Genomic DNA, 64,542 nt, shown 5'->3' with positions numbered 1-64,542 from the left:
GATCTTAAATGGAGAACCCAAATTTTTAAAACCCAAATTTTTAAAACCCAAATTTCGATTCATTAGAACTTGTATTATTTTACTGATTCTCTTTTAATGTATAACAAAACGAATTTCACATAAAACAAGTCATTTTGATGCTTTCATGATGAAAAATTTAACTGCCATTAAGCATTTTCCTTAGCCTTTCATACTCTTGTAATGTTTTAGTAATATTTCTTAGGAGAATTCATTTTACGTATGTGTTTATTCAAATATTAGCTCTCTCGAAAAAAAATTCTTTGTGTATATGTAAGTTTATTAAAATATTAACACTATACATACAATACAGCGTCTATTAATGAGTAAAATGAATTAAAAACTTTTCTGAAATAGGTAAAAGTTGTGGGTTATTTTCTTAGCTCCTAACTCTCCTACCAAGACAAATGGGATTTGATTTTAAATTGTCAAAATATACAGGCATAAAACTAAAGCTTTTCATTACTTATACTACCTGCTTTAAAATGATTACACCCACTATGCACTCTTATTATTCATCACTATTTGTATCTTATGATGGGTGGCCTATACTGGTTATATTAAACGTGATCTTGCATAAGAATAAAATCTTTCTAGTCTTTCTAAAATACTGATGCATCTGTTAGTCTCTGGGTATTAGAAAAAAAAGGTGTTTCATTACAATGCATTATTATTTCCCAACTTTCAATGCCCATTCCTGAAGCTTTAATTTTCCCTTGTTTAACATTATCCCTATCATATTTAATATATCCCTTTTACGCACGTCATTAAGATCAATTAAATTTTAACTCAGTCAAAATGGAAAATTTCTATTAATGCCTCCCACGCTTTCTCATGTTGGGCAGCTTTTCACCTTTTCTAACACATACTCCAAAGCCTAGATTTAGAAAAAAAATACAAATTTTCTTCGTCTTGATAAATATATCATATAGAGCATTCCAAACATATCTGACTCTAAGAAGTGTGAAACATTCTCTCTCTCTCTCTCTCTCTCTCTCTCTCTCTCTCTCTTATGATGTTTAAAGAAAAAATCTAACCACAACCATATCTGACTCTAGAAAGTGTTAAACATCTCTCTCTCTCTCTCTCTCTCTCTCTCTCTCTTTCTCTCTCTCTCCTTATATTTCCTAAGGGATAAAATTCTCTAACCACAATCATTAGTTTATTTCAAACAAGATGAAAAACAAACAAACTAACTCAAACATCTGAGGTGTGATAAAGGATATCATAATGGTAATTAGCAGATAAGGCTTAAGGTTCGTAGGTTTAAGTTAAGCGAGGAACCTTCTTGTGTTTGTTTCACTTTTAAAATGGGATTTTCCAGTCATAACTTGGTTTTAGTTTACTCCAGCACAATATCCTTAAACTGGTATTTTCTATCAACGTAACTGAATATGTGTAATTTGAGAAATGTAATTTTAAAGTTGTGAAATTTGAGCTGTTTTATGGACAGTGTATCTTAGATTTAACGGGATCTACATTGTAACACGAAGAGCATCATGTCAAGATTAACCAATGAGAATAAAAACCTGTTGTTACTGCTCTTAAAATGTTTTATTTTTCCTTGTTTCCTTTCCTCACTGGGCTATTTTCCCTGTTGGGGCCCCTGGGTTTATAGCATTCTGCTTTTCCAGCTAAGGGTTGTAGCTTATTAAGTAATAATAATAATAATAATAATAATAATAATAATAATAATAATAATAATAATAATAATAATAATAATGCATATGAACATATGTTTTCATGGGTAGGCCTATTCCTTATCTGCATTTGAAAGTTTCATTCATCTCATAATTTACACAAGTGCGGAAAACCGAGAGAGAGAGAGAGAGAGAGAGAGAGAGAGAGAGAGAGAGAGTTTAATACTTCTGAAAAACTCAAAGATGTTTATGTTTAAGAAAAAAATAGAGTAGAGATTGACACTTCTTAGAGACTCAAAGATGCTTGTGGTTAGGATAAAAACACACGAGGAGAGAGAGAGAGAGAGAGAGAGAGAGAGAGAGAGGTTTCACACTTCTTAGAGAGTCAGATATGATTGTGGTTGGAGAACATTTTTCCTTTAGACATCATAAGAGAGAGAGAGAGAGAGAGAGAGAGAGAGAGGGGTTTCACACTTCTTAGAGTCAGAAATGATTATAGTTAGAGAATTTTTTCCCTTAGGAATTATAAGGAGAGAGAGAGAGAGAGAGAGAGAGAGAGAGATGTTTAACACTTTTTAGAGTCAGATATGATTGTGGTTAGATATTTTTTCTTTAAACATCATAAGAGAGAGAGAGAGAGAGAGAGAGAGAGAGGGGGGGGGGGTTTCACACTTCTTAGAGAGTCAGAAATGATTATAGAGAATTTTTTCCCTTAGGAATTATAAGGGGAGAGAGAGAGAGAGAGAGAGAGAGAGATGTTTAACACTTTTTAGAGTCAGATATGATTGTGGTTAGATATTTTTTCTTTAAACATCATAAGAGAGAGAGAGAGCGAGAGAGAGAGAGAGAGAGAGAGAGAGAGAGAGAGGGGGGGGGGGGTTTCACACTTCTTAGAGAGTCAGAAATGATTATAGAGAATTTTTTCCCTTAGGAATTATAAGGGGAGAGAGAGAGAGAGAGAGAGAGAGAGAGAGATGTTTCACACTTCTTAGAGAGTCAGAAATGATTGTGGTTGGAGAATATTTTTCCTTTAGACATTATAAGGGGGGGAGAGAGAGAGAGAGAGAGAGAGAGAGAGAGAGGTTTCACACTTCTTAGAGTCAGAAATGATTATAGTTAGAGAATTTTTTCCCTTAGGAATTATAAGGAGAGAGAGAGAGAGAGAGAGAGAGAGAGAGAGAGAGATGTTTAACACTTTTTAGAGTCAGATATGATTGTGGTTAGATATTTTTTCTTTAAACATCATAAGAGAGAGAGAGAGAGAGAGAGAGAGAGAGAGAGAGATGTTTCACACTTCTTAGAGAGTCAGAAATGATCACGGTTAGAGAATTTTTTCCCTTAGGAATTATAATGAGAGAGAGAGAGAGAGAGAGAGAGAGAGAGAGGGGTTTCACACTTCTTAGAGCCAGAAATGATTATAGTTAGAGAATTTTTTTCCCTTAGGAATTATAAGGAGAGAGAGAGAGAGAGAGAGAGAGAGAGAGAGAAAGAGAGAGAGAGAGAGAGAGAGAGAGAGAGATGTTTCACACTACTTAGAGAGTCAGAAATGATTACGGTTAGAGAATATTTTTCTTTAAACATCATAAGGAGAGAGAGAGAGAGAGAGAGAGAGAGAGAGAGAGAGAGGGGGGGGTTCACACTTCTTAGAGTCAGAAATGATTACGAAATGATTGTGGTTGGAGAACATCTTTCCCTTAGGAATTATAAGGAGAGAGAGAGAGAGAGAGAGAGAGAGAGGGGTTTCACACTTCTTAGAGAGTCAGAAATGATTACGATTAGAGAATTAATTTTTTCCTTTAGGAATTATAAGGAGAGAGAGAGAGAGAGAGAGAGAGAGAGAGATGTTTCACACTTCTTAGAGTCAGATATGATTGTGGTTAGAGAATTTTTTCTTTAAACATCATGAGAGAGAGAGAGAGAGAGAGAGAGAGAGAGAGAGGGGGGGGGGGGGTTTCACACTTCTTAGAGTCAGAAATGATTACGATTAGAGAATTTTCCTCCTTTAGACATTATAAGGAGAGAGAGAGAGAGAGAGAGAGAGAGAGAGATGTTTCACACTTCTTAGAGTCAGATATGATTGTGGTTAGAGAATTTTTTCTTTAAACATCATGAGAGAGAGAGAGAGAGAGAGAGAGAGAGAGAGAGAGAGGGGGGGGGGGGTTTCACACTTCTTAGAGTCAGAAATGATTACGATTAGAGAATTTTCTCCTTTAGACATTATAAGGATTTCCTTTAGACATTATAAGGAGAGAGAGAGAGAGAGAGAGAGAGAGAGAGAGAGAGAGAGAGATTTAAGAAAAAACTTATCAATAGTTTACCTCCTAAAAAGCATGAAAGAGAGAGAGGGACTGTTAAGGGGTAGAAATAAGAATGAAATTAAGAGAGAGAGAGAGAGAGAGAGAGAGAGAGAGAGAGAGAGATATTTATGACGTCACAGAGACAGAGTTGAAAGAAGAAGAAGACAACCAAGTGCCAGCCAGCCAGAGCTATTGTCAATTGTTATCATCATATCAGACGAAAATTTCAGTTGATCATGCAGGTAAATTAATATATTTTATATAATTTATAATTATGATTAATAAAACTGCGGAAAAATGCACCAGAGAGAGTAATTTGAAGTGATTTGTGAAGGTTATATGCTATTATTAACCCTAACACAACAACCCTTTTTTTTTATCTCAAGGCCTGCCGTCATTATTTTCGTATTTAGGCCTTTTTTATTTAGTTTAGGCCTATTTATTCTTGTCTAGGTAAGTATATATCAAGGAAAAAAATGGCATTTTGATGTTTAATAAAGGAAAGTAGCCCAGTGAGGAAAGGAAACAAGGAAAAATGAAATATCTTAAGAGTAACATTAAGATAAATATCTCCTTTATAAACTATAAAAACAAAAAAAAAAACAAAAAAAAACAAGATAGAATAGCGCTCGTGTACCCTCAAGCAAGAGAACTCTAACCCAAAACAGTGATAGAGCATGTTACAGAGGCTATGGCGCCACCCGAGAATAGAGAACAATGGTTTGATTTTGGAGTGTCCTTCTCCTAGAAGAGCTGCTTACCATAGCTAAAGAGTCTCTTCTACCCTTACCAAGAGGAAAGTAGGATCCTTTGTATATCAGCGGCCAGTTCCTCGCGTATTGATTAAAAATGGACATCAACTAACCTAAACTTTCCTCCCCTAACCTAACCTACATGCCGTGTCCTTACCTACTTAACTAATAAAGGCTAACGTCTCCCTGCGACACCCCCCATACGCTGCCGTATTCCAAGTTACTCGTAATAATACACACAGGTGGCCGCTATCGTACATACACCCCGAAGATTTATTTGTTAATCTTAGTGTTGTCAGGTGTATGAGCACCGAGGAGAATGTGTAAGGAATAAGCCAGACTATTCGTTTTCTGTTTAGGCAAAGGAAAAATGAGCTGTAACCAGAGAGAAAGATCCAATGTAGTACTGTCCGGCCAGTCAAAGGATCCAATAACTCTCTAGCGGTAGTATCTCAAAGAATAAGAATAAGTAAATATTTACTAAAGCGCAATAGAAATAGGGTTCAGGGTGTATGTATGATAGCGGCCACCTGTACGTATTATGTCTAACTTAGAAAATATGGCAGTATATGAGGGTCGCTAGGGGCCGTTAGGCCCCCCCCCCCCCCCCCGTTAGGTAGGTAGGTAAGGAAATGGCTTGTAGGTTAGGTTAGGGGGGAAGTTTAGGTTAGTTGATGTTGATTTTTAATGAACGCGAGAGGAACTGGCCGCAGATATACAAAGGCTCCTTGGTTCTAGGGTGAATTTATAGCTACTTCGAACTGTTCTGATACCTAAAATTGGGGAAACTCATATTTTTACCAATATAGAAGTTTTAGAATTCATATTCATGGTTTTGACATTTTAGATGTTTTAAAATTCGGAGCTTTTGTATATCAGCAGCCAGTTCCTCTCTTGTGGACATCAATTACCCTAAACTTTACCCCCTAACCTAACCTACAAGCCGTGTCCTTTCCGACTTACCTAACGGGGGGCTAACACCCCCCTGCGACCCTCCTTACACTGTCGTAATCAAACATACACCCCTAAAATTCTATAAGTTATGAATAAAAAAATCACATTTTAAAAGTGAAACAAACATAAGAACACCGCCTAACCTAACCCTAGGAGCTGTATCCTTAACTACTGCTTGCATAGAAAATGGGAATTCCTTCCCATTGATTGATTGATTGATTTGAGGCTTTCTAGCATCCTGACATCTAAGGTCCCATTTTATAGAGATCCCTTCATAATGGTGTCCATCGCCATCCATATTTAATTAAGCCTGTAACGTATTGACACTTCCTTTATCAAATTTAATAATTCATTGCTCGCAATTCAGCATTTTCTCCTTGCCTGTCTATTTTGGTAAGTGATATAGGCTATACTTCGTTACTCACGTCTGCCGCGTGGGTGAGTACACTGGCGTTGTTACAGTTACCACGATCAAACGCTTATTCCAATTAACCTTTGCTGTACTATGCCTTGCTCCTCCTGCAAGTTAACAGTATCTCCATGCTCCTCAGATTTGGCAAGTGGCACGTGCTTTCTTTCACATGTCGGCTTTGTGGGTGAATAATTTAGAGTCATTTCACTTTTCTACTTAATGCTCCCGTCGTAGTTCACGTCATTAGTAATGTAACAATACGTTATCTCCTACAGTCCATTTCTTTTAGCGAGGTAGATTTGCACCGACTCATAACGGTGGCCTTTTAGCTTGGAAAAGTTTCCTGATCGCTGATTGGTTGGACAAGATAATTCTACCCAATCAGCGATCAGGAAACTTTTCCGAGCTAAAAGGGCACCGTTGCGAGTCGGTGCAAATATGCCTCGCTAAAAGAAATGGACTATAGCTCCTCTTTTTTTGGCAAGCGGTACAGGTTTCGCTATCCGCCTGGCTGGGGCTATGTATGACTTCAGTTGAACAAATAATTTTATAAAAACACTAAAACAAATATTTTTCAATATTAATCTTACCCGGTGATCATGTAGCTGCAGCTCTGCTGCCCGACAGAAAAAACCTACGGGCGGGATACGCCAGCGATCGCTATACAGGTGGGGGTGTACAACAACAGCGCCATCTGTCGAGTAGGTACTCAAGTACTTCTTGTCAACACAGACCAATTTTCTCTCTGTCGTGCCACCGGCAAGACCTACTTGATACGCTGTTGTTTCTGGAGTTGATTTTCACGCTATTTGGTGAAGTATTCTCTCTAGTTATTAGCTTTCGCTGTACAGAAGTTATCATCAATACTTTATCACTTTCATTGATTAGATTTTGGATTATTTGTTGACGACTTGGATAGATTTTGGATTTCCCCCTTTGACTAATTCAAGATGTCTGACCCTACTCAAGTCCCCAAGTACAGGCAGTGTAGCGCTAGGGACTGTTCTAGGCGTCTTCCGAAGGCCTCTATAGATCCTCACACCGTTTGTTCCAATTGTAGGGGTAAAGCCTGTCAATTGGAAGATCGATGTGAGGAATGCGCTGGGCTTTTGGAATTCGATTTTCAAGAATTCCTTAAGAATGCACGTAGGCTAGAGAAGGATAGGATCAGGAGGAGTTCGTCTCGCTCTATTGATTTTTCCTCTCCCCATGCCCCACAACCTATTCCTTCCCCTGTAGTGGTTACACCCGACCCTTCTACTAGCTCTCATCAACCTTCGATGGCGGATATGATGCGTGCCATTCAGGCTCTTGGTGACAGAGTTGAGTCATTAGCGAATGACCGCAATCAACTCTTGGCTGACGTCAAAGAGTTGAAGGAGAAAAGTGCAGTGGGAAGTGTAGTGAGTGTCAGTGCAGTGAAAAGTGTCAGTGTTACGCATGAGGGTGCGTCTGTTCGTGCCTGTCGTCCTCCCAGTCCGGGACCTCTTGCAAGCTCCCAAGCCCAGGGGAGAAGCAATGTCCTACGACCAAAGGGTTCGACAGGCCTTGATCAGCGTACAGACGTACCCTCCGTGGTTGAGGACGTATCTTGCAGAGATCGTCCCACCCACAAACAGATGAGTGAGCCCATTCATTCCTCGTCTGCGGAAGAGGTTTCTCGACAGAAACGCTGGACCAAGGTCTCACGACCTCTCAAGCGCAAGGTCCCTTCCGAGCGAGTCCAACGGCCCAGGTGTAGCCACTGGGTCAGTTCGGACTCGCCGCAGTCTTCCGAAGACTGCACACCTCCCAAGAGAGGTAGAGTGGTTCCGCAGCAGGCAATCACTCCGTCTGTTGCCGCACCAACCGCTGTAGACCCTAAGTGGTCTTTGCTGCAGTCTATGCAGACTCAGCTAGCTTCCTTCATGCAGGAGTATCGTGCTGAGAAGGTTGACGCTGCACCCGTTAACCTACAACCTGCCACGGTTGTGCGCTCAGCTGACACTGCGGCTGCCTGCTCCCACACTCCGGCTGTGAGAGCTCCACCACCGATGCGCAGTCGACCCTGCCAGACGCATGTTGACGTTAGCCGACTTGCGGCACCCTCCGTTGACATGCGTGAGCTACCGCATCAGCAGGAAGGTGGAGTCAAGCTGCCGTGTTTTGACGCGATGCGTCAGTCTCCGCAACCCACGGCAGTCCCCACCACGCACCACCACTCCGCTTTGGTTGTTGCCAGCTCTCAGACTGACCAACAGCGGCATGACGTTGGATCCAGTGCAGCTACGCATGCACCCGTGCTGCCGGATTCAGCCGTTCAGCTTTCTTCTCCTCCTTTGCTGCTTCCTCCTCAGCATTCGGATGAAGGAATCTCTGATGACGACGAAGCTGCGCATTTGGACGATCAACACTCCGACATAGATGAACCCAAGACTACGCCTCCCTCCTTAGACTTTAGGAAAGTCCTTGCCCTGTTTAAGGAGTTGTATCCGGACCAGTTTGTGTCTGCAGCTCCACGCTCACCTCCCTCTGAGTTCGCTTTAGGCATGCAGTCAGCAGCTCCTGCCTTTACGAAGCTCGTACTCGCTCGCTCGTCCAAGAGAGCTTTAAGGGTACTGGGAGAGTGGCTGCAGGCCAAGAAGCAACTTGGGAAGACTACCTTCATGTTTCCCTCGGCCAAGCTTGCTTCCAGATCTAGCGTCTGGTATGCCACAGGAGAGGTTCTCGGCTTGGGAGTTCCTGCCTCTGCCCAGGGCGACTTCTCAAGTCTGGTAGACTCTCCCCGCAGACTGGCTATGAGACGGTCCAAGATTTGCTGGACTTCTTCGGACATGGACCATCTTTTGAAGGGAGTTTTCCGTGCGTTTGAGGTCTTTAACTTCCTGGACTGGTGTTTGGGAGCGTTGAGCAGAAAGACCTCCCCTTCGGATAAGGACTCTGCCATGCTCATCATGTCCTGCATGGACAAAGCCATTCAGGATGGGTCTGGCGAGCTTGCGGCTTCTTTCGTGTCTGGAGTTCTCAAGAAGCGAGATCACCTTTGCTCCTTCTTGTCGGCGGGAGTCACACCATGTCAGAAGTCAGAGCTGATGTTTGCTCCGCTATCGAAGTGTCTCTTTCCTGAAGAGCTGATCAAGGGGATTGCCGCCTCGTTGATCCAGAAAGACACCCATGACCTGGTGGCGTCATCCGCACGTAAAGTCACAGCTTTACCTTCCGTGCCTAGACCTAGGATGGACACACCAGCATCTAGGTTCATTCCGCCCTTTCGTGGCAGAACCTCCAGCAGAGGAGGTACCCGTGCCGATAGTCAACGTGGCAACAAGAAGAAGGGTTCCAAGTCCTCAAGAGGCAGAGTCTGACTGCCATCTTCTCCAGACAGCAGTGGGAGCCAGGCTCAAGAACTACTGGCAGGCCTGGGAGAACAGGGGTGCAGACGCACAGTCTGTGAAGTTACTCAGAGAGGGGTACAGGATTCCATTCTTGCGCAAGCCCCCTCTAGCAACAACTCCCATCGACCTCTCTCCCAGGTACAGAGAGGAGGACAAGAGGCTAGCTTTACAGCAAGAGGTGTCTCTCTTACTACAAAAGGGAGCGGTAGTCATAGTCCGGGACCATCAATCCCCGGGCTTCTACAACCGTCTCTTCTTAGTGGCGAAGAAGACAGGAGGGTGGAGACCGGTGCTAGACGTCAGTGCTCTAAATGTCTTTGTCACCAAGCAGACGTTCACCATGGAGACGACGAAGTCGGTGCTAGCATCGGTCAGGAAGGAAGACTGGATGGTCTCGTTAGACCTAAAGGACGCGTACTTTCACGTCCCCATCCACCCAGATTCCCAACCTTTTCTAAGGTTCGTCTTTGGGAAGGTGGTTTACCAGTTCCAAGCCCTGTGCTTTGGCCTAAGCACGGCACCTCTAGTGTTTACCAAACTGATGAGGAATATTGCCAAATTCCTGCATTTAGCAGACATCAGAGCCTCCCTCTATTTGGACGACTGGCTTTTAAGAGCTGCGTCAAGTCGTCGCTGTCTGGAGAATCTAAAATGGACTCTGGATCTGACCAAGGAATTGGGTCTCCTGGTCAATATAGAAAAGTCCCAACTCGTCCCATCCCAAACTATAGTCTATCTAGGTATGGAGATTCAGAGTCAAGCTTTTCGGGCTTTTCCGTCGGCCCCCAGAATCAGTCAAGCCCAAGAATGCATCCAGAGCATGCTGAAGAGGAACCGATGTTCAGTCAGACAGTGGATGAGTCTGATAGGGACGCTTTCATCGCTGGACCAGTTCATCGCGTTAGGGAGACTCCACCTCCGACCCCTTCAGTATCACCTAGCTGCTCACTGGAGAAAGGACATGACGCTAGAAGCGGTCTCAGTTCCTATCTCCGAGAAGATGAAGTCTGCACTGACTTGGTGGAAGAACAACATTCTTCTCAGGGAAGGTCTACCACTGGCTGTTCAGACCCCCGACCACCTTCTCTTCTCGGACGCATCGGACACGGGCTGGGGTGCGACACTGGACGGTCGGGAATGCTCGGGCACGTGGAATCCGGATCAAAGAGCACTACACATCAACTGCAAGGAGCTACTGGCAGTTCATCTGGCCTTGAGAAGCTTCAAGTCCCTCCTTCTAGGCAAGGTGGTGGAGGTGAACTCCGACAACACCACAGCCTTGGCGTACATCTCCAAGCAAGGAGGGACTCATTCGATGACGTTGTTCGAGATCGCAAGGGACCTCCTCACCTGGTCAAGAGATCGAAACATATCTCTTGTAACGAGGTTCATTCAAGGTGACATGAATGTCATGGCAGACCGCCTCAGCCGGAAGGGTCAGATCATCCCTACAGAATGGACCCTTCACAAGAATGTTTGCAACAGACTATGGACCCTGTGGGGTCAGCCCACCATAGATCTGTTCGCTACCTCGATGACCAAGAGGCTCCCAAATTATTGCTCACCGATTCCGGACCCAGCAGCAGTTCACATAGATGCCTTTCTTCTGGATTGGTCCCATCTAGACCTTTATGCGTTCCCCCCGTTCAAGATTGTCAACAAGGTACTGCAGAAGTTCGCCTCTCACGAAGGGACAAGGTTGACGTTGGTTGCTCCCCTCTGGCCCGCGAGAGAATGGTTCACCGAGGTACTGCAATGGCTAGTAGACGTTCCCAGGACTCTTCTTCTAAGAGTGGACCTTCTGCGTCAGCCGCATGTAAAGAAGGTACACCCAAGCCTCCACGCTCTTCGTCTGACTGCCTTCAGACTATCGAAAGACTCTCAAGAGCTAGAGGCTTTTCGAAGGAGGCAGCCAGAGCGATTGCCAGAGCAAGGAGGACATCCACTCTCAAGGTCTACCAGTCAAAATGGGAAGTCTTCCGAAGCTGGTGCAAGGCGAATTCAGTATCCTCAACCAGTACCTCTGTAACTCAGATAGCTGACTTCCTTTTACACCTAAGGAAGGTAAGATCCCTTTCAGCTCCTACGATCAAAGGTTACAGAAGCATGTTGGCAGCAGTCTTCCGCCACAGAGGCTTAGATCTTTCCAACAACAAAGATCTACAGGACCTCCTTAAGTCTTTTGAGACCTCAAAGGAGCGTCGGTTAGCCACACCAGGTTGGAACTTAGACGTGGTTTTAAGGTTCCTGATGTCAGCAAGGTTCGAACCGCTTCAATCAGCCTCTTTTAAAGATCTCACTTTGAAGACTCTTTTCCTCGTTTGCCTAGCAACAGCTAAAAGAGTCAGTGAGATACACGCCTTCAGCAGGAACATAGGATTTACATCTGAAACGGCTACATGTTCCTTACAGCTTGGTTTTTTAGCTAAAAACGAACTCCCTTCTCGTCCTTGGCCCAAATCGTTCGAGATTCCAAGTCTGTCCAGTTTGGTTGGAAACGAACAAGAGAGAGTACTATGCCCAGTAAGAGCTCTTAAGTACTATTTAAGACGTACGAAGCCATTACGAGGACAATCAGAAGCTTTATGGTGTTCTATTAAGAAACCTGCTTTACCGATGTCGAAGAACGCAGTTTCTTATTACATCAGACTTTTGATTAGAGAAGCCCATTCTCATCTGAATGAGGAGGACCATGCTTTGCTGAAGGTAAGGACACATGAAGTTAGAGCTGTCGCAACTTCAGTGGCCTTCAAACAAAACAGATCTCTGCAGAGTGTAATGGATGCAACCTATTGGAGAAGCAAGTCAGTGTTCGCATCATTTTACCTTAAAGATGTCCAGTCTCTTTACGAGAACTGCTACACCCTGGGACCATTCGTAGCAGCGAGTGCAGTAGTAGGTGAGGGCTCAACCACTACATTCCCATAATCCCATAACCTTTTTTAATCTTTCTCTTGAAATGCTTTTTATTGTTGTTTTTGGGTTGTACGGAAGGCTAAGAAGCCTTTCGCATCCTGGTTGATTTGGCGGGTGGTCAAATTCTTTCTTGAGAAGCGCCTAGATTAGAGGTTGTGATGAGGTCCTTTAGTATGGGTTGCAGCCCTTCATACTTCAGCACCTAGGAGTCGCTCAGCATCCTAAGAGGATCGCGAGGCTCAGTAAGGAAGACGTACTTAAAAAGGCAGAGTAATGGTTCAAGTCGACTTCCTTACCAGGTACTTATTAATTTTGTTTGTTATTTTGAATAACTGCTAAAATGAAATACGGGATACTTAGCTTCTAATGTTAACATGTATGCTGGTCTCCACCCACCCCCCTGGGTGTGAATCAGCTACATGATCACCGGGTAAGATTAATATTGAAAAATGTTATTTTCATTAGTAAAATAAATTTTTGAATATACTTACCCGGTGATCATGAATTAGAGGACCCACCCTTCCTCCCCATAGAGACCCAGTGGACCGAGGAGAAAATTGGTCTGTGTTGACAAGAAGTACTTGAGTACCTACTCGACAGATGGCGCTGTTGTTGTACACCCCCACCTGTATAGCGATCGCTGGCGTATCCCGCCCGTAGGTTTTTTCTGTCGGGCAGCAGAGCTGCAGCTACATGATCACCGGGTAAGTATATTCAAAAATTTATTTTACTAATGAAAATAACATATTGCTCTATTTTTATTTTTCAAAATCACTGTAGTCGAAATCTTCTCTTTGCATCATCTGCTTCTTTTGGTAGGACAACGTCTGCTCCTTTTGCGACACTTTTTACATTGACCTAATCAGTCACCAAGTCTTTTTATATAAAAATGAAATAAATTCCTTTTAAAAGACAACAAATTCCATTGTACCATAGATTTTTGGGTTCTTGATGTTAACCCTTTTATCCCCAAAGGACGTACTGGTACGTTTCACAAAACTCATCCCTTTACCCCCATGGACGTAACGGTACGTCCTTGCAAAAAAATGCTATAAATTTTTTTTTCATATTTTTGATAATTTTTTGAGAAAATTCAGGCATTTTCCAAGAGAATGAGACCAACCTGACCTCTCTATGACAAAAATTAAGGCTGTTAGAGCAATTTAAAAAAAATATACTGCAAAATGTGCTGGGGAAAAAATAACCCCTTGAGGGTTAAGGGTTGGAAATTTCCAAAGAGCCTGGGGGTAAAAGGGTTAATGAATAATTATGAGTAAGAAATATGATGCCATCTTCATGTAAGGAAAGCTATAGTAAAGGGTTGCCACAGTAGAACAAAACCAATATTATTGAAACGTAAAGTTTGCATTTTAAAGGTGTTTGTCATGAAAGTTACATTCTGTATTGTGTAATTTTTTTTCTCTTTTAGAGATACTTTGCTATGTTATACTTTACTCTGAATTAATGTAAGTCATTTTCACAATAACATTCAACATTACTTTCTTCTTTCCAGAAACACCCAGGAAAGTGAAGGATCTGTGCAATTTTGGCAGATTTTGATACAATGCTCAATTTTGCTGGTTTTCAAGATGCCTTGAGCGTAGCACTAGTAATTATAATTGTATCATTTGTCATTGCTGTGGCATGGTTGTCAACAAACGTGAGAGAACAACCGCTTATTGCAACAGCTGTAGTGGTGTTTCAAAGTGGTGTAAATACTGAAGGGGACCAAAACTCATCTGTTACAGGGGCAAATCGACTTGACAACCAAAGTGGTGGGAATGGTGAAGGGGAGGGAGAATCTGCGGGACCCGTCCCATTAGTCAAAGAAAATGAAAGCGCTGTTTTGGAAGTGAGACCAGAAACGGGCAAAGTATGTACAGAATGCAAAAGCGGTGATGTGGTGGATGAAGATTCGAAGCTCTCCAATCGCGCTGGTGAAATGGTGCCGTCGGAAGAAAGCGAGAAAGGGGCCGAGGCCCTACGTGTAGATAAGGGCTTAGAGGAACCGCGTGATCGCGAGTCCCCTACAAATGAAAGTAGCCACTCAAGAGGCTCAGGAGATGTGAAAAGTCCGTCCTGTACAACTTCGTCAACGTCAGAGAAGCCGCACGACGATCCATCCCAAGAAATGGAAATTAGAAACCGTAGGCTTAAGCATTTTGTGACAATGGGTGGAAGTCATGTACCTGATACTCATCATGAAACTTGTGCCTCGCAGGGCGATGTCGGGGGGACACCCTCTCCAGGGAAAGATAATGAAAAGGTTTCAAAGGACTCTGATACTTTTGTAAGAGATGCAGAATCAAGTTCATTGCCATCGGATAATGGCGGAGGTGAAAGACCGCCAGGAAGTATTAGAATTCGGTTGAAATTTTTAGATGAAACTCAGAAGTTTGTTTTTGCTCAGCTCACAGAACAAGTTGGAAGTTTTAAAAGGTATGTATGTTACTTTTTTGGTACAGTACAGTTATTTTATTGAGATTATACAGCAATATTTAATGTAGGTTATACAAGTTTTAAGTCATTTTTTATTACCTGTGATATCATTTATGGTTGATACAAATATTGCAGGCTGCTTGATCAATTTTATGTACTGTACTGGCCCTTTCCAGCCAGCCTTTTCTTATGATAATCTTATTGCTGAATTCTATTTGTTAGATGATAGAACTGGGAAACTGTGTTATTCTGAGTAATACTGTCCCCCATTCATGCCAATGTGATATTCAGCCATGAAATCATAGAAGTATCATTGAAACAAACTTGAATTTAAAAATAGAATTAATGCTTATTGAAGTTCATAGCTGTTACCACTCTCTGTCCCACTCACAATAGCTGTAGATTCTCTTGAAAATACCATACATGTCACCCAGAATATTGAGATGCTAAGATTGTGGCAATTAGGGGGAAAGATATTTGTTGACATCGGTGCTCTGTTCCATTGTTTGCAGTAGCTCTCCATACCACTGCGTTTTTCTAGTGTGGCCAAAGGGAAGTACTGTACATAAAATTTCTAAAAATTTTATCGTGATATAGTTTTCATTGCAAAGAATGAACAGCAATGAACCTCATTTTACCCTTTTACCCCCAAAGGACGTACTGGTACGTTTCACAAAACTTATCCCTTTACCCCCATTGACGTACCGGTACGTCCTTGCAAAAAACTGCTATTTACATTTTTTCAATATTAAACTTACCCGGTGATCATATAGCTGTCAGCTCTGCTGCCCGACAGAAAAAACCTACGGGCGTAATACGCCAGCGATCGCTATACAGGTGGGGGTGTACATCAACAGCGCCATCTGTCGAGCAGGTACTCAAGTACTCGATGTCAACACAGAACCAATTTTCTCTCTGTCGTGCCACCGGCAAGACCTACTGAATACGCTCTTGTTTTCTGGATTGATTTTCACGTTATTTGGTGAAGTATTCATTTCTGGTTATTAGCTATCGCTGTGCAGAAGTTATCTTCAATACTTCCTTGCATTCTTTTTTGGATTTTGGATTATTTGTTGACGACTTGGATAGATTTTGAATTCCCCCCTTTGACTAATTCAAGATGTCTGACCCTTCTCAAGTCCCCAAGTACAGGAAATGTAGCGCTAGGGACTGTTCAAGGCGTCTTCCGAAGGCCTCTATCGATCCGCACACCGTTTGTTCCAATTGTAGGGGTAAAGCCTGTCAATTGGAAGATCGATGTGAGGAATGCGCTGGGCTTTCGGAATTCGGGTTTCAAGAATTCCTGAAATATGCACGTAGGCTAGAGAAGGATAGGATCAGGAGGAGTTCGTCTCGCTCAATTGATTTTTCCTCTCCCCATGCCCCTCAACCTATTCCTTCCCCTGTAGTGGTTGCACCCGACCCCCCTGCTAGCGCTCATCAACCTTCAATGGCAGATATGATGCGTGCCATCCAGGCTCTAGGTGAGAGAGTCGAGTCATTGGCGAATGACCGCAATCAACTCATGGCTGACGTCAGAGAGTTGAAAGGTAAAAGTGCAGTGGGAAGTGAAGTGAGTGTCAGTGCAGTGAAAAGTGTCAGTGTTACGCATGAGGGTGCGTCTGTTCGTGCCTGTCGTCCTCCCAGTCCGGGACCTCTTGCAAGCTCCCAAGCCCAGGGGAGAAGCAATGTCGTACGACCAAAGGGTTCGACAGGCTTTAATCAGCGGACAGACGTACCCTCCGTGGTTTCGGACGTATCTCACATAGATCGTCCCACCCACAAGAAGACGAGTGAGCCCGTTCATTCCTCGTCTGCGGAAGAGGTTTCTCGACAGAAACGATGGACCAAGGTCTCACGGCCTCTTAAACGTAAGGTCCCTTCCGAGCTAGTCCAACGGCCCAGGTGTAGCCACTGGGTCAGTTCGGACTCGCTGCAGTCCTCCTCCGACTGCACACCTCCTAAGAGAGGCAAAGTGGTACCGCAACAGGCAGTAACTCCGTCTGTTGCCGCACCCGCTGTTTTAGACCCTCAGTCACAACGGACAGTAACTCCGTCTGTTGCCGCTTTTGTAGACCCTAAGTGGTCTTTGCTGCAGTCTATGCAGACTCAGTTAGCTGCTGTTATGCAGGGGTTTCGTGCGGAGAAGGTTGCCGCTGCACCCGTTAGCCCACAACCTGCCACGGTTGTGCGCCCAGCAGACGCTGAGGCTGCCTGCTCCCACACGCCAGCTGTGAGAGCTCCTCCACCCATGCGCAGTCGACCCTGCCATACGCATGCTGACGTTCACAGACGCACGGAACCCTCCGTTGCCGTGCGTGAGCTACCACAACAACAGGAGGGTGGAGTTAGGCTGCCGTGTTTTGACGCGGTGCGTCTGCCTCCGCAACCCACGGTGGTCTCCGCTATCCTTCCACAGTCGGGAGTAGACTCTTTGCGCACCCACTCAGCTTTGGTTGTCGCCAGTTCTCAGACTGACCAACAGTGGCATGATGTTGGGTCCAGTGCAGCCACGCATGCACCCGTGCTGCCGGACTCAGCCGTCCAGCCCACTCCGTTGCCTCTTCCTCCTCAACATTCAGACGATGGTATCTCTGATGATGACGAAGCTGCACATCTTGACGACCAACACTCGGACATCGAAGAACCCAAGACCTCGCCTCCCTCCTTAGACTTTAGGAAAGTGCTTGCGCTGTTCAAGGATTTATATCCGGATCAGTTTGTGTCTGCAGCACCACGCTCGCCTCCCTCTGAGTTCGCTTTAGGCATGCAGTCAGCAGCACCTGCCTTTACGAAGCTCGTACTCGCTCGCTCGTCCAAGAGAGCTTTAAGGGTACTGGGAGAGTGGTTGCAGTCCAAGAAGCAACTTGGGAAGACATCCTTCATGTTTCCCCCGGTCAAGCTTGCTTCCAGATCTAGCGTCTGGTATGCCACGGGAGAAGTTCTCGGCTTGGGAGTTCCTGCCTCTGCCCAGGGCGACTTCTCAAGTCTGGTAGACTCTCCCCGCAGGCTGGCTATGAGACGCTTGCTGGACTCCTTCGGATATGGACCATCTTATGAAGGGAGTTTTCCGCGCTTTCGAAGTCTTTAACTTCTTGGACTGGTGTTTGGGAGCGTTGAGCAGGAAGACCTCCCCTTCTGATAAGGAAACTTCCATGCTCATCATGTCCTGCATGGACAAAGCCATACGGGATGGTTCTAGTGAGCTTGCGGCTTCTTTCGTGTCTGGGGTTCTCAAGAAGCGAGATCACCTTTGCTCCTTCTTGTCAGCTGGAGTCACCCCATGTCAAAAGTCGGAGCTTATGTTTGCTCCACTCTCGAAGTGTCTCTTCCCTGAAGAGTTGATCAAGGAGATTGCTGCCTCCTTGATCCAGAAAGACACCCATGACCTGGTGGCGTCATCCGCACGCAAAGCCACCCCTTTGCCCTCCGTACCTAGACCCAGGATGGACACTCCAGCGTCAAGGTTCATTCCGCCCTTTCGTGGCAGAGCCTCCAGCAGAGGAGGTACTCGTGCCGGAAGTCAACGTGGGAGCAGGAAGAAGGGTTCCAAGTCCTCTAGAGGCAGAGTCTGACTGCCACCTTCTTCAGACAGCAGTGGGAGCCAGGCTCAAGAACTACTGGCAGGCCTGGGAGAACAGGGGCGCAGACGCACAGTCTGTGAAGTTACTCAGGGAGGGATAGAAGATTCCATTCTTGCGCAAGCCCCCTCTAGCAACAACTCCCATCGACCTCTCTCCCAGGTACAGAGAGGAGGACAAGAGACTAGCTTTACAGCAAGAGGTGTCTCTCTTACTACAAAAGGGAGCGGTAGTCATAGTCCGGGACCATCAATCCCCGGGCTTCTACAACCGCCTCTTCTTAGTGCCGAAGAAGACAGGAGGGTGGAGACCGGTGCTAGACGTCAGTTCTCTGAATGTCTTTGTCACAAAGCAGACGTTCACCATGGAGACGACAAAGTCGGTTCTAGCATCGGTCAGGAAGGAAGACTGGATGGTCTCGTTAGACCTAAAGGACGCTTACTTTCACGTCCCCATCCACCCAGATTCCCAACCTTTTCTAAGGTTCGTTTTCGGGAAGGTTGTATACCAGTTCCAAGCCCTGTGCTTTGGCCTAAGCACGGCACCTCTAGTTTTTACCAAACTGATGAGGAATATTGCCAAATTCCTGCATTTAGCAAACATCAGAGCCTCCCTCTATTTGGACGACTGGCTTTTAAGAGCTGCGTCAAGTCGTCGCTGTCTGGAGAATCTACAGTGGACTCTAGATCTGACCAAGGAATTGGGTCTCCTGGTCAATATAGAAAAGTCCCAACTCGTCCCATCCCAAACTATAGTATACCTAGGAATGGAGATTCAGAGTCAAGCTTTTCGGGCTTTTCCGTCGGCCCCCAGAATCAGTCAAGCCCAAGAATGCATCCAGTCCATGCTGAAGAAGGACCGATGTTCAGTCAGACAGTGGATGAGTCTGATAGGGACGCTTTCATCACTGGACCAGTTCATCGCGTTAGGGAGACTCCACCTCCGCCCCCTTCAATTTCACTTAGCTGCTCACTGGAGAAAGGACAAGACGCTAGAAGCGGTCTCGGTTCCTATTTCCGAGAAGATGAAGTCGTCACTGACTTGGTGGAAGAACAACATTCTCCTCAGGGAGGGTCTGCCACTGGCTGTTCAGACCCCCGACCACCTTCTCTTCTCGGACGCATCGGACACGGGCTGGGGTGCGACATTGGACGGTCGGGAATGCTCGGGCACGTGGAATGCGGTTCAAAGCGAGTTGCACATCAACTGCAAGGAGCTACTGGCAGTTCATCTGGCCTTGAGAAGCTTCAAGTCCCACCTTCTAGGCAAGGTGGTGGAGGTGAACTCCGACAACACCACAGCCCTGGCGTACATCTCCAAGCAAGGAGGGACTCATTCGATGACGTTGTACGAGATCGCAAGGGACCTCCTCACCTGGTCAAGAGATCGAAACATATCCCTAGTAACGAGGTTCATTCAAGGCGACATGAATGTCATGGCAGACCGCCTCAGCCGGAAGGGTCAAATCATCCCAACAGAGTGGACCCTTCACAAGAATGTATGCAACAGACTATGAGCATTGTGGGGCCAGCCCACCATAGATCTGTTCGCAACCTTGATGACCAAGAGGCTCCCAATTTATTGTTCACTGATTCCGGACCCAGCAGCAGTTCACATAGATGCCTTTCTTCTGGATTGGTCCCATCTAGACCTTTATGCGATCCCCCCGTTCAAGATTGTCAACAGAGTACTGCAGAAGTTTGCCTCTCACGAAGGGACAAGGTTGACGTTGGTTGCTCCCCTCTGGCCCGCGAGAGAATGGTTCACCGAGGTACTGCAATGGCTAGTAGACGTTCCCAGAACACTTCCTCTAAGAGTGGACCTTCTGCGTCAGCCGCATGTAAAGAAGGTACACCCAAGCCTCCACGCTCTTCGTCTGACTGCCTTCAGACTATCGAAAGACTCTCGAGAGCTAGAGGCTTTTCGAAGGAGGCAGCCAGAGCGATTGCTAGAGCTAGGAGGACATCCACTCTCAAAGTCTACCAGTCGAAGTGGGAAGTCTTCCGAAGCTGGTGCAAGTCTAAATCAGTATCCTCAACCAGTACCTCTGTAACTCAGATAGCTGACTTCCTTTTATACCTAAGGAAGGAAAGATCCCTTTCAGCTCCCACGATCAAGGGTTACAGGAGCATGTTGGCAGCAGTCTTCCGTCACAGAGGCTTAGATCTTTCCAACAACAAAGATCTACAGGACCTCCTTAAGTCTTTTGAGACCTCGAAGGAGCGTCGGTTGGCCACACCAGGTTGGAACTTAGACGTGGTACTAAGGTTCCTTATGTCAGCAAGGTTCGAACCACTTCAATCAGCCTCTTTAAAAGATCTCACTTTGAAAACTCTTTTCCTCGTCTGCTTAGCAACAGCTAAAAGAGTCAGTGAGATACACGCCTTCAGCAGGAACATTGGATTTACATCTGAAACGGCTACATGTTCCTTACAGCTTGGTTTTTTAGCCAAAAACGAACTTCCTTCTCATCCTTGGCCCAAATCGTTCGATATTCCAAGCCTTGCTAATTTGGTTGGAAATGAACAAGAAAGAGTACTATGCCCGGTAAGAGCTCGTAAGTACTATTTGAAACGGACTAAGCCATTACGTGGACAATCAGAAGCTTTATGGTGCGCTATTAAGAAACCTTCTTTACCAATGTCGAAGAATGCAGTTTCTTATTATATCAGACTTTTAATTCGAGAAGCTCATTCCCATCTGAATGAGGAGGACCATGCTTTGCTGAAGGTAAGGACACATGAAGTTAGAGCTGTCGCAACTTCAGTGGCCTTCAAACAAAACAGATCTCTGCAGAGTGTAATGGATGCAACCTATTGGAGAAGCAAGTCAGTGTTCGCATCATTTTACCTTAAAGATGTCCAGTCTCTTTACGAGAACTGCTACACCCTGGGACCATTCGTAGCAGCGAGTGCAGTAGTGGGTGAGGGCTCAACCACTACATTCCCCTAATTCCATAACCTTTTTAATCTTTCTCTTGAAATGCTTTTTATTGTTGTTTTTGGGTTGTCCGGAAGGCTAAGAAGCCTTTCGCATCCTGGTTGATTTGGCGGGTGGTCAAATTCTTTCTTGAGAAGCGCCTAGATTAGAGGTTTTGATGAGGTCCTTTAGTATGGGTTGCAACCCTTCATACTTCAGCTCCTAGGAGTCGCTCAGCATCCTGTGAGGATCGCGAGGCTCAGTAAGGAAGACGTACTTAAAAAGGCAGAGTAATTGTTCAAGTCGACTTCCTTACCAGGTACTTATTAATTTTATGTTTGTTATTTTGAATAACTGCTAAAATGAAATACGGAATACTTAGCTCTTAATGTTAACATATATGCTGTTCTCTACCCACCCCCCTGGGTGTGAATCAGCTATATGATCACCGGGTAAGTTTAATATTGAAAAATGTTATTTTCATTAGTAAAATAAATTTTTGAATATACTTACCCGGTGATCATAAATTAAAGGACCCACCCTTCCTCCCCAATAGAGACCCAGTGGACCGAGGAGAAAATTGGTTCTGTGTTGACATCGAGTACTTGAGTACCTGCTCGACAGATGGCGCTGTTGATGTACACCCCCACCTGTATAGCGATCGCTGGCGTATTCCGCCCGTAGGTTTTTTCTGTCGGGCAGCAGAGCTGACAGCTATATGATCACCGGGTAAGTATATTCAAAAATTTATTTTACTAATGAAAATAGCATTTTTTTTGCATATTTTTCATAATTTTTTTTAAGAAACTTCAGGCATTTTCCAAGAGAATGAGACTAACCTGACCTCTCTATGACGAAAATTAAGGCTGGTAGAGCAATTTAAAAAAAATAGACTGCAAAAATGTGCTTGAAAAAAAATAACCCCTGGGGGTTAAGGGTTGGATAATTCCAAATATCCTGGGGGTAAAAGGGTTAAGAAAAAAAATCTTGAGGGTTTCGCAGTATAACTAAAGGGATTGGAATTTAAATGAGATATGAAAAGGAAAAATGTAGTGTATTTAGTGTTGTCAAATGTGTAGAGAACTATAGTGGGATTGTATAGAATACACCAGACTATTCAATGCACGTGTCGACCAAAATCAGAAAATGGTCCCACCCCGGGATGTCTGGTCAATCTTAGAAGGGCACCATTTCCTTTTGGGGTAATATCTCAATGAGTGATTGATGTCTTTGCCAACCTACTACTCTTTCTTATTCACTGGTCTTATTTGAACTATCATCATTCACTGCCTCAACATTACTTCTTATATCCTCTTGTCCTGTAAAGTAAGAGACTTATGTAGGAAAATGACTTGGCAACAATTCTTAACCCTTCTACCCCCAATGGATGTACTGGTATGTTTCACAAAACTCGTCCCTTAACCCCCATGGACATACTGGTACGTCCTTGCAAAAAACTGCTATTTGCATTTTTTTTTGCATATTTTTGATAACTTTATGAGAAACTTCAGGCATTTTCCAAAATAATGAAACCAACCTGACCTCTCTATGATGAAAATTAAGGCTGTCAGTGCAATCTAAAAAAATAAAATATTGCAAAACGTGCTTGAAAAAGAAAACCGGCTCGGGGTTAAGGGTTGGAAAGTTTCAAATAGCATTAGGGGTAAAAGGGTTAAGCTCTTGTGAGTCCAAAAGTATATACTAGTGAAGGTGCTGAGATGATCGGCAAGAAGGGATATGGCAGCCTTGAATTAACTGTTGCTCCATATCTCTTAACAGTGCTTCTGGGCAATGGTATCTCTAGTTGCTTATCAGGGAATGCATCCTACTGGCTCACTGCTACTAAGGGTTGTAGTTAATTGCAGAGTTGTGTGAAGCAGCTTCGGTCTAATGTTTCCATCTATTATGTCAGAGTCATATTCACCTTGCTTCCTGCATTCGGTATCTGTCAATGATGTCGTAGTAAGTGTATCTTTTGAGATTAGGTATGTAAAGATGTTAAAAATGCCATATGTCTCTCCCCAAGGCTTAATTGGACAAGATAAATGTATCCTCAAGCTGACTTTAGTACATTTTTTATATAGTCACTGCCAACATTATATCTGTAATCTAGAACTCATTGAATTTTATGCCTGATGCAGCACTGTATTTCAATTAGAAATACATAACTCCCGAGCTTTCCCCCATCATATTCTTCTTACAATACACAGTTCATTTCCGCAAAGTCAACTTCTTTTTTTATTTCAGTACCAAACTTCACTTTAATAAAGGGGAGTTTGTGACCTCCTTTGACGATAGAATCCTCTTCCCTTTTTTTTTTTTTTCTTGAACCCAACTGCCTTTCTTGCGTCACTTATTCTGTATTTTTATACTCTATGGTCGGATTTTTTTTTATGTATTTGCATTCATGACCAGAGTTTTTTTTTTTTTTTTTATGAATTTCAACGTGGCACGCTTACAAAAGAGCTACATTTTAAAGGGGTCTTCTTTTTTCCCACCATTAAGGGGTTGGTTGCCTGCCAGGACTTCTCCAGTGCCATCTATCAAAGGCATCCTCTTCCACCAAACCTCTGGTATATTATTATTATTACTAGCCAAGCTACAACCCTAAATTAGTTGGAAAAGCAAGATGCTATAAGCCCAAGGGCCCAGTGAGAAAAAGGAAATAAGGAAATAAATAAATGATGAGAACAAATCAACAATAAATCATACTAAAAACAATAGCAACATCAAAACAGTTATGTCATATATAAACTATAAAAAGGCTTTTCTGGGCTCGAACCTGTGCCGCCCAGTGAATAAGCTCCATTTAGCACTTATTCTTAGGTAATTTACTGCTAAATATACCAGAGAAAAAATGTAAAGGAGTGCTAGGTTAACTAGCTCGCTCACCTATTGGTGTCGGTATAAAATTGGGCGTATAATCCAGAGGTCCCGCACTATTTAGATTCATCCACGACAGAAACCCCAATAGAGGAGAGCCGTTCAACCTCACTCGGTACTACTAACAATGTATCCGCTCAGAACCCAACTCCTTTTAGCACGTCTTGTGTGTAACCCGCTTTTTTGTTGTGCTCTCGTTTTTTCACTTATTTTCTTTGGATTATGGCTTCTTCGTCGGTTTCCCTGGAGACACCGTCTAAGTTAAGTACCAAGCTGTGTTTTGCTGTGTTTTGAGCAACCTAGATCGTTTAATATTTGAATTATAGGAGTTTATTCTTTTCGTTCATACCGATCTTGCTTGATTCCATTTACAGTTGGTACTCCTGTTTTGAGAGCTTTTAGTTTCACTCGCGGTGTTACTATATGTATTATTTTTATTATTAAATTTTATTTGTTATTATGGATATTCATTATTTAGCGTTTAGAACCCTCGTGGTTCAATTTTTGGGCCGATATCATTTACGTATCGTTATGGCTGCCGACCTTCGTGCTAGGCGGCAATGTTATTTTTTAAGCCATCAGGTGTGTCTTTTGTGATTTAATTATTATGTTGCATGCCTTGCCAAAATTTTTATGTGTTTATTTTATATTATCAGCGCTATTACTATTATAATGAATATTGTGCTATTACTCCGTTTGATCTGTCTGGTTGGGGATCGTCAGTTGGTAGCCCTGCTGCTCCGTATCACGTGATCCTCCCCCATGCTCCCCCTCTCGCTAGGTGGGCGGCTAGGCTTCTCTCCCCCCCTCCCCTAGGGGACCGTTGCCTTCCCTCCTTGTAGAGGGGGTAGTTCAGTGTTTATGGACTTTGTCCTCCGGGTGTCCCGGCGGGTTCGGCTCTGTCTAGTCTGGTTGGCCACCGGTCAACAGAGTTGGATCCCGGTGCACCCTATTTTATATTCACTTATCACACTGGTTTATGTTATATGAAACCCTCTGGGTTCGGTTGGCGGTTCTTATCTACAGTTCCGCCCCCCTATTAATTTATAACAGTTCCTATGATGATTATATGACAGATCACTACCCCGGAGTTCCTATACGAATTGGTTTTGGATACTTTTATTTCCCGGCCCGGGGCTTAGCCTCGCCCCGGGAAATCAGACACCATGTGTCTTAATTTTTTGTTGTTGCATCCTTTTTTATACTCCCGGCTCGACCGGAATGGATGGCTATACTTTAGTCTGAAGCTAGACTTATGTTTAGGCCGGGTCCTCCGGACCCGCCCCTACTTAAGAATATTACAGTTAAGCCCTAATCTTGTGTTAGGCTTATGTTAGGCCCGGGTCCTCCGGACCCGCCCCTACTTAAGAGAATTACAGTTTCTCATGTACTATTCTTTTTATAGATGGTGCATTGTCAGACGACGGCCTGTGCAGCGGTTCTACATCAGCCCTGCGGCCATACCGTCTGTCGGTCTCACGCCCTCTGCGGAGTGCAGCTGGAGGATGTCGTGGTATGGCACCCGGATAACTGTGTGGTCTGTTTTGACCTCGTTACCACCCTTGGATCTGACTCGGTGAGTCCCGTTGGCTATGTTGCCTTCTTATTTATCTTACCTTTTTTGGCATACATACACTATTTAGTAAGATATCTATGGTCTTGAAGGACCACTGGGAGCCTCCCCTTTTAATTCCCACTATTATTTCAGGCATCCCCGGAGCAAAAGTCTGCGGCTCGGGCCACACTGAAAGTGTGGGTTGGTGGTTTTGCCCGGAACGTGAAGTCCAAGCGGCCGTACGTCCTCTCCGAGGACTACTGTTCCTTGATTTACCCCAACGCCAAGTCTTCAGCCGCTGTGGCTAGGCATGTTGCAGCTCCCATCATTGCCCACATTGATGCCACCATAGCGGGGTTTATTGATCCAGAGCAGGATCCGTCGGACGCCCCCGGAGATCTAGAAGACAATGTTGCCTCCATGAACCTTGACGTGGAACCCATGTTATTGGATGATCCAGATACAGGTAGGGTGGTAAGTGAGGCAGGTGTTTCCGGCGCTGAGATTCCTATCCTCAGCCCCTCTCTTTCTTCTTCATCTGATCGCTCTTCCTTTCATGGTTTTTCTGGGGACCGTGATTCGTCCCAACGATCACACCCGGTTCCCCCCAAGAATAAGTCTAGAACCTTACCTAAAGTTCGTAAGCCTCATAAGGCTTCTCATGGTTCTAAACAGAATACAAACCTGTCATCTAAGGCTTCTGGCTCCTCCTCTAAGTCTCGCGACCCGGGAGTTCATTCCGCCACACCTGCTGCTAGCCCGGGCCTTTCCGAATCAGCCATGCTTCGCATCGTATCGGAGATGCAGGCTAAGTTGGTATCAGAGATGCAGTCTAAGATGGACACGATGTTCTCTAACATCGGTCAGAGACTTGGGGCATTAGAGCAAGGTGCTCCGGAGCGAGTCCAAAGCTCTCTCATCCCGGATGCCTCTAAGCTCCCGCCGTTTGCCAAAAACAACCCTTGGCGTATGGCTCTTCATTCCCCGTTCTCAGACGGAATGTTAACTTTGGAGGGTCTTGGTACTCGTCCCCTAGAGGACTTTGAATTCTTTCCTCCTGGTCTGGCATTTCCATTTCATGGTTATGCCAGGCTTACCGAGGAAGCTTTGGTTCGGTTAGACAAGGTCCCCAAGGAGACAGTTATCTTCCCAAAAGAGCAAGCCCAATCTGTGTGGGCCAGATTTCTGAATGACATCGGCTGCACCAACACTATGTTGACGCCTTATAAGAGCTCCTTCACAATGTTCCTAATGGACAAAAACACCGTGACTCCATGTGTCAATAAGGTAGCAGAGCTTGCCTTCCAATATGCTCTGGAGGAGAAGCCCTTGCCTCCCATCCGAGAGGTGGATCCAATCTCCCTCCTTCTTCCTTCAGGCATTGAGTGTTGGGACAACGTCCATACCACATTTACCTCTGGAAAGCTAGCAGCAGACTGTGCTTCAGTAATGTTTAGTGAGCGGCTTCCCCGTCTCCCGGAATCCCTCATTAAACAGGAGTATGATTCCCGCCTACGCGTTGGCCGTACTCTGAACCTGGCCACTTCCACGGAGTCGATAGCCTTGACTTACGATACTGAGAGTATTTTTAAATCTCTGAACAAGGCTACGTTGCAGTCATTATACTATGACCTGTATGACTTCGCTACTGCTAAACGCAGGTGTCGCAAACATGTCCTGGCAGAGGCGACTATTAGGCATGAACCTAATAAGCTGATCCGGTCCTCCTGTTGGGGTTCAAACCTCTTCCCTGAGGACCTTGTAGAGGAAGTCTTGGCGGAGGCCACTAGAGTCAACCAGAGCCTTAAAGCCCGTTGGGGTTTGACTCCTAAACGTAAATCTGACCCTGCAAATTACCAAGCCCGGGGTAGGAAGAAGCTCCGTCCATATACCTCCACTCAGTTCAGGCAACAGCAGAGTGGTTCGTCCATTTTCCGGCTGCCTCTTCCCCCATCTCCTGTTGCCCCGGCACAGCCTTCCACCTCTCAGGCTCCTTCGGACGACTATGTCACCGTTCTGCTTCCTAAGAGCCAGCTTTCTGGTGCCTCCGCCACTTCTCCTGCCTTTAACCAGTCGTATGAGGCTCATAGCTCTTCCCAGAGTTATGGTAGAGGTAGAGGCTACCACCGTGGTTCTAACCAGAACAAAGGCAGGGGAAGAGCCTTTCGCAGAGGAAAGAACTTCCGAGGCGGACGTGGAGGCAACTCCTCAAACCAATACTGAGGTGCAGCAGGTAGGGGGGAGGCTCTATGCCTTCCGCAACAAATGGAGGTTCAGTCCCTGGGCGTTCAGTATCATCTCCAAGGGACTGGGGTGGAGTTGGATTCAAGGACCTCCTCCTCCGAACAAATTTCGTCAACATTCCACTCCGGACCTGGTCGAATTTGTCCAGGATCTTTTACAAAAGAACGCCATACAAGAAACGAAACACCTGAAGTTTCAAGGTCGGCTGTTCAGTGTCCCGAAGAAGGATTCAGACAAGAGAAGAGTGATTCTAGACCTATCCCTTCTCAACTTGTCCATTCAATGCGACAAGTTTCGAATGCTTACCGTCTCGCAGGTGCGGACCTTACTTCCCCGTGGGGCCGTCACCACCTCTATCGATCTTACAGACGCCTATTATCACGTCCCGATAGCGAGACACTTCCGTCCGTACCTAGGCTTTCGCTTAGGGGACAAAAGTTACTCCTTCAAGGTGATGCCTTTCGGGCTCAACATCGCCCCAAGGATCTTCACAAAGCTAGCAGAAGTCGCTGTTCAGGAACTCAGGAATCAAGGGATTCAAGTAGTAGCCTATCTGGACGACTGGCTCATTTGGTCAGACACCTCCCAAAATTGCCTAAAAGCCACTCACAAAGTCATCCATTATCTTCAATCTCTAGGCTTCCAGATCAACTTCAAGAAGTCCCGTCTTCTTCCAAAATCGAAGTTCCAATGGCTCGGCCTGCAATGGGATCTTATATCTCATACTCTGTGTCTTCCCAGACCCAAGAGGTTAGAGATTGCAAGGAACACCAAACGCTTTCTCAAAGACAAAGTAAGTTCCAGACGACTCCAAGAGAGGATTCTGGGGTCCCTTCAGTTTGCCTCAGTGACGGATCTTCTTCTGAAGGCAAAATTGAAAGATATCAATCGTGTCTGGCGTTCGAGGGCGAACCGGAAGCTCCGGGACAGGAAAGTCCGCCTTCCTCCCATTCTACGGGAAAGACTTCTTCCTTGGACAAGAGCAAACAGTCTGTCAAAGTCAGTTCCCCTTCGATTTCCGCCTCCGAAATTAATCATTCACACGGACGCATCCTTATCAGGTTGGGGCGGCTATTCTCAGCTCAAGAAAGTTCAAGGTCTTTGGACTCCCTTGTTCCGCCAATTTCACATCAATGTGCTAGAGGCCATGGCAGTTCTTCTAACCCTGAAACGTCTCACTCTTCCCAAGAAACAACACCTTCGTCTGGTCCTCGACAGCGAAGTGGTGGTCCGCTGCCTCAACAGAGGCGGGTCAAAGTCAGGGCCTCTGAACCATGTTCTAGTAGCCATATTCTCCCTAGCAGCCTTGAACCGTTGGCATCTTTCAGCTGTCCACCTGGCGGGAGTCCGGAATGTAGTGGCAGACGCCCTGTCCCGGACCTCCCCTCTAGAATCGGAATGGTCACTCGATCTAAAGTCATTTCGGTGGATTCTCTCTCAGGTTCCCGGTCTCCAAGTGGACCTCTTCGCCACGGAATCCAACCACAAATTGAGAGTATATGTGGCTCCCAATCTAGACCCTCAGGCTTACGCCACAGACGCCATGTCACAGAATTGGGACACCTGGGAAAAGATTTATCTCTTTCCCCCGGTGAATCTTTTGCTGAAAGTTCTAGACAAACTGAGATCCTTCAAGGGACAAGTAGCCTTGGTCGCACCCAACTGGCCCAAGAGCAACTGGTATCCTCTCCTGCGAGAGTTGAGACTATACCCTCACCCGATACCCAATCCGGTTCTGTCTCAGATAGTACAAACACGCGTTGTGTACGCTTTCTCAAACATTCAGAGCGCCCTAACTTTATGGACTTTATGAAGTTTGCGGCTATGCATGGTGCCAATATTGATCCTCAAAACACCTTGTTCCTAGAATCGGATAAACGGGATTCCACCATCCGCCAGTATGACTCTGCAGTTAAAAAGTTGGCAAAATTTTTAATAGACTCAGACGTGAACTGTATGAACTTGAACCTTACAGTCACTTTCTTTAGATCTTTATTAGAATCAGGTCTGGCGGCCAATACTATCACCACTATTAAATCGGCTCTGAAAAAGATCTTCCTAGTGGGTTTTAACATAGACTTAACCGACTCTTTGTTAGCTTCAATTCCGAAAGCTTGTGCCAGACTGAAACCGGTTACTCGTCCTACCCCGGTGACCTGGTTCCTTAATGACGTACTCAAATTGGCTTCTGATACCATTAACAGTTCTTGTGATTACATTCCCCTTCTCAGGAAAACACTTTTCCTGGTGAGCTTGGCTTCCGGGGCAAGAATTTCTGAATTGGCAGCCTTGTCGAGAGACCCGGGTCATATTGACTTCCTGCCTTCGGGAGAGGTCCTTCTTTCTCCTAACAAATTCTTTTTGGCTAAGAACGAAGACCCTCAAAACAGATGGTCCTCCTGGAAAATTGTTCCCCTCACGCAAGATCCGTCTCTGTGCCCTGTTACTACTCTTAGGTCTTATTTATCCCGGACCTCCTCTAACTCCTCGGGGCCTCTATTCGTTAGAGAACAAGGCGGTACCATTACTATTAAAGGGATCAGGCAAAAAATTTTGTATTTTATTAAACAAGCTAACCCTGACTCTTTTCCTCTTGCACATGATATCAGGGCGGTTGCTACCTCGGTGAACTTCTTTCACCACATGAATTTTACAGACCTTTCCAGGTATACAGGGTGGAAATCACCGTCAGTGTTCAAGAAACACTACCTTAAACATTTGGAAGCCCTAAAATTTTCTACAGTAGCCGCAGGGAGCGTAGTTACTCCCAGGTAACTCACAGGTTAATGCCTTGTCTCTTTATCTCTCCCTCTTACCTGCCTCATTTATACCCTATTGTATTCGTTGGTCTCGCACCTGAATACTGTTATTATATTTGTAAATTTTTATACTCCTGAGTATCTGTATATATTATCACTCACGGCATTATTATACCTACCTTATTGGATTTATGTTCATATTTAAGATACAGTACCCTTATAATTGTTTTTTGGTACTCATCTCTGATTAAAAGCATCCTGTATTTCCCTTACGCTTATGTTTTTTCCTTTATTTTGCAAGTTTGGTGACATTTTCTCTTGTATAGATTCACTGGGCGGCACAGGTTCGAGCCCAGAAAAGGGATTTTGACGTAGGAAAAATCTATTTCTGGGCGAAGGACCTGTGCCGCCCAGTGAACCCTCCCAGCTCCTCTCCCTTGGAGTCCCCAAACTTTGGGTGCTAAGGAGTTGGGTTCTGAGCGGATGCATTGTTAGTAGTACCGAGTGAGGTTGAACGGCTCTCCTCTATTGGGGTTTCTGTCGTGGATGAATCTAAATAGTGCGGGACCTCTGGATTATACGCCCAATTTTATACCGACACCAATAGGTGAGCGAGCTAGTTAACCTAGCACTCCTTTACATTTTTTCTCTGGTATATTTAGCAGTAAATTACCTAAGAATAAGTGCTAAATGGAGCTTATTCACTGGGCGGCACAGGTCCTTCGCCCAGAAATAGATTTTTCCTACGTCAAAATCCCTTATGTCAGCCTGTTCAACATTAAAACATTTACTGCAACTTTGAACTTTTGAAGTTCTCCTGATTCAACTACCCGATTAGGAAGATACAGTGTATAAATACCATTACCATTGAAAGATATTGCTTTTAACCCTTTTACCCCCAAAGGACGTACTGGTACGTTTCACAAAAGCCATCCCTTTACCCCCATGGACGTACCGGTACGTCCTTGCAAAAAAATGCTATAAAAATTTGTTTTTCATATTTTTTGATAATTTTTTGAGAAAATTCAGGCATTTTCCAAGAGAATGGGACCAACCTGACCTCTCTATGACAAAAATTAAGGCTGTTAGAGCAATTTAAAAAAAATATACTGCAAAATGTGCTGGGAAAAAAATAACCCCTTGGGGGTTAAGGGTTGGAAATTTCCAAATACCATGGGGGTAAAAGGGTTAAGTACTTGTTCCGACACAAATACAAACAGTCGTTCTTTACATAGGAGAAGATAATAGTGCAAGCTGGAACACGGTTATAAAAACCTTTAGTGAGGTGTCAACAACCTTATTTGTTGTTACTATTTGGTAGTTGGAAAGCACGCCGCCAATCATTCACTACAACCCCACTTTGATTTCAGCCTTGGCTGAGAGTGGATATTGTCTTCCATGCACCAGGAACTGCTTGAAAACTTTAATAAGGATATGTTGCTTTTTCTTTTGCAGGTGTGTGTGCTTTGAGGTTTGCATGACGTGCGGGAGAATGGCACGTTTATGTTGGCCATGGAGACGGATCCTCACTGACTTTGCCGTTTGCGCAGAGAGCCCTCTTGCACACAGGCGACGAGTGTCGGGAGTGGCCCTCCTCCCAGTGGGAGCGGTACGGCATGAGGAGGAACGAGAAGTCTGAAAGGGATTCTTCACGTTCAGTGTCATCCTCGAAGTCAGAGAAATCCCTCTGCTCGTTCAGCCTCCTTTCAATTGTATTTACCACATAGTTTGTCATCTGGTTATACCAAGTTTTATCTGCCCATGACAAGTGGAAGGGATTCGGGATAAGATCTCTCCTACCTCTCGTCCATATTCAGTCGTGCGAGATCACGAATAAATTTGGTATTGGTGTGCCTACTTTATGAGAAGCTATATTATAAAGACTGCTTTGTTACTCATTAAGGTCACAACTTTATTTTCATGACCCTTTGTCTATTCAAGATCTTCCAATCTTTGTAGAAGCCCCCTCTCTTTATTATTATTATTATTACTTGCTAAGCTACACCCCTTGTTGGAAAAGCAGGATGCTACAAGCTTAGGGGCTCCAACAGGGTAAATAGCCCAGTGAGGAAAGGAAACAAGGAAAAATAAAATATTTTATGAAGAGTAACAACATTAAAATAATTATCTATGTAAACTAATAAAACTTTAACAGAAAAAGAGGAAGAGAAATAAGATAGATCGGTGTGTGTGAGTGTATCCTCAAGTAAGATAACTCTAATCTATGACAGTGGAAGACCATGGTACAGAGGCTGTGGCACTACCCAAGACTGAAGAACAATGGTTTGATTTTGGAGTGTCCATCTCATAGAAGAGCTGCTTACCATAGCTAAAGAGTCTTTTCTACCCTTAACAAGAGGAATGTGGCCACTGAACAATTATAGTGCAGTAACCCCCTTGGGTTAAGAAGAATTGTTTGGTAATCTCTGTGTTGTTAGGTGTATGAAGACAGAGGGGAATATGTAAAGAATAGGCCAGACTATTCGGTGTATGTGTGTGTAGGCAAAGGGATGGACAGAAATTTAAACCCATAACTTTCAAATTATAAACACCTTTCAGACATATCTTAGTGAGGAAATAGCTTCCTGACTATCTGTCTCCTGACAGAAACAAAGCCTATCACCTGACTATTTTATCCGGTTGATAGTAGGTGGATTAAAGTTGACACACTTGCACCTCTTCAGGCCCGAGTGTACTCTCATCTCAGGATTTTAGAAACTTCCTCTTAAGGATTAGTCTCCTGTTAAAGGACGAGGGTTTGTGTCGGGGAAAATACAAATTAGTTTGAAAATTTTTTTGATTTTGAAGGAACAATGGGCTCATCTTTATACAACTCTGACCAATCTGAATGCGGCTGAATGGTCTTACAGGCCCTAGCCCTTGGCTGTATGGCCAAGATACATAAATTCAAATTAGTCTTCGATGCAAAATATCACAAAAATTCCATTCCAGACGGCTTGAGGTTTTATGTTTATCTATCTTACAAGAGAATGAGTCATTAGGAGCAGCCTGCTTAGCCTTAGTTACTATTGGAATCATAGCATTATCGGAGATGTCCTAACCTGCTTAGCCCTAGTTACTATTGGAATCCTAGCATTATCGGAGATGTCCTAACCTGCTTAGCCCTAGTTACTATTGGAATCCTAGCATTATCGGAGATGTCCTAACCTGCTTAGCCCTTGTTACTATTGGAATCCTAGCATTATCGGAGATGTCCTAACCTGCTTAGCCCTAGTTACTATTGGAATCATAGCATTATCGGAGATGTCCTAACCTGCTTAGCCCTAGTTACTATTGGAATCCTAGCATTATCGGAGATGTCCTAACCTGCTTAGCCCTAGTTACTATTGGAATCCTAGCATTATCGGAGATGTCCTAACCTGCTTAGCCCTAGTTACTATTGGAATCATAGCATTATCGGAGATGTCCTAATTAGAGGAGCAATGCTGTCACGCTGCCACATATATTTAGATAGTAGGAAAATGCCATCTTGGTGTTAAGCTTTTGTAAAAGGCAAATTTACTTAACAAATTATGCATGCAAGAAATAAATGTTTGATCATTTACATTTTCGTTTTAATTGATTATGTACTCTGTTGCAGGCAACACTTTTCTATAGAAATGGATGCCAACCGTCGCATTCGACTCATATTTAATGGGCAGTTACTCAGCCAAGACTCTTCAACTTTAGCTCAGTATGGATTGTTTGACAATTGTGTTGTTCATTGTCATGTATCCCAGCCTCAGCAAATGGGACAGAACAGTAGCCAGACGAGGAATGTGACTGTACACGAAGACGAAGACGCTTACGTCACCAATTTACTCGTAAGTTGTTATATTATTTTATGGTATTGTTGCACCGTAACTATGCAATTTATTTAACTGCTGTGAAATTGTGTTTGTTCCGTAACCGAAATACAAACCACGCTATTTACATTGGGTTTACCTTTTAGCGCTGCTGAAATGGCGAGCCATTAGAATTTAACGAAGGTGTATTACCCCCGCGCTAGTTAGCGGGGGGGTAGGGGAGGGGTAGCTAGCTACCCCTCCCCTCCCTCACGCACAGATGAATGCTCACTTTCACTTAGAGGTAGGATTTGTCTTGGGGGACAGGGCTGGCGGGCAAAAATGTGTAAATAGCTAAGGTTTGTATGGTTAGGAAAAATACAAATTATCTTCGAATTTGTCATTTTATGTTATGAAGTTTTATTCAAAATCTTAACCCCATTACAAAATCATTAATCACATAAGTGCCTATGCTCCTGCCCAGAACATTTCATTAGTCTGAATTTGTCACCCAGAAGAGGGCAGTCTTGCTAACTATGCTCCTTTTGGATCCTATGGTATGACCTTATCGCTTCCCTCGCTTTGCGTGAAGTTGGGGTTAGGTCACCATCTCTGTTTACTGTCTTCAAATGTTTGGCTGACTGATTATTGATTATATATGGGTATTATGAATAAATGTGTGGCAAGTCCTTTCTAGGATGGAAAATGCAGTTGGCATGGGAATTTTGTAAGATGGGGACATCTGATGTAACTAGTTATCAAGGATACAATTTCACATTCTTATTCACATGATATCAAGGAATTACCATTACAGTATTCTTTTGGGGAGGAAGGTATCATCTAATTGTTCCGTAACTGAAATACGAACCACGCTATTTAATATGGGTAATTACTTTCGGCGTAGCTGAAATGACGAGCCATTAGATTTTTAACGATGGTTTACTACCCCACCGCTAGTTAAGGGGGGGGGGGTAGGGAGGGGTACTTGCTAACACCCCCCCCCTCATACACACCTGTGATTTAGCTCACTTTGCTATCGGCTCGGGTGACGGTCGGACGTGTCCGCTTTCACCCTCGCTTTTGTTGATCAGCCATTATTAATCTTTCTTTGCTTTTTCTTTTTCCAGAGTGTTTGTGAAGTTGGCCTCTGCCATCATGCGTAAGTGTCCTGGTTTACCTGACCGCCCTTGTGGCACATTTATGTCGGCGGTCGACACGGATCCCCACACCTTGTGTCCTCATTGTAGGGGCCAACGGTGTGATAGTGTTAACGTATGTGGTGAGTGTAGGGAGTGGTCTGCCTCCCAGTGGGAGAGGTTTTCTCGGCGCCGGAAGAAGAAGTCCAAACGGGATATTTCTCCTTCAAAGGTTTCTTTGAAAAGAGAACATCCCAAGGACTCTTCCTCCGTTGCCCAAACCTCCTCCGAAGCTCCCACTCGATCGGTTTCTCCTGAGAAGCCGGCGAGTGGTAGCGTAGACTGTAGTTCTGTTGACCGATCCCGGGGTGTGGGAAAGGAAGTTGCCTCTCATAGCGAGGCAGCTCCTCCTTCCCCGGAGGAGGATATTTCTTTGACTGTGAATAATAATGATTTATTACTGCTTTGGGCTTCCTTGGGGCTACAGGGTTCCCCCTCCAAGGAAGCTCTGTTTGACATGATCAAGTTGGGAGCAGCTGTCAAACAATCGCCGACGGTAGCAGAGATTGATCCTCTGTCTATTGTCGACGTTGTTGTGACAGAGGCTTCTGATGTGTTATCTCAAACCTCTGCTCCTGATGTTGCTGTGGTAGCTGAAGGCTTAGTTTCCCCCACCGAACATCCTTCGAGGGAGGAACTAAGTCCTACGGTTTCTCCTGCCGGTGATTCTCCCCCCGGGGGAGTTCACTCATAGAGATTCCTCTTCGGAGGACTGCTGATGGTCAGCTTGCTGACCCTATGGTCCCCAGAGGGCGTATAAGGTGGAAAGCTTGCCTTCCCCTGCGCCGTAGAGGTCTTCCTTCACCTCACAAGGGTGTTAGGAGGCGCCTCTTCGGCTCGTCATCCTCGCAGTCCTCCGCAGAAGAACCTCGTCGTCGTTCACCGATCCTGCCAGCTACCTCCTTGGACCTCTCCGTTGATCGTTCGCGATCTCCATCGGTGGAAGGTTGTCCTTACACAAGACACGCTGACCTTCCACCCTCCTGACCTGCTGACCTGCCGTCGCCGTTCCTGGCTGCCGATGCGCTGTGGGCGCCATCACACCCTGTTATTAAACAGGCAACGGTCCCTTCGGGGCATAAGGGACTTGAGTGCAAAATTGTGTCTCAGTCCCTTAAGCACCAGGTACTACCTGCGCGCCAACGACCTGCAGCAGAAATTTCTGTCTTAGCGCGCCAGCGATCACCTGCGCGCGTGCGCGCACTTGCTGCTGATCCTGCTATTACGCTCCAGGGTTACCCTGCGCGCCCACGACCACCTGTAATAGCGCGCAAGCGCTCTCCACTGGTTCCTGTGTTAGCGCAACAGTGCTCTCCGCGTCAGCGATCTCCTGTGCGTCAGCGCACAAAGGAGGTTCCAGAGATAGCGCACAGATGCTCACCAGACCTCCAGCGCTCTCCAATGCCTCAACGCGCGACTGCGCACACGCGCACAACTGCTGTCATAGCGCGCCAGCGCACAGCCCTGGAGTCTCCTGAGTTAGCGCACAGGCGCTCACCAGGACTTCAGTGCTCTCCAAACCAACGGCGCACTTCTGTGCACCCAAATCCTGATGCGCGCCATGCACGTCCACGATCTCCTGCGCGCCAGACACGCCCACGATCTCCTGCGCGCCAGGCACGCCCACGATCTCCTGCGCGCCAGGCACGCCCACGATCTCCTGCGCGCCAGACACGCCCACGATCTCCTGCGCGCCAGGCACGCCCACGATCTCCTGCGCGCCAGGCACGCCCACGATCTCCTGCGCGCCAGACACGCCCACGATCTCCTGCGCGCCAGGCACGCCCACGATCTCCTGCGCGCCAGGCACGCCCACGATCTCCTGCGCTCCAGGCACGTCCACGATCTCCGGATCTGGGCGTAGTTCCAGTTGCTCCTGCTCGCCAGCGCTCACCTGTGCGCCATCGCGCGCCGTCGCCCACTGCTTCAGCCAAATACACGCGCCCGCGCGCTATAGATATCTCTCCTGCGTGAGCGAACAATCGCCTTCGCGCACGCGAGCGCTCATGCAGCCTCCTGCGTGCCATCTGTCATCGCCTGTTCAGGCTGCCACGCGCCATCGCTCTCCCGCTCGCTACTGCGCGTCCCTTGCCATCGCCCTCGTGCGCCCGCTAACATGCGCATGCGTGCGTGCGTGAACATTCTCCCGCGCACGATCCAGGGCAGAGCCCATCGCGGGACCACCAGCGCGATTTGCAGCGCGATCCCCAGAGCGATCATAGGCGCAATCCCACACGTGGGGTTGCAGGACATTGCGCGGCCAGGTCATCATCGTCTCGTTCCCCACCCCGCAAGCGCAGAACAGCGCCCTCGTCGGAGGAGGGGAGGTTTCCGGATAGGTCCAAGGACTCTTCTTCTTCTGTTTCAGCATCTTTGCAGGCAAACCCTCGTTTGGTCACTCCTCCTAGGGATCGAACGATCCCCTTCCCTCCAGAGGGAGTGACTGACAGCGCGACTGTCAGTCAGCAGCCCTGGTTTGGAGCCTGTATTCTCTGAACTGGGTCACAAAACAGTGGCGGCTTCGTCTCCCCTGAAGAGGAAGAGAGGAGTTCCTTCCGTGGTAACTTCTCCCAGGGTGAAACACTCTCCTCGGAAGTCCTTGAGGAAGGCTCCCTCTCCCCCCAGACTTTCTCCCCCTCCCCTACGGACGAGGATATCTCGTCCTCTGGGGAGTCAGGTGAGGTGGGTCATTCCCCCATCGCACCAATGGGGGAAACTCTACCTCTCCCCGAGAAGTCTTCTCAGGTAGGGGTTGAAAAGAGTCTTCCACCATCACTTTTTGGAGTCCTGTATCCCTCCCAGGAGGGAGCTGAAGGACTCGAAGACTTTGCCTAAGTCTTCATCAAGGACTAGACAGGAGCCAACCAAGCCCTCGGAGAATGTCCGCGAGTCCCCCCAGGAAGAGCCTCTGGGGACAGGAGATTTTGCTGCCAGCCCTTCAGGAGGAGAGCTACAGGAGTCAGAACATGCGTTCTGGCAAGTTCCGACCCTCATGAGGAGTCTCAATGGGTTTCCAGATCCAGAGATTCCTCCTCGTGAGGGCAAGGATACGGTCTTGGACCGAGTCTATGGTACTCAGAAGCCCTCGAGGGCCAGTGCAGCTTTGCCCTGGTCACAGGCAGTTAAGAGTGCCAGAGACAAGGTCGTAGGCCAGCTCTCTGAGCTAGCTTCCTCCAGCCGATCCAGCACCGGTAACAAGCTCCTCCCGCCTCCTCGCGTCCATCAGAGGAGGTACTTTGAGATCTTGGAGGAGACTTGCTTAGCTCTTCCTTTGCACCATTCTCTGGAAGAGCTTACCGATGGAGTCCCTCTAGAGAGATTCTCCAACCGGCAAGTCTCGTATTCGGCAACGGAGATCCTGAGCCAGGAGAAGGTAGCGAAGTGTGCCATGCAGGCTACTTTGTGGCTGGACATCTGGCTAGGGTCTCTGGGCATCCTGGTGCAGTCTGAGGACCTGTCCAAGGAAAGCACCAGGAAGGCCTTGGAGACCTTTTTGCTCTCAGGCACGCGTACCATAGAGTTTCTAGCCCACCAAGTCTCGAGCTTGTGGGCTAACACTATCTTGAAACGACGGGACGCAGTGGCTGAGAGATTCCATCAAAAGGTCTCCAGTACTGACGTTTGCAGGCTCAGACATTCTTCCGTTCTCGGTAAGAATTTGTTTGAGCCTAAGGATGTGGAGCAGGCCGCTGAGAGGTGGAGGAAGTCCAACCAGGATTCCCTTCTCCATAGGGCCCTAACATCGAGGCTCTACAAACCTCCAGCTACCCAGCAACCACGTCCTGTCAAGAGTACGAAGAAGGCAGCTGCAGCAAAGACAAAAGTGTCTAAGCCCTTTCCTGTCAAGGACAAAAAGGGCAAAAAGTCCTCTAGGGGAGGAAAGAATCCTAGAGGGAGCGGCCGTGGCCGCAAACGCTAGGATTGGCAGTCCCCCTGCATGTCCACCAGTAGGGGAATGCCTACAAAGTTGCGCAACAAGGTGCCAGCAGCTCGTGACCGATTCCTGGACGATTTCAGTAATCAGTCAGGGATATTGCGTCCCGTTCACGACATCTCTACCTCCCCTGACAGCGGATCCAGTGTCACTGAGCTCCCTTGCCATGGGATCGGCAAGGGGGCCAGCCCTTCGGGCAGAAGTCGAGACCATGTTGAAGAAGGACGATCTCCAATAGGTTGTCGATGGGTCCCCAGGCTTCTTCAATCAACTCTTTCTTGTGAGAAAGGCGTCTGGAGGCTGGAGACCAGTCATCGACCTCTCAGCCCTGAACAGGTTCGTCAAACAGACCCCGTTCAGCATGGAGACGGCAGACACGGTCAGACTTGCAGTGAGACCGCAAGACTTCATGTGCACACTGGACCTGAAGGACGCGTACTTCCAGATCCCAGTCCATCCGTCTTCAAAGATTTTGCCTAGACAACAAGATCTACCAGTTCAAGGTGCTGTGTTTCGGTCTCTCCACTGCACCGCAGGTGTTCACCAGAGTGTTTACCCTAATATTTTCATGGGCTCACAGGATCGGTATCTGTCTCCTCCGTTACCTGGACGACTGGCTGATCCTGGCAGACTCGGAGTCGACCCTTCTTCGACACCGAGACAAGCTTCTGGGACTTTGCCAAGATCTAGGGATCATGGTAAATCTCGAGAAGTCTTCTCTGCTTCCAACTCAGCGACTGGTATATCTGGGCATGATCTGGGACACCAATCTCCACACAGCCTTCCCATCAGACGACAGGATAGCAAGGCTGAGGAGGGTCGCAGATCCTTTCCTCAGACGAGAAGAACTCCCAGCCCAATCATGGTTACGTCTCCTTGGTCACCTTTCTTCCCTGGCCCGTCTATTTCCAAATGGTCGCCTCAGGATGAGATCCCTGCAATGGCGACTCAAGTCCCGGTGGAATCAGGGACACGATTCCCCGGACTTCTTGGTCCCTATGGGTCCTGCGGAACGGACGGACCTTCAGTGGTGGGTGACACACGAGAACCTACGAAAGGGAGTGGATCTTCTCGTCCTCCCCCCGGATTTGATGCTGTTCTCGGACGCCTCAAAGAAAGGGTGGGGGCCCATGTTCTGAACCACAGGACCCAGGCCTCTGGTCAGAATCAGAAAAGTGCCTCCACATAAATCTGCTAGAAATGAAGGCTGTATTCCTGGCACTTCAACAGTTCCAACAGTACCTGGCGGGTCACTCCGTGGTGGTGATGAGCAACAACACCACGGTAGTGGCTTACATCAACAAGCAGGGAGGTACCTTTTCAGAGCAGCTATCCCATCTGGCAGTAGAGATACTGAGATGGACCGAAGTCCACTCGATTCCACTATCAGCTTGTTTCATTCCAGGCAAGAGGAATGTGCTCGCCGACAATCTGAGCAGGGCATCCCAGATAGTGAGTACCGAGTGGTTTTTGGATCGTCTAGTAGCCAACAAAGTCATGACTTTGTGGGGTTCCCCGATTGTGGATCTGTTCGCGACAGTGTTGAATTTCAAGCTTCCGCTGTACTGCTCCCCAGTCCCGGACCCCAAGGTACTTTGGCAAGATGCCTTCCAACGACGGTGGGACAACATTGACGTATACGCCTTTCCCCCGTTCTGTCTGATGAGGAGGGTACTCAACAAGACCAGAATATCGGTCAACCTTTCAATGACCTTGATAGCCCCGCTGTGGCATCACGCAGAGTGGTTACCGGACCTTCTGCAGCTCCTGACGGAACTCCCGAGAGAACTTCCTCCACCACACGAGCTACTCAAACAACCACACGCCAACATCTTCCACAAAGCCCTAGCGTTGCTGCGGCTTCACGCCTTGAGACTATCCAGCATCTCCTCACAGAGAGAGGCTTTTTGCAACAAGATGCTGAAAGTTTGTCTCGACACCTGCGAAAGTCATCCTCAGGGGTCTACCAGGGAAAGTGGAGAGTTTTCTGTGGTTGGTGTCGTGGAAGGAGTATCTCTCCACTCGATGCCACTATTCCAGCAATAGTGGAGTTTCTCGTGTATTTGCGAGAAGAAATGCGCCTTTCAGTCTCGGCAGTGAAAGGCTATCGCTCAGCCTTAAGTCTTGCCTTCAGGCTCAAAGGAATGGACATTTCCTCTTCGCTGGAACTGTCTCTACTCATAAGAAGTTATGAACTTACCTGCCCTCAGTCGGAAGTGAGACCTCCTCCATGGAACGTGGTTCGAGTCCTCAGGTCTCTTAAGAGACCTCCCTTCGAACCATTACGCCAGGCTTCTGATCGCCACCTGACTTAGAATACGGTGTTCCTACTTGCTTTGGCCTCGGCCAAGCGAGTCGGCGAACTTCATGGTCTCTCGTATGACATCGCCCATTCAAGGGGATGGGTGGAGGTAACGTTCAGATTCGTCCCTGAGTTTGTTGCTTAGACTCAAAATCCAGGATTGCCTGACCCTCGGTTCGACTCTTTCCGAATTTCGTGTCTTCGTTCTGTAACAGATGACCCAGACCATCTCCTACTGTGCCCAGTGAGGAGTCCGAGACTCTATATTAAGAGAACAGCTGCAATTCGCCTCGGGTGCAGGCATTGTTTGTGAGCACCGGAAGGACGAAGAGGAGGGTCACTAAGAATACTATCTTAGCGGGGATTCGCAGGGTTATCCATCATTCCCTGAATCCCGACCCTCCTCCGTCACGTCGCCCTAGAGCACACGATGTCAGGGGCATTGCTACGTCCCTGGCCTTCAAGAAGAACTACTCAGTGACACAGGTTTTACAAGCAGGGGTTTGGAAGCGTGAGACGACCTTCACAGCCCACTACCTGCAAGACGTGACCCACAGGAGGCTCGATACCTTTTCTATCGGCCCTGTGGTGGCTGCACAACAGCTGGTTTAAACCTCAGGCTCCTTAATGGACAAGTAGCAGAGGGTTGAGGGCATTGTTACCTGGTTTTAGTCTGCATGAATGAAAAGGTATGCCTGGCCCTTATTCTTTTCTTCATTCTCCCCTCTCTTGGGGAAAGCAGCATCCTGGGTTCTCTGCACAGCTGACCTCAAACCACTGCAGGTAAACCATGTTTCCTTGTGTTCCTAGTATTAAGATAATACTGTCACGTCCCCATACCCTTACGAGGTGGTATTGGGAACCTCCTATCCTAGAATTCCATCTAAAGGACTTCAGGTCAACTTCCTAGGACGAGTCACACTTCATTCCTTCACACACAAGCTTACGTAGGCCGCGGTCCTTGCAGAGCAAGGCACTTGCAAGGTGCAGGGACTACTTATCTTTGAGTACTGACACACTCAGATACTGAGTCCCCGGGCAAAAAGCCAAAAGTCAGTAATGGCTGGGACTTACCACCCTACCTAAGGTTTGAGTCACCCATATTAAATAGCGTGGTTTGTATTTCAGTTACGGAACAAATGACAAATTCGTAGATAATTTGTATTTTTTCTAACTATACAGACCTTAGCTATTTAATCACACTTGCCCGCCAGACCTGTCCCCCGGGAAGTCCTACCTCTAAGCAAAGTGAGCTAATCACGGGTGTGTGTGCGTGGGGGGGGGGGGGTTTAGCGTAGCAAGCTACCAGGGTAGTAAACCCTCGTTAAAATTCTAATGGCTCGTCATTTCAGCTACGCTGAAAGTAACACCCATATTAAATAGATAATGTTTTTATAGTTAGGAAAAATACAAATTATCTACGAATTTGTCATATTACCTTGGTCTAAGATTTCTTTACCAATCCCCTTATACGTGTTTCAGTTAGGGCCAAGATATCCAAACTATATTTCATAAATTCATTCTCCACTTGTTGTAACTTCCCAGTCTGATTCATGGTTCTAACATTCCAATTTTAAATTTTTCTTTAGTATTCATAAACTGGAAGAGTCTTAGTATACCGCCACGCCCAGGACTGGAGGCCATTCTGTCATTTTCACTTTCCATAGATAGACTTAATCCATTGAGGATTCATTGGCTAAATTCATCAAAGGATAGGCAGTTCCTTGTGATGCACAGTTCCTATCTAACTAAGGCAAGTGACCCCTGAGGGTCCTAACAAATTCTGGTAAGATCATCCTCCAGGCATCAGGAATAAAAGCCAAAAAGACATTTTACCTATCGCATTAAACCCAATCCGTCACCTTGCTGCCAGTGACTTCATTGAGATTTAGTGTGGCATTTCCTCCACATCCAAAGCCATCCTTACTCCACCAAGTTGCTCATCCGCTTATGTAACCATTGGCAAACATGGATTGCCGTGTTATACCGCCTTGCATGGGTAGATATACCGTCTAGTACGGGTAGATATACCCCTAGCACTTGTGGAGATACCGCCTAGTGCGGGTGGATATTCCTCCTAGCATGGATAGATATATTATTGTTCTCTTTTATAGCTGTGAATGACCCATATAGAATGATGATCACCTACATTTTTTTTTTCTGTGTAGGAACAAATTATAAATAAGAAACTTAAAGAGAGCTAAAATAGCCTACATTGCCAAACGTACAAAAGCTATTTGTTCCAACACGGAGTACTTACCTCGAACTACTTTCTTAGGAGTATCTGGGATCTCCTCCCTAACCGACCAAGAATTTTGCGTAGTTCCCCCTATCTCCGCTTTCCCTTGTCGGGTCCCTCCATGGCGGATGGATACTCGCCCTGAGGCGACCCGGGGTCAGCGTGCGAGAGTGCGCTGCTAGGTCTGTGTCGCCAGTAAGCATCTGGTCGCGGCGTAGATAACATCTCGCCACTCTCTCTCACATCCCGTCAGACCCACCATTGTGTTCCACGTGTTCCCTTTGTGCTTTCCCATTCACATATTTTCCTTGTGTTACTCATGTTGCTTGTGTATTCATGTATTCCCGTATGGAATCCCAGCGTCGTTGTCCCGGGCCCAAGGCCGGTAAGTCTTGAGGGGCTTGGCTTTCTAAGCCCAATGTTGATCTGCACACAGGAGTATGGCTGGTGTATCTCGAGTAGATATGGTTAAGAACGAAATAGTGAGGGTGAGAACGGGTGTAAGAAATGAGTTAGCAGCTTGAGTGGATATGAATGTGATGAGGTGGTTTGGCCATGTTGAGAGAATGGAAAATGGCTGTCTGCTAAAGAACGTGATGAATGCAAGAGTTGATGGGAGAAGTACAAGAGGAAGGTCAAGGTTTGGGTGGATGGATGGAGTGAAGGAAGCTCTGGGTGATAGGAGGATAGATGTGAGAGAGGCAAGAGAGCGTGCTAGAAATAGGAATGAATGGCGAGCGATTGTGATGCAGTTCTGGTAGGCCCTGGTGCTTCCTCCGGTGCCTTGGATGACCACGGAGGTAGCAGCAGTAGGGGATTCAGCATTATGAAGCTTCATCTGTAGTGGATAATGTGGGAGGGTGGGCTGTGGCACCCTAGCAGTACCAGCTGAACTCGGTTGAGTCCCTTGTCAGGCTGGCAGGAACGTAGAGAGGAGAGGTCCCCTTTTTTGTTTCATTTGTTTGATGTCGGTTACCCCCCAAAATTGGGGGAAGTGCCTTGGGATATGTATGTATGTACATTAGTTTCCCTTTTCACATTGTGATGTACTGTAGCTGTGAATGGTACTGACAAATGATAATCAACAAAGACATTTTAAAAAGTGAAAAGAAGATACATGATTAAACTAACATAGCAAAAGCATTAAGAAATGATTAAATCTTCGGTTGCAGTAACTAGGGAAAATGAATAAGACCTTGGTTGACGATCAGCTGATCAAAATGTCTGCTTATGCGTGAGGACATAAGAAAATGTATATAGGTTTTCCACTGTACTCTAGATATGAATCATGATTTTAGTATTACATTTATATTGGAAGATTTTTATATACCTTTTGATTAATATTAGTTTTTTTATTTGATACTTTAAAAGGGTAATATCAACAACAGGAAATTATGGTATTCACCACTGTAATGGTACTGTGAGTGCTAGAGGTTTTGAAAGGAAGATTTTTGCATTTTGGCAATTTGTATTTTGTATCGTTTTGAAATAGTTCAAAATTTTATGAACTAGAAGTATTCCAGTTTTATTTCTTATACAGTACACACACACACACACACTCTCTCTCTCTCTCTCTCTCTCTCTCTCTCTCTCTCTCTCTCTCTCTCTCTCTCTCTCTCTCTCTCTCTCTCTCTCTCTCTCTCCTCTCTCAGTTTATTTCTTATGCAGTACAGACACTCTCTCTCTCTCTCTCTCTCTCTCTCTCTCTCTCTCTCTCTCTCTCTCTCTCTCTCTCTCTCTCTCTCTCTCTCTCTCTCTCTCTCTCTCTCTTTTTTTTAATGATTTTAATAAATCTGCACTATTCTAAAATTTATTATTTTTCAATGATGTTCAACACACCACAAAGTCCCAGTGTGGCCAACTAACCTACCGCTTAGCCGAGCAATATGAAATTCTGCCTTAATTATTAGATTTTTTTATTATTATTTTTGCATACATCATATCGGCGGAAGTTTGTTAGTTGAACGTTCGTATGGTGAAGGGTTACTGTATAGTAGTTCCTTTGACAGGGAATGCAATCAGAATATTGTCATTCATGATCCCCCCCTTTTCTTATGATAAGTCCTCCAGCTAAATTATAGCCATCCCCAATCAAGCTTTTTGAGTAACTGAAGAAATTAGTTCTAGGCAGCTGCTTCAGGTTCAGGTATACCGAATGATTATTCAGATGTGATATCGGAGTGTGCTTATAATTATCTTCAGTGGTAGGGCCCCAATCACCTTTCAGTAAGAATTCTTCTTGTCCATCTCCATGGAAATGTTGTTTTACACATGTAGTGAATCAATTACACATGTAGTGAATCAATGTTTAGGCATATTGGATTATCAGGTGATGGGATTTGTACAGGGCTGGCACATGATCTTCCTTGAGTTACAGGTATTCTTCTTGTGCCTTCAAGCAGTTGCTGAACAGTATGTGTGAAGGCCAACAGTTCAACGATCATAGCCTTCTTATAAAGTGAGGGTGGCTTGAGATTCTTTCAGCTTCTAGTCAAAATTTGCATGTGAGTAAAGATGAGGGATACGGGCATAGTGCTAATATTGTTCCTGGGAAGGTGCAACTTCATAGCCCATATTTTTAGCCGGTTTTAGCAGGCCATAATATCAGGGCAGTCCCTGAATTTAGAAATCTTCAATGCTCCTTGTCATGTGTAGATTTCGATTGCTGAATCTGGTCTCATTGAGCCATATACACTAACTCCTCTTGTTTGTCTTTGAATGTCTTAGCAAAACGTCTGATTGCTTATGCGTACAGTAAGCTTCCGTTTCTTATTTTGACTTCCACAAGGGGCTTGATTTTGTTATTTTTTTTTTGCACTGTTTAGTGTTGAACAGAAGTCCCTTGATTCTTTTCTTGAAATTTGTTTGATTGTTCTTGACTTTGGTGCTGCTTTTGAAATTGTTAATTATGAGGCAATTTTTTGCTGACTGAAACAGATTGGAGTTGCTGAATAATTTTTTTTAGTATTGTTATTTAGATTACAACTGGTTGACTGAAAATAGCTATTGTTCAGGGGTACCATAGGGTGCTTTGTGCCTTTTACTTTTTATTTGTTCAGACGCGATATACAAACCTCGTAATCATTTAATATAGGAATTCGCTTTAGCTCAGCTGAAAAGCAGGCAGTAGTGCTGATTGGTTGGCTGGCAGTATGGGGCGGAGCTTAGCTCCTCCCCCCCCCACCGCCAGCCCGCTTTCCTCATTTTCACTTGCTTCGGCTCAATGTGGATGGTTACCTACTCTCTGCTCTCTACGCTACAGCCTTTTGCCTTCTCTTGTGCTTGTGTACTAGTGATTGGTCTTTGTTATGAAGGAGAAAGTTACTCTTTAAAATGCGATGTTGTGCAGGCTGTGGCGGGCGTTGCAGTGGGTGGCATTCGTCACCTTCTGTAGACCCGCACACGCTCTGCTCGACATGCAGGGGAAAACCTTGCTCTCAAGGTTCTCCTTGCCGTAGTGTGAATACTGGCCGCCATTTTGGGAAGCCCGGATTCACAGCCTGTCGGGATTTTCTCGGGTTTCGACAGGGGAGCGGTTGACCTTAGCGCTCCCGCTATTTTGGCGATCCCGAGAGACACCCGACAGATTGCTGTTACCGTTGAAGACACGTTACCCGTAAGAAGGGGGAATTTTGGGCGTCTCTCGGATTGTCAGGTAAGCTTGACTTGAAGTTGTTAAGACGCCATTTAAATATGGCGGACGAGCTTGAACAACTTCATTTGAATGATACGATTGTTGATGAACACATGAATGTAATCGAGTTTGTAACAGGGTTGCCAGGTTGGCCTTTTTCAGCTAAAGACATCAAATTTGGCCTTTTTTTATTTGAAATTGGGTAGCCTTTAGCAATATCATAAAAGGTTGGCCTTAAAGGCTATACCTTTGGCTAAGCTCTGCCCCATACTGCCAGCCAACCAATCAGCACAACTGCCTGCTTTTCTTTCTCTTCGGCTGTTTCAGCTAAGCTAAAGCGAATTCCTATATTAAATGATTACGGGTTTGTATAGCTAGGAAAAATACAATTTAGGACAAATTGTCATATTATACATATAGGATATGTGGTTTGGCTTTGGAAACAAGTTATTACAGACAAACCTGTTTGTGTACTCACAATAAGACCCCTCCTCCCAGCCCCGCAAGCCCCACATGAGTTACACGAAAAGGAAGTTTATTTTTATAGATACAGTTTATATTTCCCAGATGGCACATGCTTGGAGAACCTGGGAATATTCAGGACAGAAATATAGCCATATATGTGATTACTGTAATGTGTTTTTATGAATATTCTGTTTTTATAAAAAAAATAATTTTTAAGCCTTGACTACTGTATAATATAAATGCTAAAGGCTTTAAGAACCAGGTGACTTGAATGAAGATTGACAAGTCCAGAGGAGGTCTTTGTTCTTGAAGCTCATGCAAATAGTGTTGCTAAATACAACCAATTAACCCTTTTACCCCCAAAGGACGTAGTGGTACGTTTCACAAAACCCATCCATTTACCCCCATGGACGTATCGGTACGTCCTTGCAAAAAAATGCTATAAATTTTTTTTTTTTCATATTTTTGATAATTTTTTGAAAAAATTCAGGCATTTTCCAAGAGAATGAGACCAACCTGACCTCTCTATGACAAAAATTAAGCCTGTTAGAGCAATTTAAATAAAATATACTGCAAAATGTGCTGGGAAAAAAATAACCCCTTGGGGGTTAAGGGTTGGAAATTTCCAAAGAGCCTGGGTGTAAAAGGGTTAATCATAAGATGCCTTATCAACCATGAAACTGCTCTACCTAGCTGGTCCATTCGGATGTTTGGCTTCAAAACCCAATATGTTGTCCCTCTACATAGCGTCAAAATCTCTGTACCATTCACTCATATCACCCTTGTGTCAACATTCTCTCTCACTAAGATTGGTTTTCTCAGTTGGTCTTTCTTTCTGTATTGATGTGAAAATTTTGAGCATATTTGAATTTTTAACCCTTTTACCCCCAAGCTCTTTGGAAATTTCCAACCCTTAACCCCCAAGGGGTTATTTTTTCCCCAGCACATTTTGCAGTATATATTTTTTAAATTGCTCTAACAGGCTTAATTTTTGTCATAGAGAGGTCAGGTTGGTCTCATTCTCTTGGAAAATGCCTGAATTTTCTCAAAAAATTATCAAAAATATGAAAAAAAAAATTTTTATAGCATTTTTTTGCAAGGACGTACCGGTACGTCCATGGGGGGTAAAGGGATGAGTTTTGTGAAACGTACCAGTACGTCCTTTGGGGGTAAAAGGGTTAAGAGACCCCGACTGCTTCCTGGCTTTCTTTTTGCTCTACAGTACTGTGATAGTTTAGTTTGGTTCCACCAATCGATTAATTTACATCGTTCTATTTTTATACTCGGATTGATTTAAGATGAATCTTAGTTTTTGCTTTCATTTAGGGTGTTGTTTTCGTTTTACACTCCATTTTGTTATGTCCAGTACAGGCCGTGAGGCTCTACTAAGTACATGAAAATCTCTTTTTTTGGGATTCGAGGGTTTTACTCAATATGAGTCTCAGGAAGACTTTAGTCTCCAAGAATACAATCTCCTTGCTATAAGATTACCAAACAATTCTTCTTCACCCAAGGGGTTACTGCACTGTAATTGTTCCATGGCTACTTTCCTCTTGGTAAGGGTAGAAGGGACTCTTTAGCTATGGTCAGCAGCTCTTCTAGGAGAAGGACATTCCAAAATCAAACCATTGTTCTCTAGTCTTGGGTAGTGCCATAGCCTCTGTACCATGGTCTTCCACTGCCTTTGGTTAGAGTTCTCTTGCTTGAGGGTACACTCGGGCACACAATTCTATCTTATTTCTCTTCCTCTTGTTTTGTTAAAATGTTTATAGTTTTTAAAGCAGATATTTATTTCAATGTTGTCACTCTTCTTGAAAATTTTATTTTTCCTTGTTTCCTTTCCTCACTGGGCTATTTTCCCTGTTGGAGCCCCTGGGCTTATAGCATTGTGCTTTTCCAACTAGGGTTGTAGCTTAGCAATTAATAATAATAATAATAATAATAATAACAAACCAAGTGCCAATACAGACTAGTCAGAGGAAGATTTAGAGTCCTTGAATTAAAAATCTCCACGTTCATGTCATTTAAACATCCCATTGAGGTGAGAGCCATCCAGTTATGTTAGGAGACCTTTACCCGATTGTATCTTAGTGTCTTTACTCAAAGATACTTTGACATTTTCTGACTGCGTAGGGTTTTTTGTGGAGGGGCAAGTTGTTCAGTGGGTGGGGAGGGTATTACCTCTTGGGTTCAAGTATATATGGCAGCATTTATGTATAAATGTTCATGTAAACTTCAGTTACAAGCATAAGTACAAGTACTCAAGTAAACATTAGATACAAGCAAGAGAATAAGCACTGAAAACTTGCTAAGTACTGAAAGTACAAGTATGTAAAGATGAACTCAAATAGTAGTACATTTTGATAGGTCCATTATTCTATTATGATTATTGGAAGTTTAGTGACAATTATCTAATGATTATATGGTGATGAATATAATTATCTTACTAAAAGTAGAGAGTTCTTTTTTCAGGCTGAACTCACGAGTTCTCCCCTTTACACACCGAGTTCGTGCCTTGCACGTTAACCCTTTTACCCCCGGGGTATTTGGAAATTTCCAACCCTTAACCCCCAGGGGGTTATTTTTTTCCCAGCACATTTTGCAGTATATTTTTTTTAGATTGCTCTAACAGCCTTAATTTTTGTCATAGAGAGGTCAGGTTGGTCTCATTCTCTTGGAAAATGTCTGAATTTTCTCAAAAAATTATCAAAAAATATGAAAAACAAATTTTTATAGCTTTTTTTTTGCAAGGACGTACCGGTACGTCCATGGAGGTAAAGGGATGGCTTTTGTGAAACGTACCAGTACGTCCTTTGGGGGTAAAAGGGTTAATACACTGGCCCTGGAACTGGAGAAACAATATTTCTGTGTTAGTCGTATTGTATCGGATTCCCTGTTCTATCGTTTCACATGCAAGTCTTACGAGACCGCACAGCACCCCCTAAAAATTAAGTTCCTTTTTTTTTCTTTTTATATTTTCATATTCAATGCAATGAATCTAGGTCCACAGGGCTTAGTGTGGTTAAGGATATTCCACGAGACAATATTTTAGTGAAGGTTTGACATAACACTTTCGAAGCACAGTTTGTCAGTGCTACCCGACTTGGAGACTACTTTGCAATAACCAGTAGTATCTCCTGGTAATGTGAGCTATTGCATCAAATATCAATTTTCTTAGAAAATGCAATTACTGTATGACACTGGGAGTGCTGTAAATCATACCTAAACAAAGAATACTGTACTAACATACTAAAGTGACAAGTTGTGGACAGCATAAAAATAAACACACTAACTCATGTTGAAACTTAGGAATTTTTAATTCCATGGGGCGTGGGTGGCGTGGCTCTGGTAGCATGGCTGGTGCCTCTGTATCGGCCCATCCCTTTGACGAAGGAATTAGCTAAATGGAAGACAGCCTGTGAATAGTGGTTTTCACGCGCCTTTGCTTTATACACGACACCCACAAGGTGCTCGCGCGAGGGTAGTAACCTCTGCATTCCATGCTTTTATCTTTCTCTGGTATAATTGGAAGGTTTTATCAGAAAAGATATATTAGAAGGACCCCTTTTCACCGGGTGCCACAGGTCTCTCCCCAGAAATAGATTTTTCCTTCGTCAAAATCCCTTTAATTCCATTTGTTTCTGACACAATTTGAATATCATTCTCTTGTCTGGTCTTTAGCAGCTGAAACTCTCCTTGATTTGTTGGAAAAGATTCTTGTCTATTAAATTCCCCCATCCCTTCACGGGACGTGAGTTGCCGGATAGGGCTATGAACACTTAAGCTTAATTACTATTGTGATGTAAATTGAATTACAGTGTTAAGGCAAGATACTTGTAAGTACTTGGTGTATCAATTATGCATTGCCCAAGTTCAGGCACTGTACATACATACATACATATACCAAAGGCACTTCCCCCAATTTTGGGGGGTAGCCAACATCAACAATGAAACAAAACAAAAAAGGGGACCTCTACTCTCTACGTTCCTCCAGCCTAACCAGGGATTCAGCCGAGTTCAGCTGGTACTGCTAGGGTGCCACAGCCCAACCTCCCACACTTATCCACCACAGATGAAGCTTCATACTGCTGAATCCCCTACTGCTGCTACCTCCGCGGTCATCTAAGGCACCGGAGGAAGCACCAGGGCCTACCGAAACTGCGTCACAATCGCTCGCCATTCATTCCTATTTCTAGCACGCTCTCTTGCCTCTCTCACATCTATCCTCCTATCACCCAGAGCTTTCTTCACACCATCCATCCACCCAAACCTTGGCCTTCCTCTTGTACTTCTCCCATCAACTCTTGCATTCATCACCTTCTTTAGCAGACATCAGGCACTGTACTGTACTTTTATCTGGATCCAAGCTTGTTATCCGATTCTTTTCCCTCTTAATCTCTCTCTTTCTTTGGCATCCTTTTACTCTCAACCTGATTTGCTTTTGCCAAGCTTTGTTATGCACATTTTCCTATTTTTTAGGTATGCTGATTTATTATCAATATAATTAAATATTTTATTAACCCTTTTACCCCCAAAGGACGTACTGGTACGTTTCACAAAACTCATCCCTTTACCCCCATGGACGTACCGGTACGTCCTTGCAAAAAAATGCTATAAAAATTTTTTTTTTCATATTTTTAATAATTTTCTGAGAAACTTCAGGCATTTTCCAAGAGAATGAGACCAACCTGACCTCTCTATGACAAAAATTAAGGCTGTTAGAGCAATTTTAAAAATATATACTGCAAAACGTGCTGGGGAAAAAATAGCCCCCTGGTGGTTAAGGGTTGGAAATTTCCAAAGAGCCTGGGGGTAAAAGGGTTAACAGACTGTCAAGAGAACAGAAGCAAATAATGTCTTCATATTTGTGGGATGCAGCTAGTTAGAAAAAGCCTCATGGAGGGATGTATTGTATCTTTGAAATAATTTTATACAGCTTTAACTTTGGCTGTATGTTTCTGCTTTTTCTGAAACCAAAAAAAAAAAGGATAGAAATTTGCATGTGGCCTTTATAATAACAATTGTGTATATTCAGTTTGAAGTAAGCTACAGTGACGTATGTCTAAGTTGATGTGAATAAGAATGTCATTGATTGATGAAAAAAAAAAACATTCATATTTTTGTGTTGAAAGTGTTTGAACATAGTAATCAATGTGCATTGTTAATGAAATCAGAACACTACATTGAGACATTTTTTTTCAGGCCCCTCTTCTTTATTGCGTGATGGTCGTAATGTGGTTCCTTCGTTACGAGTATAGCCACCTTTTCAATACTATGTCTACTGTCATCCTTCTTTTCTTGACAGCACTTCTCCTCATTTCCACTTACCTTCTGTACATCACGCAAAATGTGCCTGGAAGTGATAGCGCAGCACAAATCTCCTCTCATCATCAGCTTGAAACGGACAGCTTGTTATAGTGAAAAGTGGGACGTTGCGGTCTTTGAGTTTGATTTTTTATATATTTTTTTTCATGAATAATTAAGCGATGGGTTGGGATAAAGTGCCGTTTGGAATGTTCATTAAATGATATGCACTTTCAGCTTGTTATTGTGAAAAGTGGGACGTTGCGGTCTTTGAGTTTGATTTTTTATATATTTTTTTTTTCATGAATAATTTAGCGATGGGTTGTGATAAAGTGCCGTTTGGAATGTTTCATTAAATGATATGCACTTTGACTAACATCCCAGTCGAGTGCCAGAGGATGGGGAATATTTTTTGAAAGTTTGTTTTGGCTTGTGCTATGCAAGAAGGATTAGGTAATTTGACAAGTGAAAAAATGTGCCTACAAATATAAAAGAAAAAAAAAAGAGAATATTTCAGAGTTTCATAATAATATGGTTTGGTGAGAATCACAGGTTTCTGATTTATCATTATTTTCTTAGTTTCTTTATTTTTTTCTATTTTCTATTTCTTTTCAGATAGATCAATTATTCCTGTGATACAAATGATAGAGTTTTTATCAGATTATATTGTATTTGAGTGTAAGTGTCACATGTATCATAAACTTAATGTTAAGATGTTTTCCTTTTTAATATATGAAAGTAAGACACATATTTCTGGTGTGAGATATACTGTATAGATATATCGATGATCTTGTAAATAATTATCAGAAAAAGCTAGTTTTAGTGGATCATTTGAGGAAATGAATATACAAAGATGGGCAAAGTTTAATCCGTTTGGTACACGAACTGAAAATCGCACAAGACATAATCTACGTGGCGTGTGATTGAAATATATGACAATAAATGGTAATATATTGTCTTGTAAGCCTCATATTTATTTAGAAATTTACTGTTGATGTTTTCAACGCTGCCTAACCACAAATAGTATCGCTTGAAACTTATATTTTCTTCTAGTTTGTACTGGTGCTCCTTTTGAAGCTGAAATTTGAATATGGTACCTTTATTAAATGTAGTGTGATTAGCTTCATGCAAGAAAGAACTGGAATAAAGTTGCTGCTTCTTAATGTATGAAATCATACGGATTGACTGACATAAAGGTATTTTTATGTTCTGAAGTAAAGTGCACCAATGCCCTTTTCGTTTACGTTGGTACCTCATTCGCATACACACTGCTAAATTGCTGCTGTGGGGGGAATTCTCTCGTTTCCTTGTCATTCTTGAAAAAAGAACCACCATAGAATTTGGCAATGCATGCATGTACGATTAGGGAACTTATATTTCTCACCTCATAGTACATCATTTCACACGCCTACATCTTGCATGCCAGCATGCACTTTTTGTTCTTATTAAAATTAATTATTCAATGTTTTGAAAAATCTGGGGTGGTTTGGGATTTTGTTTTCAAATAAAGAAATTCTAATGTGTGCTGTGTATAGTAATTTCTAAATCATTGAAGAGTTCAGGGAGGTTGAAAATCACATTATAGGGAATAATAGGATGTTGGGTTTTCGTGTTTTTTGAATACAAGTTACTCATCTTTTACAAATGACAATGGATTTTTTAATTATTTTGATAAATCTTTTGTTTTATGTCATTTTGTGAATTTATTTAGTGACAAGCCTTATTATTCTGAAAATCAGAAAATACATATATAGTTTTTCTCCATTTTGAAGTGGGCCTTTTGCAATATTAAATGGATATGTTGATTGTAGCTGAGCCTATAATGGTACAATTTATTGACATTAAAGGTTAATAGCAAATAAAATTGCATCTTGTATTGGCCTTTTTTTTTCCATGCAGTCTGGTTGAACTTTTATGTTTTGAAGAGAAGTAAAACGAGTTTATATTCTGAAGACTATTGCACGATACTGAAGAATGAAGTCCTGTGTCTTCGCATCTGGTGAGTATTGCCCAGTTTTTTTGCATTGTCTTTATCTCAGGCTCTTCCATTACAGAAGCTAATGTTTTAGTTCTTTCATCTAGATATCTTTAAAATTCCTTATTTGTTTTTTTGCTGCTTCCTCCGGTGCCTTAGATGACCGCGGAGGTAGCAGCAGTAAGGGATTCAGCATTATGAAGCTTCATCTGTGGTGGAATTGTGGGAGGTTGGGCTGTGGCACCCTAGCAGTACCAGCTGAACTCGGCTGAGTCCCTGGTTAAGCTGGAGGAACATAGAGAGTAGAGGTCCCCTTTTTGTTTTGTTCTTTGTTGATGTCGGCTACCCCCCAAAATTGGGGGAAGTGCCTTGGTATATGGATGGGTTTTTTATTAATCTTAGAATTAGGTCTGGATAGCTTTTGTGCTTACAGTATTAAATTTTGATGCAAATACCAGTGTTAAGGATGCCTCCTGTTAACCATGGATCATAACACATATTTATAAAAAATTACACTGAAAAAATGCAGGGGACAAGAGAAAAAAAGCAATGAAATTTCAGGAAATCTATTTTATATGGAAAGTGCACAAAAAAAATTCAGGGGACAAGAGAAAAAAGCAATGAAATTACAGGAAATCTATTTTATATGGAAAGCGCACAAAATTTCTTAGGTGTACGCAATTACAAGGTGGAAAGGGTTAGAGTCATTGAAGCTTTAATGAAAGTTTATGATATTGAACTTTGGACCGGGTTCTGAATTAAGTCCTTTTATTATTTTTGCATAGTTTTTATTGACTATAAATTTAACATTTTATAAACTCTCAACACTTAACAAATTCTAAATACACTTAAGCACTTTTTAAAATAAAACTTATTGTTACTGTATTTCTAGTAATTATGATGACTTTAGACCATTCTAACTTGTAATTATGTAACCCTCAATGTGTGTGTACCTTCTTTTTTTATAATTTGTTCAGATGGCGCTCGCGTCGGGGCGTGGGTGGTGTGGCGCTGGTGGGTTGGCTAGGGCCTTTGTATCGGCCCATCCCTTTGACGAAGGAATTAACTAAATGGAAGACAACCTGTGAATAGTGGATTTCACGCGCCTTTGCTTTATACACGACACCCAAAAGGTGCTCGCGCGAGGGTTGTAACCTCAGCATTCCATGCTTTTATCTTTCTCTGGTATAATTGGAAGGTTTTATCAGAAAAGGTATATAAGAAGGACTCTTTTCACCGGCCGCCACAGGTCTCTCCCCAGAAATAGATTTTTCCTTCGTCAAAATCCTTTTTTTATGAAACTTCCCTAATGTTCATATTGCTTACACTTGAGGCCGAGTTGACATCTACCCAAAATAAAAGAAATCCTTTTTCTCTCCTTGCGAAATACTTTGCACCAACTGGCTGTTGATTGCAACTAATTAGTTGATGATACGACGTATTTTCATGTACTTTTCCGTTTCTTGTTACTGTGGCCTAAAGAAACATCTTTTTTTTTTTGGTTAATATGCTTTGTGGTCTCTAAGGACTATGCCATAAAAGGCTAGAATAGGGAATCCAGTACAACATAAATACATACATACATATACCAAGGCACTTCCCCCAATTTTGGGGGGTAGCCGACATCAACAAATGAAACAAAAACAAAAAAGGGGACCTCTACTCTCTACGTTCCTCCCAGCCTGACAAGGGACTCAACTGAGTTCAGCTGGTACTGCTAGGGTGCCACAGCCCACCCTCCCCCGTTATCCACCACAGATGAAGCTTCATAATGCTGAATCCCCTACTGCTGCTACCTCCGCGGTCATCTAAGGCATCGGAGGAAGCAGCACAACATGAATACCAAAGAAATATTATCTCCCCTGCTCTGGGAACGGCGTATCAACGTGCAAAACACGGACTCAGTGTGCATAAGGGAGACCCTCAAGTTCAGGCATTATTGAGGTTGACATCGCACGTCCGGTGCCGAAATCTTCTGGCTATTGATATCGAGTCATTATTATTATTATTAAATGCTAAGCTACAACCCTAGTTTGAAAAGCTGGATGCTATAAGCCCAGGGGCCCCATCAGGGAAAATAGCCCAGTGGGGAAAGGAAATAAGGAAAAATAAAATATTACAAGAATAGTAACAATACTCAAATATTTCCTATTTAAACTATAAAAACTTCAACAAAACAAGAGGAAGAGACTCTAGATAGAAAAGTGTGCCCGAGTGTACCCTCAAGCAAGAAAACTCTAACCCAAGGCAGTGTAAGACCATGGTACAGAGACTAGGGCACTACCCAAGAATAGAGAACAATGGTTTGATTTTGGCGTGTCCTTCTCCCAGAAGAGCTGCTTACCATAGCTAAAGAGTCTCTTCCACCCTTACCAAGAGGAAAGTAGCCACTGAACAATTACAGTTACCACAGCTAGAGACAATGCTACCAGTGCAACAACTTGTCCCCATTCAAACTCAAAGTTAGAATCAACTTTCCTGCTCCCCTCAATGAGGTTAGGGAGGAGGTAGGGTCTTAAGAGACCATACACTTCCCCAAAAAGCCTTTGTCAAAACCATCTTATTTGGGTTAATGTGCTGTGTGGTCTCCAAGAACTAATATCAGATCAATAACCGGGTAGAGTCGGGGACTGTAGAGGACAAGTAAGTAAACAGGTTAACCCTGCGTGTATAGATTAGAGGAAAAACTAACAGGGCTGACATTCACCTCATAAGGGAAAACTCTGGATATTATTATTATTATTATTATTATTATTATTATTATTATTTTTATTATTTTTATTATCATTATCATTATTATTATTAATATTTTTATTATTATTATCATTATGACACCCTAGCAGTACCATCCGAACTCGGTTGAGTCCCTTGTTAGGCTGGGAGGAACGTAGAGAGTAGAGGTCCCCTTTTTGTTTTTGTTTCTTTGTTGATGTCGGCTACCCCCCAAAATTGGGGGAAGTGCCTAGGTATATGTATGTATGTATGTATGTATGTATGTATTATTATTTTTAAATATTTAACTTAGCCGGTGAATATATAATAGCTGCAACTCTGTTGCTCGACAGACAAAAAACAGTAAAAACTCGCCAGCGATCGCTATACAGGTTGCGGGTGTGCCCACCAGCGCCAACTGTCGGCCAGATACCATACTCGAGGTAAACAAAGACTCAATTTCTTCTCTGTCGACGTGTCGACAAGACGTACTTTACTCGCTGTTGAAACCTGGAGTTTTTCCCATCATATTTGGTGAAGTACTTTATTTTGGTTTGAGCTTTCGCAGTACAGGTGTTTTTCTTCAAATAAATCCTTGAACTCTTTTTTGTATCGGATTAATTGTTGATGACTTAGATCGTTTTTTTGGAATTTTCCCTTGACCAATTCAAAATGGCTGACCTTTCACAAGTTCCCAAGTTCAGAAAATGCAATGCTAGGGACTGTCATAGGCGTCTTCCAAAGGCTTCTCTCGACCCTCACACTGTTTGTTCCAATTGTCGGGGTAAAACCTGTCAATTGGAAGATCGGTGTGAGGAATGCGTGGGCCTTTCGGAATTCGATTTTATCGAATTTGAGAAGTATACACGCAGACTAGAGAGAGATAGGGTAAGGAGAAGTTCTTCTAGGTCGGTAGATTTTTCCTCTCCTCATGCCCCTCAACCTAATCCTTCCCCTGTAGTGGGCGACGCACGGAGGTGGTTGTTGACGTTCAGGACGTTCAGCAACCATCAGAGGTGACTTGTTTTGACGCGGTGCGTCAACCTCCGCAACCCGGTATGGTGTTGACTGCACAACCCATTATTATTATTATTATTATTATTATTATTAATATAATTATTGATATTATTATTATTATTATTATTATTATTATTATTATTATTATTATTATTTGGAGAAATAGTGAATGCCTGTCATTATGCTTCTGTTGAAGGTGTGGCCCTTCCTATCTCCAGTTTCCCTTGGTAGGAGTCATGATTGAGCTGAGTACCACACACAAATGTTACACCAGTTGGATTTGTTTCAGGTTGCGTTGAATAAACACGCAATGCACAGACTCATCCGTCAACCTCTCAGTACCCTAAAATTGCATTTTATCTAAAATTTTAAGCCTCTGGAGTTTCTGAAATTTTGCTCTATAGAAATCTTTTTGAATCCTAAAGGGAAAATAGTGGTATTTATGTAGTGTAAGTATTTAGATTGTTACAGAATAAATAATTAGATAGTTACAGTATGCAAATAAACGAAATAGAAAAAAATTCAGTGGTAAATGTTCATATTTATATACTCATCTGATTTTTATATTGGTTCCTTAGATATTTATTGATATTTACAGTATCTCTAAAATTTAAGTGATTATATTTTCTAGGCCACAGTATGAAATAAAGGCAAAATTTTGAATTTCTTGTGTAAAGATCTTTAAAGGTTTAAAGGTCACCCATGAATGGGAGAGGCAAGGGACAGTGACATTGCCCTATCAAGCAGGACAATGCCCTAGAGACTGACCATATATACATATGATCAGCTTCCAAGCCTCCCCTCCCTCTCCACCCAGGCTAGGACCAGGGAGGGCCAGGCAATTGCTGCTGATGACTCAGCAGATGGACCTATAGGTTCCCGCAAACCCACTATTCGTAGCTCACAAGGTTGGTGAGGTTGTAGCAACCAAAGAACCAACTAGTTTGAGCGGGACTCGAACCCCAGTCTAGCGTTCACCACTCAGGGTCATTATCACATCGGCCACCACAACCTTAGGGGGGCGGGTTAGTTTTATTCACTTCTTGTAAGGATGAATATTTATTTATAAGATGACAATAAAAAGGAATAGAAAAAGTAATTCCCAAAATTTCAGATATTTTTTTTGATGGACACTATGGAAAAAGTATCGTCATTGAAGGAAATTTTCTCTAATTTGCTTTATCTTTGTCCTATACTGTAACTGTAACTAAATCTACATGCTTTTATTTAATAAATAAAGATGAAGATGACTGCCTTTCCAAGTCTTATGGGGGATAATAGTAATTTTTTTGTTTTTGTTTTTTCAAAACTATGTCCTGCAGTACCAGCCGAACTCGGTTGATTCCCTTGTCAGGCTGGGAGGAACGTAAAGAGAAGAGGTTCCCTTTTTTGTTTCATTTGTTTGATGTCGGCTACCTTCCAAAATTGGGGGAAGTGTCTTGGTATATATGTATGTCCTGCATAAAAGCTTTTAACCCTTTTACCCCCAAAGGACGTACTGGTACGTTTCACAAAACTCATCCCTTTACCCCCATGGACGTACCGGTACGTTCTTGCAAAAAACTGGCATTTAAATTTTTTTTTGCATATTTTTGATAATTATTTGAGAAATTTCAGACATTTTCCAAGAGAATGAGACCAACCTAACCTCTCTATGACAAAAATTAAGGCTGTTAGAGCAATTTAAAAAAAATATACTGCAAAATGTGCTTGAAAAAAAATAACCCCTTGGGGTTAAGGGTTGGAAATTTCCAAATAGCCTGGGGGTAAAAGGGTTTAAGTCATTGTTTTCCATACATGAAGCAAATCTAATCTCCCTTTATGATTCGATGTAGAGCAAATTGTGAGAAATGGACAAGACTTAAAGTAAGGCTGGTGTACTTCCCATGAACGTCAGTATCCCGCTAAGAAAATGAATGCGATCGGAATGGAGAATGATAGTTTGAATCAATTTCTGTGATATTTCATTTTATTTCATACATTTTGTAAATCTTTTTTATTGATTGATTTTGGCGCATGATAAGTTAAGAAGGTTTTCCATCACCAGAGTTATTGTTGCTGTTAAATATCCAAGGACAATCAGGAAAAAGGCTGCCTGAAAATAGAAATTGATGTTAGGCTTATTCTGTTACAACCTTTATCTCATTAAATCATTGCTTATGTTTTGGGTCATTATTATTAATCAAAATACAGTATGGTCTCGTGGAGGGCAAAATTCGTTCATGAAAGGCGACTCGTAAACTCTACAGATAGTAAAAAAAACTTTTATCCTCATATGCAGTACTGCAATAATAAATGTTTGCAAGCATTATGGTACAAAAATGTAACAATAATACAGTAAAGTACGATGTAGTACTAACAATAATAATGTGATGATGCATTTACAGTTGTGTGATGCATTTTCAATAATGAATTACAAAGGTCTTATGACTAACATATTTTTCTCTGGTATTCGGTGGCAGCTTGCAGCTAAGATTGTTTGCTGCTTTAGGAAATGTTTAGGTATTGTTGAAACAAACAGAAAAAGAAAATTTATAAGCTGAGCAGGATAATAATCTAATTGTACACTTATATTCAAGAATATAAACACATTTCTAATCACAACACATGTGGAGTCAAAAAGAAACTTCAGGTGCCACAGTGCTCTAACACGAGTTTCTGCTGAAGGGCCAACACCAACCGTATTGTGACGACTGTTTAGTACCTCTAACAGTGAGGCATTTGTTGACCGAATGCCCCAATTATAACAACTTGCGGAATAGATATCTGTTTGAGGCTCGAGGTGAGGGTGGCAGGTTCATCCTTGCCAAGATTCTTGGAAATGATGTGTCCTACTATGCAAGTGGCATTTTTAGATTTATTTCAGAAGCAGGTCTTCTGAAAACTATTTAACTTTTATGACATTCAACTTTTATGATTTTAATTGAATACTCTTTTATTTTTTATTTTATTTTTTTATTTTTGTATACATAAATTAAATGTTACCGGCGTCAATGACCTTAGATGTCAGGATGCCTGAAAACTTTAAATCAATCAATCAATCAATCTTCCTAGCTTGTAGCTTTCTTTCTATGACATGAGACCGTGTGCACAAACCCCAAACATCCCATTACTGGAACAGTTTAGTGCACAGCTCTGTGGAAAGATTTTTATATTTATTTTTCATAAACTTGATGTTGACTGCTGGTATAACGCTTGAAGATTATATAATGTACATGTATAAAGAAAAAATTATGGAAAAAAAAAAAAGACTCATTTTAAGTGTTACCGATAATATCGAGTGTAAGTACAGTAGTGGATGCTACAGTTTGGCAGTGACTACACGTGAACTGCCACTGCTGGTAAATAAATCTGAATAAGAAAAATATGATATTCTTACGATTTCGGATCGAATTCAGACCCATGTATCACACAACCGTAGATGCAATATTATGATCATTACATTATTATCATTATTGTTATTTAGTAGTTTAATAACATCACTGGGTACAGTAGAAGATGTTGGATATTTGAGATGTCAGGAAAGATATGAAACATCTCGACAATCATACCTGAAGGTGTGTCAGAGAGATTACAATTTTGCGGGTGTTTCCTTCGTCGTGTAAAACCCTATTTGCAGTTTTTTCCATTTCGTCCTGCTTCCACTTCCATATAAAACCAGCCTGCATTATCCTTAAAGTTCTGTGTGAGTTGATGTTCAGAAGAATTAATAGTGTCTGATTTCACGCAAAGGAAAATTGTGTGGTCTATAACATCAAATGTAAAATGTAAAAAATTTGGTGTTATGGCTTCTTTAACCCTTTTACCCCCAGGCTATCTGGAAATTTCCAACCCTTATCCCCCAAGGGGTTATTTTTTTCCCAGCAGATTTTGCAGTATATATTTTTTAAATTGCTCTAACAGCCTTAATTTTTGTCATAGAGAGGTCAGGTTGGTCTCATTCTCTTGGAAAATGCAGGAATTTTCTCAAAGAATTTTCAAAAATATGAAAAAAAAAATTCTTATAGCATTTTTTTGCAAGGACGTACTGGTACGTCCATGGGGGTAAAGGGATGGCTTTTGTGAAACGTATCAGTATGTCCTTTGGGGGTAAAAGGGTTAAAAACAAGAGCAAAATTTGAAAAATTATGAGATCTTCCATGGCTGAAGTAATCAAGCAATAAACAGAATAAGCAAGATACAGAAAATAGTGTTGTGTATGTCATGAACTTACACTTTGTTAAATGCCTTGATGTATGGAGCACCAGGAGGAAGAGCAAATGCCACATTTTGAGCGTAGAAAAAATCACGGCCGGTATGGAACTTTTTCCTTCCCATTTCCCCTATCATCATACTACCAACAACTTCAGGACAGATGAGGACATTCTTTTTTACCAGAACCTGTTCAAGGTAATTGGTAGAATAAAGGGATTTTGACGAAGGAAAAATCTATTTCTGGGAAGAGGCCTGTGACGCCCGGTGAGAAAGGTCCTTCCTTATACCTTTCCTAATATAAATCTTCCAAATATACTAGAGAAAGATAAAAGCATGGAATGCAGAGGTTACAACCCTCGCGCGAACACCTTGTAGGTGTCGTACACCTACAAGGTGTTCGCGCGAGGGTTGTAACCTCTGCATTCCATGCTTTTATCTTTCTCTAGTATATTTGGAAGATTTATATTAGGAAAGGTATAAGGAAGGACCTTTCTCACCGGCCGTCACAGGCCGCCCCAGAAATTCAAATATCACCATATAAGTTTCTCACTGATGAAATTCATGTAAAACCAAAGGTCATGGCAACGATATATTCAAAGGTCTTTTGAATGGACAGATAAGTTTAGTAGATTTCTGCTAGCGTTAGTTAATGGAAAACTGAAATTACCCCAAATCCAAATCTTATATGACAGTAAGTTTGCTACTGGAATCTGCAGAGGTCATTACTGGAATCCGCAGAGGTCAAATATTGCATGAATTTTCAATCTCTAATGAATTTTGGACACAATTAATTCTATCTTTTCAAGTTTTCAAAAATATTTGAAACAGTAGAATTTGCAATTATAATGAATATACTAAAAAGAATTATTATGCTCTAAGAACTGTTCTGTTTAAAAGGACAGATTTTTCAATGCAATGATGGATATATTTTGTTTCTGTTCTCCTTTTTGAAAGAATTTCAGGCCAAATTTTATTTGATGATATAATAAGCTAGAAAAAAAAATGAAATTTTCATAAACTTACATCCTCCATTGCCTTCCTT

At 43.5% G+C, this 64,542-nt stretch overlaps 1 protein-coding gene across 1 annotated transcript; it reads left to right on the top strand.

Annotated features, from left to right (window-relative positions):
• The first annotated feature begins 4,091 nt into the window (after positions 1-4,091).
• On the top strand, positions 4,092-55,478 carry LOC137624216 (transmembrane and ubiquitin-like domain-containing protein 1). The gene is made up of 4 exons (XM_068354716.1): positions 4,092-4,197; positions 13,877-14,802; positions 34,345-34,567; positions 53,501-55,478. The coding sequence occupies exons 2-4, from the start codon at positions 13,928-13,930 to the stop codon at positions 53,714-53,716; spliced, it is 1,314 nt and encodes a 437-aa protein (XP_068210817.1). The 5' UTR covers positions 4,092-4,197; positions 13,877-13,927; the 3' UTR covers positions 53,717-55,478.
• Positions 55,479-64,542: the final 9,064 nt, after the last annotated feature.

This window comes from Palaemon carinicauda, chromosome 2 (genome assembly GCF_036898095.1).
Source record: "Palaemon carinicauda isolate YSFRI2023 chromosome 2, ASM3689809v2, whole genome shotgun sequence".
Lineage (NCBI taxonomy): Eukaryota > Metazoa > Arthropoda > Malacostraca > Decapoda > Palaemonidae > Palaemon > Palaemon carinicauda.
The sequence above is the reverse complement of the archived record's forward strand: the minus strand, read 5'-3'. Positions and strand labels throughout refer to the sequence as shown.

Bases quoted from the DNA above. Each gene is read 5' to 3' on its own strand.
- LOC137624216 (XM_068354716.1), top strand. From the start codon at position 13,928: ATGCTCAATTTTGCTGGTTTTCAAGATGCCTTGAGCGTAGCACTAGTA. The intron at 14,803-34,344 runs GTATGTATGTTA...ACTCTGTTGCAG, and splicing joins CAAGTTGGAAGTTTTAAAAG to GCAACACTTTTCTATAGAAA. The intron at 34,568-53,500 runs GTAAGTTGTTAT...ATTTTTTTTCAG, and splicing joins CTTACGTCACCAATTTACTC to GCCCCTCTTCTTTATTGCGT.